This window comes from Ascaphus truei, chromosome 8 (genome assembly GCF_040206685.1).
Source record: "Ascaphus truei isolate aAscTru1 chromosome 8, aAscTru1.hap1, whole genome shotgun sequence".
In the NCBI taxonomy this organism is placed as follows: Eukaryota; Metazoa; Chordata; class Amphibia; order Anura; family Ascaphidae; genus Ascaphus; species Ascaphus truei.
In genome coordinates this window covers 95,910,356-95,982,444 of record NC_134490.1, presented here as the reverse complement: position 1 = coordinate 95,982,444, position 72,089 = coordinate 95,910,356, and positions in this window count along the sequence as shown.

The window sequence follows — 72,089 nt, the reverse complement described above, 5'->3', positions numbered from 1 at the left end:
GACCACCTGCTGAGTGGATTTGCTCCGCAAGAAAGCTATTAGCCCTAGGGCTGTATTTGTGTGGTTTGTCGGCAGAAGGGAATTGTATCAGTATTGTCAAAGCCCAACTTCAACCCCAGCAATCCCATCAACTGGTTCTAGGTCCGCTTGCAGATACCTAGCTGTCCTTCCCAGACTAGCTGTCATCTCCCTGATTGGGACATGGGTATAAATACTCCTTGTCCTGAGCCTATAGAGAGTCATTCTGGGCTGGATATTCTTGGTGAAGGCTGTGTGCTGACAGGGGGCTGGTATAATCCTTTTAAAGGATGACATGACATGGAGTCAGCAGAAGGGAACTGAGAGACCCAGTGCAGGGGTCTGGAGTATCCAGTGTTGCTGCGGTCTGTGTTTGCAGCATTGGCTAGAGCAGTTTGCAGTGATGCAATGGTGGGGTATTTAAAACTGCTAGCCAGTGGAGAGCAAGGCAGTGCTGCCCATACTACAGAGTTGGGAATGCGTATCGGGGCAAGCTTCTGTACGGAGGTCCCCGCACCTAGAAATGTAGGTTGTTCTCCCAGTTACCCCAGTTGGGTGAGTTTCTGTGTGTGTTTTATGTAATGGACGTTTGTGGAAAAAAATTCCAATCAATTCACTTTGTTCAATTCTGCTGGTGTAAATTGTCCATGTCTCCAGTGACAAACTTTTTTCTGGTGGCAGAGGTCGGATCGCTAGGCTTAGCACTGATATTTTTCCGAGGAATATCTGTCCAGAGTATGATCTAAATTTTGAAGACCACGAGTGTCTATGTGCGCCGATCCGGTCTCGTCACGGTGATGTCATCACGTCCTCCCATCATCCATCATGGTTCCTGATAGATCCTGAACTCTCGCGAGATTTCCTTGTTGTCGACGTCAACGCAGGGGGATCTAGTCCTCTCCTCATTCGCATCGCCTTTGGCTCCATTCCATCTTTGTGCAGGTGCAATGTAGTTACGCATCGATACGCGTCCTCCAGGTTCCACAGTGGGACTCAAGGGGGAGGGATTAAGCCTGGCATACAGATAGATCGTCACATGAGGCGATGTGGCTGTCACATAAGGGGAGAGAGATTAGAATCATCAGTTAACAAACACACAAAATGTCACTATAACCTAAAGAGATAATTAAAAAATGTTTCAAAAAATGGAAGGCTTGTTTCTTTTACTATTTTCTTTGGTCATTTACAGCACCCAACTTAGTCTCAAAAAATGAAATAGAAAAGTGAAGGGACAAAAAAAACATTAAGTTTTCTTGGGAAAACTGTGTCCAATGTAAATATCCAAAATGCTTCTCTTTGTAATAAAGTTTTATCTTTATCTGAGCCTGAGAATGTTTTTTGCACTTGCTCAATCCCCATAAGCTTTAAAAAATTAGATTTTTTTCCCTTACTCATTGTATGTGTTAATTGTAAGTTACACGTATTCCGATTAATATATTTGAAAATTTCTTCCAGGGTCTCTACGCTTCCCCTCCAGACAATGAGCACATCGTCTATATCAAATTCCCCTCAAACCAAAACACATTTTGGCCTATGCAGTAAAGGTTCAAAAAAAATATCGCCGGGCCATTTATATCGCCATTTTTTGGAGCGTTACTATCACGGTATTTAGAAAGCGTTGATTACCTGTCATAGCAAAATTCCCAACACGGGCGAGTTGCCGCTGGCGATAGGATCGCCCCTCTGAAAAGGCCTAACCAGGCGATTCATTTCTGTCGCAGAGAGAGCTGCTCAGAGAGAGCCGCCTCTCCCAGCGAAAATCTCGCCCGAAATTTATGATTTTTAATATATATTTTCATCCTATTGTAGATGTGCAGGGGGTCTCCGGAGCAGAACCGCGTTGGTTTGAGGTCCGGGGACCCTCTGCTTCCCGAGATACAGGCCCCGTTATTGGGTGCCGGTATCTCCTATGCATGGAGATATCCCGATCACGTGACGCGTGTAACGAAATTAGGGTTAATCAGCGCATTAATAAAGGCAGTATGCTCGGCTGGTTAACCCTATTTCGTATTGGGGATGAAGGGGTTAATTTTATATGCACTCTACATGTACTGTTTTCCCTTCTGTACCTTATTGTCCCCATTTTGCAGGATTGTATAGGCCTGCAGTAACGTATTGCATTGTATACCTGCATTACTAGTGTTCGGACACAAGATGCCGCTGCGCGAGCCAAGCTGTAAGCTAATTGGAGAAGCGTGGCACGGTCTCTTTGTTCCATTGAGTAACATAGGTATCCATTACTGAGGCTTGAACTCGCAACCGCGAGGTCAGTTGAATCAAAAGGTTGCGGTTTCAATCTCAAGTGGATACTGGTTACAATGTATCCAGGCCCGGTTAGTAGCGTAACTTGAAAGGCGGCAGGCAATTGGCGTGGGAACTCGGTTAACCGCAAGTCAATTGATGTGAGAAGCCCATAGACCAGAATTGCCGCCTCCAAGAGATGCCCCTAACTCGGGAACGGAAGGGGCTAGCCACCTGAAAATTGGCGTGCAGCCCCAGAGTAACACCCCAAGCACACACACATATTAAAATTATAATTGTAGGATAAGTAAAACATATATGTTTAATAAAGTGTATTTTTGGTTGCCGTTTTAAAAGCACAGGCAGGATACATTTTTTTCTGCTTGCCTTTGAAATGCAACTAGTCGCCAAATGTTTTTACATACAGGAGCTGGGGGCACTTTCTTCTCAAACTGCATAGACCCCCTGTTGAGGCAGCGCCTATGGGTCTAGGGAAGGGTTGCATTTGAAAGCCCCCAGTGCCGCAAAGTGTGAAATTGCCGGGATGGTTGCTGAATGAGAGATCCTGGGCTAGTTCACACCTTGAGGGCAACTCCTAGCCTGGGAGATGCCAGGTAAAAAAAATCTGTGTGTGCTGTACATGCGCATAGTAAGTGAAAGTTCTTTGACTTTTGTCACAGAAATTGTATTTGTGTTGGTGATGTTTTAATTAAAAATCAAAATACAATTTCACTGACAAAACGCAAATAAATTTGACTTAGAATGCCCGTGCTCGGCACACATCCCCTGTATTAGTGCAAATAGCTAAGTGTGAATTCCTCGTGTGTGCGTGTGACTGAGAGTGTGCGTGTGACTGAGTGTGTGCGTGTGACTGAGTGTGTGCGTGTGACTGAGTGTGTGCGTGTGACTGAGTGTGTGCATGTGACTGAGTGTGTGCGTGTGACTGAGTGTGTGCGTGTGACTGAGTGTGTGTGTGTGACTGAGTGTGTGCGTGTGACAGATGGTGTGCGTGTGACTGAGAGTGTTCGTGTGACTGAGAGTGTTCGTGTGACTGAGAGTGTGCGTGTGACTGTGCGTGTGACTGAGAGTGTGCGTGTGACTGAGTGTGCATGTGACTGCATGTGACTGACTGTGTGTGCGTGTGACTGTGCGTGTGACTGTGTGACTGTGTGTGCGTGCGTGCGTGTGACTGAGTGCGTGCGTGTGACTGAGTGCGTGCGTGTGACTGAGTGTGCGTGTGACTGTGAGTGTGCGTGAGTGCAACTGTGAGTGTGCGTGACTGAGTGTGCACGTGACAGTGTGTGTCTGAGTGCGCGTGTGTGTGACACAGGGTGTGTTTGACTGTGTGTGACACAGGAGGTGAGTACGAGTATGTATGAATGACAGATGGCAACGCTGGCCCCTCCTCCATCTTGATCGGGTGCTCGGTGTAGCAAGAAGAACTCTCCCTGTGAAGTTGTCCTAGGATGACTCGGGCCCCCCCCACTTCCCCAGGGTGGGGCGGCTCCTCGTCTTCCTCCTCGGCCCCCCTCAGCTCCTAGGTCTCCTCCTCCTGCTCACCTCCCCTGCACGGGAGGTCCAGGGGGAGAAGCAGGATCCTGGGACTTGGGACGGGCAGGATCCCTGCACGTCCGCCTCCCCCCAGATATCCAGCAGGGCGCGGGTCTCCATGTCAGACAGACATCCCGCCGGACAGGGGGTCGGTGACCGGCCCGGAGATCAGCTACAAGCAGGAGGCAGGCATGTGAAGCAGCAGCAGCGCAGGGAGGTCTCCAAGCCGTGGCATCCGTGAGCGTTGCCATGACTACCGCATGCGCGGCATGTCAGCGGGCGCGGGGAACAGCGCATGCGTGGCATGGCAGCGGACGTGTGGGGGGGAATGGCGCCGCTGCCTGCCGCTTCTGCGCATGCGTGGCGTCCGGCAGCGTCGCCATGACTACTGCGCATGCGCGGCGCGGGCAGCGCAGAGCTTGGCGGTGGCTGAATAGGTCCCCTTGCTGCCTGTACCCGAGTGAGATCAGCAGCGCATGCGCAGGGGGGCTCTGTCTGAGTCTCCAGCCTGGCAGAGCGCGCGGCTGGGACAGAGAGCCGGTGCGGGTTGCCCCGGATGCCGCCTGTGCCCATCTCCACCTGAGGGAAATTGCAGCCGTTAGGAGCGGCCCCGGCGGCTATCGCCGCCGCCGCCGCATATGTCGCGGCTGGGACAGAGAGCCCAGGGAGCCGCTGTACATTAGCAATGCACATGGGGGGAATTGCGGCCATTAGGAGCGGCGCCGGCGGCTATCGCCGCCACCGCCGCATCTGATTTTTTGAGCGGGTGTGATGTCAGTGTTGGGCTGAGCCAGAACACAGCCCGGCCTCAACTGCCAGCACTGACGTCACATCCGTTTCATTTCTGTCTCCACAATCCATTTTTGCCCCACTTCGAATGAGGTGCCACTAAAGAAGTTTCACTTCAAAAGGGGATTGGTGGGTTAAAAGGTTCCCACAAAGGGGATTGGGCAGGTATGTTGGAGATATGTTATCAGACCGTATATACATGCCCCCCGAGCTATCCCCGGTGTCTTTCTTTCCTTCTTCATAATGTGATTGGATTTCCACTTCGCTTCTACAAGCGGATAAGAGCAGCAGCAGCGATTCCAGAACGCAACGAGTTAATTACAAAGGAACCAAGGACATAACTCTGCTTCAGGAATTCGTTAGTGCTGGGCGTTATCTAACGTACCCCAACGGACCAGAAAGAACTTTGCATCATCCAAGGAGATATTGGGCTGGCAAATGGGCGCCCATTGCAAAAGGACTTAATTTTAAAAGGACATTATTTTGGTGCTTGTAAATTTATTCTCTACTTCAGCTTAAGTTGGAATCTTCTCCTTCAACTCGGACAGATACCCCACGGGTGGCCTTTTACCACTCTTAAGATGCTGAGCAGGAAAAGAATACGAGTAGCTTGGAGGAGCAAGTAATTGAGTCGGACACTAGCGATCGTTATCAAAAACCTCTGCCGTTTATTAATAGTCACAGTCAGGCTTTTATAGCCAAGCGAAAGTGTGTATGTGTAAAGCTTACTTACCTCATTACGTGATTATCTGGAAATTTACAGTTAGTTCGGCCTTGAGGGAAATCATAATTCTTGCTTGAAGTGCTGACATAGTACATACGTTTGGACTATGCATACGTGGCTAAACTTCCTGTTTTTCATTCAGGAACTATGTCTGAACATAGTCCAGGAGTTCAGCCAACATTAATTGGGTAAAAAGTCAGTCAACAACATAATAGAACATAATGGCGGTGTTAGTATAAAATGATTACAGCAGACAAAATGGAGTCCCCCCACTGAAATATACATTATCAGTCCCTCCTTTTGTCATGAAATGACAACCCCTAAGATACAGGGCTCTCGTACTGGAGTTGAATATTATCATATTATACTAAAGGAATCGGGACACTGGGGGTTATAGTTCTAGAGTTATATGTTAAAGTAGCAGGACCGGGAATAGGGGTATTAATGTTCAGTAAAGCATACGTATGACTAACTGACTTAGTGGGAGGCATGATCATTCTACATAATGATGAACACATTAATCTGCAACATGAAATAATAGTAACTAATACTACACTGCCTAGGGGTCACACTCGACTCCTCTCTCACATTCAAAACATTTCTAAAACTTGTCGCTTTTTCCTCCGTAATATAACTAAGATACGCCCTTTCCTCTGTTGCTCGACTGCTAAAACTCTGACTCAGGCCCTCATTCTCTCCTGTCTTGATTACTGTAACCTCCTGCTGTCCGGCCTTCCTGCCTCTCACCTGTCTCCCCTACAACCTATCCTAAACGCTGCTGCCAGAATCACTCTACTCTTTCCTAGATCTGTCTCAGCATCTGCCCTCCTGAAATCCCTCTCCTGGCTTCCGATCAAATCCCGCATCTCACACTCCATTCTTCTCCTCACTTTTAAAGCTTTACACTCTTCTGCCCCTCCTTACATCTCAGCCCTAATTTCTCGTTATGCACCATCCAGACTCTTGTGTTCTTCTCAAGGATGTCTTCTTTCTACCCCTTTTGTATCTAAAGCCCTCTCCCGCCTTAAACCTTTTTCACTGACTGCCCCACACCTCTGGAATGCCCTTCCCCTCAGTACCCGACTAGCACCCTCTCTATCCACCTTTAAGATCCACCTTAAGACACACTTGCTTAAAGAAGCATATGAATAGCACTGTGGATATTCTGAACACATGATACATAAAGCTTGGCCCCCTGCAGACGCATTTACCAGAACTCCCTCCTACTGTCTCTGTACGTTCTCCCTACCTACCAATTAGACTGTAAGCTCCTCTGGGCAGGGACTCCTCTTCCTTAATGTTACTTTTATGTCTAAAGCACTTATTCCCATGATCTGTTATTTATATTATCTGTTATTTATTTGATTACCACGTGTATTACTGCTGTGAAGCGCTATGTACATTAATGGCGCTAAATAAATAAAGACATACAATACAATACAATACAAACATGCAAACAATAAGTATCAGTCCCATAATAATTTTCTTTCCCAATTCTCCAATCCATGCGCCTAATCCAAAAGTCCAGTCAAACTGATTGACTCTTTCTGTAATGCCTGCAACAATACTTCTAATATTGGAGATATGATTCTGCACAGAATTTGAATGATCAGATAGATTAAAACAGCTCATACCATCAAAATCCTGACACCCATGCTCATGTTTAAGCAAAAGATAATCAATTGCTGCGCGATTTTGTAAAACTGCTTCACGTGTACCTTGTAAATCTATCATTAATTCTTCTAGAGCCTGGGAGGTATGATTTAACCCTTTTGCTACAGCACATGCTAGCTTCCGTATTGCTTTTGCTGAATACGCAGCTAATCCGGGTACTCTGACAAAGGATAGTGCTAGACTTAGAATTTCAGCTTCCAATAATAAAACACATGTGGATCGCAATTTTCAGTGACTGAAGCAGTGAATCGTTTAACTTGGGTTTGATGTGGGCCAGGTGCTACAGAGAACATCATCATCCCTAACCTGGTGAGAGTACATGGTCCCCGGAGATATTTCCTGGTATATACGAATATGTAGTATTACCACAGGAAAACAACCATCCCACAGGAAGTTTAACAGAATATATATGGCTTGGTGTGCTTATTGTGTGATTGCAGCTCATAGTATTATTGACGATAAAACATTTATCATTGGTTCGATTGCACAATATTTGGGTCATATTGGTAGATGCTGATGGTGTCATTTGTACTTGTTTACATTTGCCTATTCTTTCAGGCTTGCATGTCATTAGATAACATACATCACCCTGTGTTATATTATGGGTAATGATCTGTGTCATATTAGACCAACTTTCACCAATACACTGGGGGCAGTCACGACAGTATTCATATACAGAAAAATGCTGTTGCACATCATAATCTTCTGCCTGGGTATCATTATTGCCTATGCTGAACACTTTTAACAAAATCTCTACTGGTGTGGGTACTGCTATCAAACAGCTTGTGATTATATCCGTTGTGCTGGTCATATCGGATAAACAGAAATGGGACATATTCAGTACCTCAGCAGCCAAATGCTTCCAGATATTAGTTTTGGTTTCTTTAAAAAATGAAGCCATACGTTTGGAGCGTGTGTAATTACTTTCTGGCAGTTTGGAGAAATCAGACTGGATCTGTGGTACATGGGTGTAGCTTTCATCCTGTTCTCTGGAAAAGAGAGGACAGATTTCTTTCATCCCCTTTAACCCAGAGAATAGAGAGCTATGGTTAGTGAAAATAACAGAGGCACCAGTGGGAGCTCTAGCAGCCATTCCCTTCTCATAGATATCGTACAAGACCCATATGAATAATGGAAATAGGCTACATATTGTCATAATGTATATACAGTTGAGTCGCCTCCTCCGGTGTCGTGCATCTACTCCTTCGTGGACTTGATACGGGACGCATGAATCCATGTTGATGATTCTTCAGTCAGTACGGATGTACGGGTTACTGCTAGGATCGTGGTTGGAAGTCCGTAGGGAGGTTCTGTCATCCCTCCTTTGGCGGGAAGACGCTTGACCACCACCTTGTCTCCGGTCTGGAAAGGATGAGTCGGTTTATCTGAAGGGAATGGAAGAGAAGAGGAAACATCACCATAGATGCCATTCAATTTCCGTATCAAATGATAAACATAATTCTCCTGAATTTGTTCTAGGTCTCCAACTTCCTTCGGGCAATACGTACCATGATTCCAGGGAGTTGGAAACGGCCGGCTCATTAAAATTTAAAATGGTGACAATTTAGTTGTACTATTCGGGGTCATTCTGATTTCTGCAAGGACTGCGGGAAGGACATCCGGTCACCTTGAATAGGTACCATTTGTTCCCTTACGCAGTTTATCCTTGATTGTACGATTGGTCCTTTCTACCTGACCTGAAGATTGCGGGTGATATGGTATGTGAAACTTCCAATCTATAGCGAGAGTTTTAGCAACTCCTTGAGTCACCTGGGATGTAAAATGTGTTCCTCTGTCACTATTTATTTGAAACGGGCATCCCAACCTTGGAACCATTTCTTTGCACAGTATTTTTACAACTGTCTTTGCGCTTTCGTTTGTCGTGAGGAATGCTTCAACCCATTTACTAAATTGATCTACCATTACTAGTAGGTATTTTAACTTTCCTGCTGCTGTTGGCATTTGCGTGAAATCAATTTGTATTTGCGCCATAGGGCCAGTAGGTGGCGGTAGATGTTCATGTTTCGCTGGTAGTGTGCCCTGCGTGTTGTTTCTGATGCATGTTAGACATCTGGCTAATTGTGTCTTGACTACCTGATCAATGTCTCTTACTAAAAACAATTCCTTAATCTGATCACCTGTCGTTCTCTTTCCCTTATACCCAATTCCATGAAAATGTGAGATTAAAACAGGGCTGGCTATTTTGGGAAAACCTATCACTGTGCCCTTGATCCAAATCCCATTTTCATCTTTGCTCAAACCCCTTGCCTCCCATAATTCTATGTCTTTGTCCTCCGCAATTTCCTGTAACATTTTAAGATCATAGTCTGGGAGGTGGCATGTCATTACCATATTGAGCTCTGTGTCAATAGTGATGTTGTAGGCTGGAAATATTCTGTGATTGTGCAGCCCCTTTAGCGTAGAAATCAGCCAACTCATTACCTCTGGCCTCATCTGTCTCTCCTCCAGCATGTCCTTTACATTTAACAATTGCTAGTTTACTGGGTAGAAACATGGTGTCCAATAACTGCTCTACCAATGTGGCATGTGATATGCCCTTACCATCGGCACTAACGAAACAACGATTTGTCCATATTACGCCAAAATCGTGTACCACTCCGTATGTATAACGAGAGTCTGTGTAAATGGTTACCGTGATGATACTTTACATGCTTCTGTCAGGGCTACTAACTCTGCCGCCTGAGCTGAAACAAATGGTAATGCTCCAGAACAGACTACTTCGTCTGGTAACCTAACTACTGCAAATCCTGTCAGATATACTCCATCTGCAGGTTTGGAGCATGAACCATCTACAAACAGTACATGCCCCTCCTTAAGGGGCATACTTTCTAAGTCGCTCCTTATTGACGTCGTGTTGTGTATTGTAAGGGATCGGGGGACACGCACCTTACAGCGGGTCCCCGTTACCCCGGCTCCCAGTACTGCCGCTCGTCCCAGGCCCCCTCCCTGTCAGCTCCTTACCCGCTCCGGTTGGACGCCACGCCGCTCCTCAGTGGCACACGCTGCCTCCGCCCACACGCTGCAGGGGCGCCCGCGCAGGAGTGTTACAGGGCGCGCGCGCACCCGTCCTCTTCTACACTCCTCCTGCAGCCTTGGCTCCACCTCCCAGCAGCTGGAGGCTATTCCCACTAGGGAACACCACACCAGGCATCCTAACCTATCCCTGGGACCGCTCAGTCAAGCCCCCGCTCCGCCACTTGCTCCCATTGGTTCTCCGGCATTTATAGTTCCTGTCTGCCCTCTCCTTCCTCGCTCTGCATAGTTTTCCTGTGGCTCTTATTGTACGGAGGTCTATGCCTGGCTCTCTTTTGTATTGCAGCTCTCGCTCCAATCCCTGCCCTCGTTTGATACCCTTGGATTTGATCTCGGCTCTCGTTAGACTTCGTGTACCTCGCTACTCCCTGGACTCGGCTTTGGACCTCACTACGCTGCTCTCTCCTGCCCCTGACCTATGGCTTTCAGATCTTTACCCTCAGACCTCTGGCCCCCCGGACATGGCAAGTATCAGGCTAACCCTTTCTCACCAGGCCCGGCAACGCATCATACCACACTCCAGGCACGCCCTCACTGCTGTGGGTGCGTGTTATACCCTTACCCACCTCAGTATTGGGGACTGGCCAGCTCTGCGGGCAGACAAGCGTTACATTATGCAGAGCCCACCAAATGCAGACCCCCCTGAGGTGGGCCAAGGTGTGTCCATGGATCACTGGCAATTCCTGAGTGATCAAGTCACAGCCGTGGCACAGCAGCTTTCAAACCTTTCCTTGCGGGACCCGCCAGCTGCACGTCCCCTCCTGCCCCAGTACCTATGGGGGTCTCTGAGCCACGTATCCCACCACCCAACCGGTATGACGGAGACCCCCTTACTTGTCGGGGATTCTTGAACCAATGTGACGTCCACTTCGAGATGTCCCCGTCTCGGTTTCCCACAGATCGCTCTAGGGTGGTCCTTGCTCGGCTTCGTGCAAATAGCCTCTACGCGAAGATGGAGCAATGTCTCTTCCACCGATCATCCACAGCCTTCCTAGGCTATATAATTTCCGACAAAGGCTTCACCATGGATCCTGAGAAATTGAAGGCTGTTCTAGATTTGCCGTTACTGAACTCCCTAAAAGCTGTCCAGCGTTTCCTTGGGTTCTCAAACTACTATCGGAAATTCACCCGTAATTTTTCCACTATTGCTCTACCCATTACCGCTCTTACCAAGAAGGGGGCTGACCCATCAGCATGGTCCCCTGATGCCATCAAAGCCTTCGAGTTTCTCAAAAGAGCCTTCGTCTCCGCACCCATCCTTCGTCACCCGGACACATCTCTTCCCTTCACCCTTGAAGTTGACGCTTCTGTTGGAACCCGGGCAGTACTCTCGCAAAGGTCCTCACCTCAAGAAAAACTCCATCCTTTCCTTTCAAGAAAATTCTCTTCGGTCGAGAGAAATTATGATGTCGGGAACTGAGAACTCTTGGCAATCAAGTTAGCCTTGCAAGAATGGAGACACCTCCTCGAGAGTACCAAAGAGCCAGTGGCAATTCTCACCGATCACAAAAACGTATTGTACATTGAGGGGGCTCGTCGCCTGGGATCCCGTCAAGCACGTTGGGCACTTGTTTTTCCCGATTCAATTACACAATTTCGTATGTTCCGGGTACCAAGAATATCAAGGTCGACGCACTTTCTCACCAGTTCTCTACTGAGGAAGGATCTAATGAATCTTCGGTGACCATTCTGCCTGCATAATACATATTTTCTGCCAATACTTTCGATATCCTGGATGAGATCACCAAAGCCCAGGCTCATATCCCTAGGAGATTAAAGGTGCCAGAAGGACACCTGTACGCTGCTCCACGTTTTCGCCACAAGATCCTGGAGTGGGGGAATTCTTCCAGATCGGCGGGTCATCCTGGCTTCAAAAGTACAGTGGATTTAATCAAACGGACCTTTTGGTGGCCTAGTATGAGCAAAGACATTTTTGATTTCACGAGAGCTTGTCCGGTGGGCTCTCAGAGCAAGTCTACCCGACACAAACCATCTGCGCTTCTCCTGCCCCTTCCTATCCCTGAATGGCCTTGGAAACATACAGTATATCCATGGACTTTATTGTGGAATTCCCACTTTCTAAAGGGATGAATACGATCCTTGTAGTAGTGGACAGATTTTCCAAGCACACGCACTTTGTACCCCTCAAGGGTCTTCCCAATTCGGCTACCTTGGCCGACATATTTTCTAAAGATATTTTCAGGCTACACGGCGTTCCACTCACCATTGTCTCGGACAGGGGCACACAATTCATTTCTAAGTTTTGGCGAGCTTTCTCTCAGAGACTTGGCATATCCCTCCCATTCTCCTCGGGTTATCACCCACAGACCAACGGCCAGACAGAGAGAATGAACCAGACCTTGGAGCAGTATCTTAGATGTTTCGTGTCGGAATTTCAAGACAACTGGGTAGATCTATTACCCTGGGTGGAGTTCACGATTAATTCGCTGAGGAATGAATCCACGCAAGAGTCGCCTTTCTTGATTAGTTATGGGTTCCACCCAGCAGTCTTCCTCTCTCTTCCTTTCCATCTGGTGTACCGGCAGCAGATATCCAAGTTTGTAATTTACAAGTCCCCTGGAAAAGGATCCAAAAAGCCTTGCAAGGGGCCGTCCAAAAACAAAAGGCCCAAGCCGATCGACGACGTCAGGTAGCACCGGAGTATAAACCTGGGGACAGTCTGGCTTTCCTCTAAAAATATCAAGCTTAAAACTCCTTCTCAGAAGCTGGCGCCCAGATTCTTGGGTCCCTTCAAGGTCCTCGAACGGATCGACCCGGTAACGTATCGGCTTTCGCTACCTTCCAACATGAGGATACCCTCAGTGTTCCACGTTTCCCTCCTGAAGCCCTTCTTCCAGAATGTACATTTTCCGGACCGTCCTCATAGACCCAACCCCATCGCGATACATGGGCAACAAGAATTTGAAGTCCAGTCCATTCTTGATTCACGACTTTCCAGGGGCAAACTTCAATTCCTCGTTCATTGGAAGGGATATGGTCCAGAGGAACGTTCTTGGGTACCTTGCCATCACATTCACGCCCCAGCTTTACTTAAACAATTTCGTCAGAAATTTCCTCACAAACCTTGGGAGGATCGTCCGGAGTCCGATCCTCAAGGGGGGGTACTGTAAGGGATTAGGGGACACGTGCCTTACAGCAGGTTCCCGTCACCCCGGCACCCAGTACTGCCGCTCATCCCAGGCCCCCTCCCTGTCAGCTCCTTACCCGCTCTGGTCGGACACCATGCTGCACCTCCGCGGCACACGCTCCCTCCACCCACATGCTGCAGGGGCGCCCGCGCGGGAGTGTTTCAGGGCGAGCGCGCACCCGTCCCTTCTACACTCCTCCTGCAGCCTTGGCTCCTCCTCCCACCATCTGGAGGCTATTCCCACTAGGGAACACCACACCAGGCATCCTAACCTATCCGTGGGACCGCTCAGTCAAGCCCCCGCTCCGCATCTTGCTCCCATTGGTTCTCCGGAATTTATAGTTCCTGTCTACCCTCTCCTTCCTCGCTCTGCATAGTTTTCCTGTGGCTCTTGTTGTACGGAGGTCTATGCCTGGCTCTCTTTTGTATTGCAGCTCTTGCTCCAGTCCCTGCCCTCCTTGGATACCCTTGGAATTGATCTCGGCTAACGTTACACTTCGTGTACCTTGCTACACCCTGGACTCGGCTTTGGACCTCACTACGCTGCTCTCTCCTGCCCCTGACCTACGGCTTTCGGATCTTTACCCTCGGACCTCTGGCCCCCCTGATGCGGCAAGTATCAGGCTAACCCTTTCTCACCAGGCCCGGCAACGCATCATACCACACTCTGGGCACACCCTCACTGCTGTGGGTGCGTGTTATACCCTTACCCACCTCAGTATTGGGGTCTGGCCAGGTCTGCGGGCAGTCAAGCGTTACATGTATGTTCTGAAGGCAATCATGGTCTTCATTGTCTTTGTCAGAGTTATGTAGTAACAGGTTAGTCAAAATTTGGGCTGGACCAGTGTTTGGTGGGTGATATTTGACAGTGAGATTTGAGGTAGATGTAAGGATGGTTTCTTATCCTGTCCTACGCTGTGCGGTCATATGCTGTGTAATGAGATTCTTGAGAACATGTAACACCTGGTGTGATGTGTGCAAGGTTAGTGCGTGTAACAGCACAATAGGTTGTACTGTTTCTACTAGAATAGCGCATGCAGCCTCTTGTCTTAAACATGCCGGGAACCCCTGCACAATCTCTTGCAGGTTCTTAGAATAAAATGCCACCGGCCTATAGCCCGAGCCGTGTTCTTGCGCCAGTACACCAACAACCGCTGTGCCTGTCTCGCTGCAAAACAAATGGAAAGGCAGGTTATAGTTCGGCAAGCCTAAGGCAGGGCTTAAGCCCAATGCAGTCTGAAGTTCGATGAATGCAGTGAGAGCCTCTGGCGTCCATTGTAGTGTGTCTGGCTGATGCATCAATGTTAATTGTCTCAAAATATTATCCCAGTGGGAACAGTTCGGTATTCATTGACGGCAATAGGTGATCATCCCCAGAAAAGATAGCATAGCAGCTTTTTTCTTGGGTTTGGGGAGACTGGCAATTACCTTGACTCGTTCTGGTGATAGCAGTCTCTGTCCTGGCTGTAGTATAAAGCCTAAATATTTGACAGTTTGTTGCACCATCTGTACCTTGTTGGGTGAGACCTTATGACCCGTAGCAGCAAGATGCTCCTTCAGACTGTGAGTGTCCAGAGTGCATACTTCTTCCATTTGGCTGCACAGTAGTAAATCATCCACATACTGCAGCAAAACAGAGCCACCGGGCGGACACCAGTCAGCAAGAGTCATACGCACAACGGTGCTATATGCTGTTGGTGAATCGCAATATCCTTGTGGTAGACGACACCACCGGTATTGAACACCTTTGTAGGTGAATGCAAAAAGAGGCCTTGTGTTGGGGTGCACCGGAATGGAAAAGAATGCTGAATTAAGATCAATTACTGTAAAATGTGTCACTGTTGCTGGTATGGCTGTAATAATTGCTGTGACATCTGGTACTATAGGCACTAATGGTTGCACTAACTCATTGACTACGCGCAAATCTTGCGTGAAATGCCATTGAGAGCTGTTAGGTTTAGGGACAGGGTTAACTGGTGTGTTGTATGGTGAGAAAGTTGGTTCTATCACTCCCTTTGCAAGTAAGTCCCTTATAATAGGTTCTATCCCTGCTTCCTTCTCTGCAGATAATGGGTATTGTTTGATGAAGACCGGACTTACTCCAGGTTTTAATGTGGCCTCATATGGTGTGCATGAGATGAGACCTGGTCAGTGTTAGATGTCGCCCATACCCATGCGTCAATGTCCTGTAATGATAAAGGTACGTCAGAAGAATAAAGATTCCATTCTATATCCCATACATCGTCAATGGGTAAATATTTGTCTTGTAGTACAAGCTGTTGTCCCTTAGCCCATACAAATGTCCCTTTGTCCGATGCAATATAGACAGTTGTTGGTGTGATCCATACTCCTTCAATTCGAGCAGAGACAGCAATATCTGCTCTTGGATCATATGTTTCTGTTTCTGGATCATAAATAGTACATGAAATGGATTTGGCAAATGTCATGCGTGTTTATGGCATGTCCCCGTGAGAGCCAAATTCTGATAATTTAATTAATTGTTCAACTAATCTTTTTGGCATGTTTAGCCCTCGGACTTTCGGTCTTCCTGTGTCATGCTGGAAAAGAGAGAGATCATAATCATATGGGGAGATATGTGGGGAGTTTAAAGTGATCCCTCCCCTGTCGTCGATATGTATATCGATTTTCATTTTAGCCATTAAATCACATCCTAGTAAATTTACTGGACATTGTGGAATCACCCGGAAGGGGTGCTCCCATTTGTGGTCGGATTTGGGATCCAATTATACCGACAAAACAGGTGTGGTGTAACATTTGGTTAGTGTACCCTCAATACCCATAGAGGACTTGTCTGATTGTTTCATTGGACCTCTGTTGGAATGTTTATTGAGACAAGAACGGGTTGCCCCGGTGTCTACAAGGAAGTCAGTTAATCTTCCATTGACATACAATAATAATAGTGGTATATCTAACCATTCATCAGACACAGAGGCTTGTGGGTAGACGAGAGTTTCTGTCCTCGGGCATCCCTATTGGATAACACTAAGGTGTTTGATTTCTCCTTTGTTCACATCCCATTGTCCCCATCTTCCACCATCTCCCAAAGATCCATAACTCACTTATCTGCCCTCCTGGCAGGCCTATAGTGGCTAGCATTGGATCTTTGGGAGATGGTGTCTCTCGCTACATTGACAAATTCCTTCAACCCCTAGTTCAGGGATTACCTTCTTTTCTTAAAGATACCAATCAGTTATTGATGGATTTAAAAGATTTTAAGTGGGAGACGTCATATTGTTGGGTAACTATGGATGTTATGTCACTCTATAGTATTATTCAGCATGAACATGGGATTGCGGCAGTACAGCATTATCTCCATCTATCCAATTTATCCACTTCACTGAGCACTTTTTTATTAGAAGCTATTTCTTTCTTGTTAACTCACAATTATTTCACTTTTGATTCACAGTTTTATTTACAACTTAATGGCACGGCCATGGGTACTTCGTTTGCACCTTCTTACGCTAATTTGTTTATGGGCTTTTGGGAATCTATCGTTATCTATGGTGATCACAATTTGTTTAGGGAGCACATTACATTTTATAGACGTTATATTGATGATTTGCTTTTTATTTGGGATGGTGATTTTTTATAATTTGATTCTTTTTTTAACACTTTAAATATTAATGATTATAATCTCACGTTTACTTATGATATTAATTTCCAACACATCTGTTATTTGGACATACTGCTGTACATTGATATTAACAAAACCATACAAACAGACATCTATAGGAAGCCTAATTCCCGCAATGCTTTCTTAATGTTTAATAGTGATCATTCCAGACCCCTTAAAAAGGGCATTGTGGCAGGACGGCCTGTAGCCGAGGTCAGAGAACAGTCCACACGTGTAGTTTCAGGATAAATGAAAACGTTCAGTGACTTTATTTCTCCACAGCAACATACAGTAACATGCGGGTACACTGTCCCTTTAAGCAAATAAATCCTGCTCCACGTTGGGAGAAAACTGACTAACACAGCAGTCCTAGCTAGCAGGCTGGCTGGCTAAACCATACCCAAACCCTAAGAGTCTTTTTAAGCAGTCATGCAAACAAATGAAAGAAATCTTACTTTGGCTGCAGTAAGTAGTATGCTGTATCCTTCTGGCTAGCAGCACATCTATCCATGTGCTCTCCTCTGACACAGGCAGCTACTGCTGGTAACAAGATCCTTATCTACCTTGCTGGCTCTCAGGTGTCAGCTTACATCATGATTAGCTAGCTTCCACCTGAGTTAACCCTTATGAGTGCTGGATGAAGCACTCAGACATATGTTTCCCAGGCATAACTGATAGGGGTTGACTTCACCTTGTCACATACCTCCCCTGTTTGTGTGTGGCTAGTGTCCCACACGGCTGAAGCCTGACCCTCCACTCCTTCTCTTAACAAAAAAATCAGCATTTCCATGGTCTTTTCCAGGTCTATGCTGAATATCAAAAGAGAAGGGTTGGAGGGCCATATACCACCTGGTCAACCTTGGATTTGTGTCGTTCATGGTGTTTAACCACTTCAAGGGCGCATGGTCAGTGACCAGGGTGAAGTGTACTCCGGCGACATAATGTCTCAAGGCCTCAATTGCCCATTTTACAGCGAGGCACTCCTTCTCAATAACGGAATACCTCACCTCCCTTAGGAACAGCTTCCGGCTGATGAACAGTATGGGGTGTTCAACACCATCAAATTGCTGAGACAGCACTGCTCCCAGTCCTACCTCTGAGGCATCCGTCTGGATGATGAAGGGCTCATTAAAATCTGGGCTCCGAAGAGCGGGGCCCTCTGACAGGCACTTTTTAAGCATGTCAAAGGCGTCTTGGCACTCCCAAGACCATTTAACTTGGGTCGGGGCACTCTTTTTTGTCAGATCTGTTAGGGGTGCAGATATTTCTGAAAAATTGGGGATAAACCGCCGGTAATACCCTGCTAACCCCAAAAGGGAGCGGACCTGTGTCTTTGTCTGTGGGGTGGGGACTTCCTTTATGGTGGCCACCTTGCTAGCTAGTGGCCTTACTATCCCTCCCCCAACGGCATAGCCCAAGTACTTTGTAGTGGATTTACCCATGGCACATTTTTTTGGATTTGCAGTGAGCCCTGCTTCTCTTAAGGATGTTAGGACTGCCCTTAACCTTTTTATATGAGACTGCCAGTGTCTGCTATAGATGACAATGTCATCCAAGTAGGCCGCGGCATATGCCCTATATGCCGTCATCCTACGTAGTACCTTGTCCATTAACCTTTGGAATGTGGCTGGAGCCCCATGTAACCCAAATGGCATAGTGACGAATTGGTATAACCCGAGAGGGGTGGCGAAGGCAGTTTTGCATTTGGATTCTTCCGCTAGAGATATCTGCTAATATCCTTTCGTGAGATCTAGGGTAAAGATATACTCTGCTTTCCCAAGCGAGTCAAGCAATTCATCCACCCTAGGCATTGGATATGCATCAAATCTGGATACAGCATTTACCTTTCGCAGATCCACGCAAAACCTCACCTTCCCATCTGGTTTAGGGACCAACACGATAGGGCTACACCATTCGCTGTGGGACTCCTCGATCACGCCCAATTCCAACATGTCTATTATCTCCCTCTCTACCAGGTCTTTTCGGCCCTCTGGCAATCTATAGGGACGGGACCGTACTTTTACGCCAGGTTCTGTCTCAATCCTATGGGACACTAAATTAGTCTGCCCTGGCAGCTCCGAAAAAACATCTGGGAACTGGTCACATAATTCTAGTAGGTCTGACCTTTGTTCCGTTGTTAACTGCCCTCCCATGGGAACCTAATGGTCATTGTACGTACTACCCTTTGGAAGCTGCGGGCCCAAATCCGTCTCTCCTTCCCGAGGGTGGATGAACAGCGATCTCATCGTTTTCCAGGGTTTCAGGAGGTTCACGAGGTAGATTTGTTTACCCTTCCTGGACCCTGGTTGAGAGATCTCATAGTTCACCTCCCCGGTGCGGCGGAGAACTTGGAAAGGACCCTGCCACTTCGCAAGGAGTTTACTCTCTGATGTCGGTAGTAGTAGCATCACTTGGTCCCCAGGTTGGAAGACCCTCAAGCGAGCATTTTGGTTGTACTGCCTCTCTTGACGTTCTTGAGCAGATTTGAGGTTTTCCTTAGCAAACCGACCTATCATGTCTAGGCGGTTTCTAAGGTCTATGACATACTGAAGGGTATTCTTGGAGGGGGAAGGCTCCTCCTCCCAGGATTCCTTCAGTAGGTCGAGAATACCCCGAGGTTGGCGTCCATATAGAAGCTCAAACGGGGAGAAGCCTGTGGATGATTGGGGAACTTCTCGTACCGCAAACAACAGGAAAGGGAGAAGTTCATCCCAAGCTCGCTTTTCAGTGTCCAAAAACTTCCTAAGCATGGTTTTTAAAGTACGGTTAAACCTCTCTACCAATCCATCAGTCTGAGGATGGTAGACTGAGGTCCGGACCGATTTTACCTCCAATAACTTTAGGACATCCTGCATTAACTTTGCCATGAAATTTGTTCCCTGGTCAGTTAACATTACTTGGGGAAGTCCTACCCTAGAGAACAGTTCTAACAGCCTATGAGCAACCTGTTTAGCAGTGGCTGATCTCAGAGGGAAGGCCTCAGGATATCTGGTGGCATAATCTACCACAACGAGTATAAATTTATGTCCCTTCGCAGAGGGTTCTAAAGGTCCGACCAGATCTACCCCAATTCTCTCGAATGGGACGGCTACCAAGGGCAGAGGAACCAAGGGAGCCGGCTTCTGTCCTTTTTGGCTAGTTAACTGGCATTCAGGACATGTCTCACATAGTTTCATGATGTCACCATGTATGCCTGGCCAGTAAAACCAGGACGAGATGCGGTCCGTGGTTTTATCTCTGCCCAAATGATCACCCCATGGGAGATTATGGGCTAGGGTGAACACCGTTTTAATCAACCCTTTAGGGACTAGCATCTGTCGAATGACCTCCTCTGTTTGTGTAACCTTATTCTCATGATATAGAATGTCATTCAACAGTTCAAAATGTGGAAACACTTTTACACCCTGTTCATCCATTATCTTGTTGTTGACCTGTACCACCTTCTCATATTGTCTAGCCAGAGCTGGGTCCTCCCTCTGCCTCTGACGGAAGTCAGGAAGATCCAGGTCTGGCAAAATTCCCGTATCTATCTGTTCCCCACCCTGGTCATCCCCGGCCATGACCTGCAGTCCTTTGGGCTGACTAATGTTACCAAGAGTCCCAGCCTTTCTTAACCAGTCCTCTTTTTCCGCACGTCTCTGTTTACGTGTCTTTGGTACATGGTGTCTACGGGGAAAAATCTCTGGGGAAAAAGGGAACAAACCTCCGGGCTTCTCCAGTACCAGAGAAGTAGGCTCCGTAGGAGTAGGGGCCAACAATGTTTAGAGGTAGGGCCAGTCTCGACCAAGTAGAACAGGAGCAGGTAGCCAGGGAGCAACTCCCACTAGTAGGCTAGCCTCTTGATCCTGGATACGCAGTAGAACGTTCGCCGTCGGGTATCTCTTTGTATCCCCATGGATACACTCAATATTCCAAGGAGAGTCATAAGATAGTCTATTGCTTGGAATTAGGCCCTCTAGGATCAGGGTTTTTCCAGAGCCCGAGTCCAGCATGGCGTTTACTTTTGTCCCCTCCAGAGATGCTGGGACTAACCACGGATTGTGTCCCCTCAGAGACAAGCTGTGGCAGTGGTTCTGCCATATGAACAGTCCATCTCATCATCTCCTGAATCCGCAACCTCGGTCGTCAGCGGAAGCTCTCGACGGGGCTCGGTGTTTGGACCTCTCCGCTGTTGGATGGGGTCCTCCCTTCTGGTTGGTGGGGTTATCCTCTCCACCGGGTGGGTGACAGGAGTCCAGGTTCTCGGGGAATACTGTGGGTGGCGGCCTCCCTTGAGTGATCCAGTGGCCTCGGACCCAGGATGGGCGTCTCTGCGGGAGTTTGTACCAGGAACCCTCCGAGATGGGAAAGGGTCTTCCGATCGGGTTGACTGGATCTCCCGAGCTGGCGGGTTGTAGACCCCTTGATTGTCTGCTCTCCTGCCTCTAGCATCACCGGAAGCAATTGGTGTTTGCACCGGCCGTTCCCAGCTATCCTGTTGGGTGTCGTCGCCCAGGAAGTTTTCCACCAAGCGGACCGCTGAATCCAGGGAAAATGCAGCGTGTCTTTATACCCAGGAGCGGGAGGAGCGGGGCAGTATCTGTATGAACTGCTCGAGCACAAACTGTTCAAGGATCTCTGCCTTGTCATGTTTTTCTGGTTGTATCCACCTGGTACATAAGTCTACTAAGCGGTGGGCTACGACCCGGGGTCTGTCTCTGTTTGTATATTTGACTGTCCGGAACCGCCGTCGGTAGGTCTCTGGAGTGAGGCCTAGGCGATTCAGAATAGCAGCCTTTAGTTGCTGATAGTCCATGGCCTCGTCTGCTGGAAGAGCCTGGTAGGCTGCCTGAGCTTCCCCTATGAGGAGTGGAGCCAGAGTCGTTACCCAGCGATCAACTGTCCGGCCGTGGGCCATGGCTACCCTTTCAAAAGTGAGGAGAAATGCCTCTTTGTTTGGCTTCATTTTATGCAGCATCACCGGTGGGTTATTTGGAATCCCTGGTCTGCCTGGGGCTGGGCTTTCGGCCAGCAATTGGAGTAGCTTTTCCTCTCGCCGGGCCTGTCGTTCATCTTGCTGGGCCTGTCGCTCAACTTGTTTCTCTGCTAGCTGGAGCTGTTGCTCAAGGAACTGAGAAAAAATTGTCTCCATTTTTTTTTTCCCCGTCTGTGTGTGTGTGTGGCCCTTCAGATACAGGGCCCGTCCAACATCCCACTTCTGACACCACCTGTGGCAGGACGGCCTGTAGCTGAGGTCAGGGAACAGTCCACACGTGTAGTTTCAGGATAAATGAAAACGTTCAGTGACTTTATTTCTCCACAGCAACATAACATGCGGGTACACTGTCCCTTTAAGCAAATAAATCCTGCTCCACGTTGGGAGAAAACTGACTAACACAGCAGTCCTAGCTAGCAGGATGGCTGGCTAAACCATACCCAAACCGTAAGAGTCTTTTTAAGCAGTCATGCAAACAAATGAAAGAAATCTTACTTTGGCTGCAGTAAGTAGTGTGCTGTATCCTTCTGGCTATCAGCACATCTATCCATGTGCTCTCCTTTGACACAGGCAGCTACTGCTGGTAACAAGATCCTTATCTACCTTGCTGGCTCTCAGGTGTCAGCTTACATCATGATTAGCTAGCTTCCACCTGAGTTAACCCTTATGAGTGCTGGATGAAGCACTCAGACATATGTTTCCCAGGCATAACTGATAGGGGTTGACTTCACCCTGTCACAGGCATCTTAAAAGGTCAATTTGTAAGATTAAAAAGACTTTGTTCCACTCAAGAGTCTTTTGAGACACAATCTAGGGACCTAGCTAATTTATTTTTGATGAGGGGATACAAACATTCACACATTATAGAGGCCCTTGAGGGGGTTAGGTCATTAAATCGTGGTGATCTTCTTTCTAATCGTGGTACTTCTCGGAGGAAGGGGAATCCCAATACTTCATATTTCATTACACATCAATCCAGACAAGCTGACTTAATTAGAAATATTATTTACAAACATTGGGACACTCTGAAACTGGACATGGATCTTGCCAATATTGTTAATGAGGGACCCAAAATGGTTTTCAGAAAGGCTAAGTCATTGGCAGGTTTTTTGTCACCTAGCTTATTTGATTCTGTCATGGTCTCCTAGACCTTCTGCCTAGCCATAGTTCTTCTTTGTCCACCGGGTGTGCTGCTGCCTTCTGTGTGCTCTGCGGTTCCTCTGTCTGTCTGTCTTCTTGTTGCTCCTGTCTCTGTTCTTTATAGCCTCTGCTTCCTGTTTGGTTCATTGCCTTTGGTTTGAGTCAGATTCGTATGCACATGCTTCTGTCTCTGATCCTGATCTGTTCCTGTACCAGTCCTGTATTTGATTCTGTTCATAGTTAAGGCCCTTGCTGGTAATCTGGCTTGTCCCTGTTTGTTCCCTGGTCTCAGTCCCTGCTCCCCGGTCTTAGCCCCTGCTCCCAGACCTGTTCCTGCCCCCCTGTCCTGTTCCAGTCTCCTCATTGCCGACCTCTGCTTGTTACCATGACTGCGCTATCTGCTGCCTGCCTTGGACCTCTGCTTGTTACCTGGCTGTGCTATCTGCCGCCTGCCTCGGACCTCTGATTGTGACCCCTACTATGCTCCTGCTGTTCTGGCCACCGAGATCCTACCCGCCACAGGAGTCTCCCATGACAGATTCACATCATCAAAAACATATTTCGAACATACCAAAAGTTTTTTTAAGTGTGGCCATTGTGTGGTCTGCCAATATACGGTTCCTATTACATATGTTAAAACTGTTATAACTAAAAGAAACATAAAAATCAATACTTTTATCAATTGTAATTCTAGTTACATTGTTTATATGTTGAATTACGACTGTGGCAGACACTACATTGGCCGCACGATAAGACATTTAAAACTTAGAATTATAGAACATGTAAGGGCCATTAAAAAACACACCATTTTACATCCGGTTTCTAGGCACTTTACACAGTGTCCTATGGGTGGGATCCAGAACTTCTCTTTTTCGGCTGTTGAGCATGTTTCCCTTCCTACATGGGGGGGGGGGGGGGTGATAGGTTAAACATGCTCAACAGACGTGAGATGTTCTGGATCTATAGTATGGATTCTTTATTTCCGGCTGGAATTAATCAAGATTGGGAACTTATTCATTTTTTATAGATATAGATTATAGTATTATCATTCTATGTTTATATTTGTTTATTTTTATAGCTACGCACATATTTTTGATTTTTTGGCCATAATATGATGGTTTATAAACTTGTTATAGATATACATACTCAGTGGTCGACAAATCACCAAAAAATCTACTCGCCACCTACTGTAGTACCACACGTGTGCTGCTTGAGCCAATAGGAGCTCGCCACGATGTTAAATCCACTTGCCCGGGGCGTGCAAATGTATGGTTTTGTCGAACACTGTACATACTGTATATATATTTTTTATTGATTCACTTTATCTTCATTTATTATATTCACAATCTTCTGTTTCATGTATCTCTCACATTACCTTATGTTTATATATCACCCTTTTTTTGATTTAGTCAATAGATATTATTCATTTATTATAGATGTTCTTTAGGTGGATATCATTTTTAGTATTTCTTTGATATCCATACATATTTATATATTTCTTTTATACATTGCCTTATATATCTAGTTTTAGGATTATCTATTGGGTTATTTATGGAATTATATTTCATTATTTATTAACATTATTATTATTATCATCTGTTTTTCATAAATGTTTTAAAAAAATAGAGGTCACCATGGTTACTATGTGTTCCGTTTTTAGATTTTGTTTATACCACTTTAATGTTGTTTTTCTTGTTTCTTGTTTTAAATTATATTTCTTTATTTATATATATTCTATTCTTCATATTGTAGTTGTTAAATGTTGTTTTTTATTTTTTGTTATGTTATATTAGCCTCGTTTTTTCTGATATGCTGTCAGTGATTACATAACTTTGCTTCCCAATGCAGAGGTGTTTTTTCCCCTTTGTGCTTCCGTAGCTCACTATCCAGTCCCTTACCATCTGACGTCATGGATGGTTTTTGGCACGAAACCACTTCCGCATTGGGCTTGCTATTTAAGGTAGGCACTTATAAACGGAGGATACCCTTTGATAAAGCGCCATTTAGGCATGAAACGCATTAGGGGAGTCCTTTTTCTTTTTGTTCCTCTTTTAGCCTCGGCTATTATGCACATCCATTAAAGCATTTTTATTTTTTCAGCTTTGCCTCCAGCCCTTCTTTTGCAGTGCGCTATCATTTTTTGTTTGTTCCTGTTGTTACTTATTGGATCGATGCACGCTACCTTTGGGAATATTGGAGACCTTCAAGGAGTTCATATGGGAGTTTATTCTAATTTTCCTTTCCCTTTAATGTTTATATTGTGCATGTGGAGATTTTGTAGTGCTCCAGCCTTTAGACCCAGGGGTATCTGACTTGGTCTATGGGGTTAGTTTACTCATATGTGGGCTTGCTTCTGTTTTTCTTGTACAGACTGTTCCCCATTATTCTATTGGGTCTATTTATTAGGCTTTATTGAGAGCAACATATTTTCCTCAGACACATTATATGGGTATCATGGTTATTATAAATCCCGGCTATCAGCTATATTGCTGCCATCTTTTTTGTCTTTAGAAGCACCCATATTGAGATTTACTTCTCTTCTTTTGATGTTTAAATATTAAGAAATGTACTGTCTTTTGGGTCTGGTATAAAAGCCCACGAAAGATAACTGCTTTGCTATATGTTAATGCTCAGGGGGGCGACCAGTTGTCTACAACAGAGCCCCTGATCAAAAGCTTCACCACTCCGATTGTGTATACTAGGGCAGAGAAAAGCAGAGCTTGAGTGGTCTGTAAGTGTTGTAATTCACACTTACAGACAAAGGATTTCCTGACCAGATACACGTGTGGTAGACGTTAGGGCGCCCTTTCTTTAGTGTGGGGCTAGGGAAATGAGACCTCAAGTGAAGAATGTGCACATGTGCCAACTAACTGGGGGCATGGTCCAACAATGCTTCCCACATTAGCTGGCAAAGGGTGATTGGGTGCAGGTAATTGTTAACCAATACCTGGTACCCAATGTTAGGGTATAGGGCTTGAATCCCATATAAACGAGTGTAAGCCCTTTTCCCAGTGTCTTCGTTTTGTCTTCGTTTGAACATCTGGAAGAATCCTGATTACCTTGATGAATTGCCAATCATGTACCTGATTGCTTCATTGCCCCATCCCATGTAAGTGCTATATTCTGTATGCTTTTTTTGCAATCTTGTGTGTTCACCTATTTTAAGGAATAAACTTAATTTATCATATCCTAGTCGTGTTCAATACAACCCAGAGATTTTGTGTATATTATAACCCTTCACAAGTTGCCGTGACACTCACACTGTGGAGTATGGTAGTCAATGTGGCTGTTCCGGTCTCCTTGCTGCGATATACCCCGCTGTCCGCCGCATCCGGATTTCAGGGGGGGGGAGTTGTTCTCAGGCCGGTGACTACAGAAGCCTTCAATGTCCAAATAGTGTCCACGCTCATCGGGCTACTCGTTTCACACTGGTACATGCTTCGTCAGGTCCGTGAGCGTGGAGGCAGGTTTGCGCATTGAAATAGCTGCCCGTTGCAGCTAATTGGTGGTGCATAATGGCGATGGTTGTTTTCTGTATAGCAAATTCACCGTAGCCAATAATAAAGGAACCTTTGAATGTTTAAAATTGTTCCAAAGTGTCTGAAAAAGTCAGTAGTTGAAAAGAGTTAGCCGACTAAAGTGTGAAGTGGGGAGAGGTAATACAAGTAGCCCCATCTTAGTAAATGTCCAGCAAATGGCCCAGATGTCCGGCCAGCTCAGACAAAATGTCACAAGGTAAGTGGGCTTGGTCTGGTATGCTAAGCGGCAAAGGTGCAAGGTTCGCGTATGCCCTTAGCAAACTAAGAAGCCCCTCTGCCAAGTTTGCCAAGTATGGGCAACTCTGGGATAGGTGGGAATATTATTCCCACGAACGAGATTGGTTGCAGAGGTTACAGATAGGGATTCTTACTGCATAAGAATCCCTGCAGCCGATCGGGAGTCAGATTCATCTAGAAAAAATATATAGACCATTCGCAGGTCTAAAAATGCCTTGAATCCCGGCTAACAAGGAGGGGATTTGTAACCGTGTATAGCAATGTATGAAATACTGAGTGGCGTGTTATCAGCAGCCTCACATACAGGGGTATATGGTATCAAGAAACAGCTGATGATTGTGTGACGATGCGTATGGACTTCAGTGGAAACGAATGGAGCTGGCATGCTCTGTAACAACTGCTGGCAGGGATATCCACCCAAGGGGTAAATAATAATAAATTACCTCTGAGGTCCTGCTCAATATTGCAATCTTCTTGTCGTTCCGGTCCAGAGAGTAACGCGCCGTATCCGAAGTGTCACACGCTGTTTCCCCCATACTGTATACCGACGATAGAGCAGATTCTAGTCCTGCCCTGTTGCTGTGGGTCTGTACAATCGAGAGGCAGAGTCAAGAATGCTGTGAAAGATTGGTAGACAATTCGAACACGCCCAAGCACTCACAACTCACCGGGTTAAAATAAAAATAAAAGAAAATTTATTAAACCACATTGTGAAAAATGACATACTGGGAACATACTGGGGACAAAACAGAAACCATTCTCCTTCCACGCGTTTCATGCTGTTATAGCGCTATCTATCAGATTAATCTAACCTTGATTTTAAACTTTGCAACATCGTAACCCAAGTCAAGAGTTCGTAAGAACAAAGGAATCCAGAACCAATTCTACGGTGGTAGAACGAAGAAAGCCGCTGCGGAGGAGAAACAGTGGTTGCAAGAGGTGCCACTATCCAAAGAATGTTTTTGGCTCTGTTTGTGCACAACTCCCGCTCCTGGGAAATTGTGCCTAGAGACTCTATTTCTAAAGATTTTGTTCCAGGAATAGGAGATTTTGTTTTGCCCCGTCCCAGTAAGTGTATTTCAAGTGTTTTTTGTAAACTAAGCCGTGTATGTTCATTCTGTAAATAAATCACAATTTATTTTATCTCTTGCTTTGCTCAATCAAAGGATCCAGGTATTTTGGTGTTAAAAGCTCTGGTCTACCGTGACATTCACCATATTGGTATAGTTACATAGTTATATAGTAGATGAGGTTGAAAAAAGACGTACGTCCATCAAGTTCAACCTATGCTAAATTTAGACAACAGATACTTTATCCTATATCTAGAATTACTTATTGATCCAGAGGAAGGCAAACAAAAAACACCAGAATCATATCATTCAATGATATCTCATAAGGGGAAAAATAAATTCCTTCCTGACTTCAAGAATTGGCAATCGGGTTAATCCCTGGATCAACATCCTTCCCATGTATACTTATTTGGTATATCCCTGAATACCTTTCCTATCTAAAATAATGTCCAACCTTTTTTTGAACAAATCTATTGTATCTGCCATCACAGTCTCCATGGGTAATGAATTCCACATTTTAACTGCCCTTACTGTAAAGAACCCTTTCCTTTTTTTGCTGATGAAATCTCCTTTCCTCCAACCTTAAGGGATGGCCCTGAGTCCTTTGCCCGTGGGATGAATAGTTCTTTTGAAAACTCCTTTTATTGTCCCCGAATATATTTGTATATAGTTATCATATCCACTCTTAGATGCCTCTTTTCTAATGTAAATAAATCTAATTTAGCTAGCCTCTCCTCAAAAGTTAGATTGTCCATCCCCTTTATTAATTTGGTGGCTCTTCTCTGCACTCTCTCTAGTTCCATAATGTCTTTTCTTTGGATTGGTGCTCAAAATTGTACTCCATATTAAAGGTGTGATCTTACTCATGCTTTGTAAAGGGGCATAGTTATGTTTACTTCCCATCCATCCATTGCCCGTTTGAAGCAAGATAAGATCTTGTTTGCCTTTGCAGCTACTGCATGACCCTGGGCACTATTGCTAAGCCTGCTGTCTACAAGCACTCCTAAATCTTTCTCCATCAAGGATTCCCCCAATTTATCCCCATTTAATTTATAATTCGCCTTTTTATTCTTGCATCCCAAATGCATAACCTTACATTTATCTGTATTAAACCTCATCTGTCATTTACCTGCCCGCGTTTCCAGTCTCTCCAAGTCCTTCTGAAGAGAAATTACATCCTGCTCTGATTCTATTACCTTACACAATTTAGTATCATCAGCAAAGATGGAGACTTTACTCTCGATGCCAACCTCAAGGTTTTTAATAAACAAGTTAAAAAGCAGGGGTCTCAGTAACGATCCCTGAGGTACTCCACTCACGACTTTAGCCCAACCTGAAAAGGTTCCATTTATGACAAACCTCAGTTTTCAATCCAGGTGCATATATTATTACTGAGTCCAATTTTCTTTATTTTGTACACCAACCTCTTGTGTGAAACCGTATCAAAAGCCTTTGCAAAATCTAAGTAGACCACATCAATTGCATTACCCTGGTCTAAATTCCTTCTTTCCTCCTCAAGGAAACAAATAAGGTTAGTTTGGCATGATCTATCCTTCATAAATCCATGCTATTACTAATAATTTTGTTTTCCATTAGGTATTCCTGAATATTATCCCGTATTAAACCTTCAAGTAGTTTCCCTACTATTGAAGTCAGGCTTACAGGTCTGTAATTTCCCGGTTGTGATCTATCTCCCTTTTTAAATACACTGGCGACACACTTTATTCGAGCTCGGCTAGTCCCACGAATTCGGGTATACCCGGGTGTATTGAGGTTTGTGACTGTTTTCTGCCCGAGTGCATTGAGTTATTTTCCGGCAGGGATTGAAGCATTTTATTCCCGCTGGCTGCAATACTGCACAGTACATGTATATATACTGCATTACAATTCATGAATTTATGCCATCTGGTAGACACGCGAAGCATTGCAGCCTATTAAATCCTAATCATTATCATTTAACAGATCAGCCGCCCGTCAGCCAGGCATGAACCCAGGCTGGGAAGGCAAATGCAACGGGGCTTGTCAGAGGTGAGGAGCGGCGCATTCCAGGTATCTGTCAGGTACATACCGGGTATTTGCTCGAATAAAGTGTGTCGGTGCAGTATAGGCACCACATCTGCTTTACGCCAATCTTGTGGTACTGAGCCTGTGGAAATGGAGTCCTTGAATATTAAATATAATGGTTTGGCTATTACTGAGCTTAACTCCTTGGGAACTCTTGGATGTATGCCATCGGGGCCAGGTGCCTTATTTACTTTAATTTTTTCAAGTCGCTTATGAACTTCTTCCTCAGTTAACCAATTGTTCATTAATATGGAGGTTGTGGCTTGCTCCTGTGGCACTACTATTGAGCTTGATTCTTTCCTGGTAAACACAGAGGCAAAGAATTTGTTTAATACCTCTGCTTTTTCCTTATCTCCAATAATCTGTCTACCCATCTCACACTGAAAGGGTCCATTATTTTCTTTTCTCATTTTTTTGCTATTAAGGTACTTAAAGAACATTTAAGGGTTGACCTTACTTTCTATTGCAATCCTTTTTTCATTATCCATTTTTGCTAATTTGATTGCCCTTTTGCAATTTTTGTTACATTCCTTATAATTCTGATACGATGTCTCTGTCCCTTCTGACTTAAAGAATCTAAACGCCTTCCTCTTCTTGTCCATTTCCTCCCCTACCTGTTTATTTAGCCACATTGGTTTTGACTTAATTATTTTATACTTATTACCCAAGGGTATACACTGATAAGTGTGCAGTTCTAACAATGTTTTAAAGACTGCCCATTTATCTTCTACATTTTTTCCCTGCAAAAACATCATCCCAGTGTATTATTTGTAGATTAGACCTCAGTTTATTAAAATCTGCCTTTCTAAAGTTTAAGGTCTTTGTTGAACCCAAGTAATCTGTTTTTTGATATTTTATTTCAAATGAGACCGTGTTATTGTAACGCCTGAATGCCCGCAGACCTGGCCAGTCCCCAATCCTGAGGTGGGTAAGGGTATAACACGCACCCACAGCAGTGATGGCGTGCCCGGAGTGTGGTATGATGCGTTGCCGGGCCTTGTGAGAAAGGGTTAACTTGATACTTGCTGTGTCCGGGGTGCCAGAAGTCTGTGGGTAGAGATCCGAGAGCCGTAGGTCAGGGGCAGGAGAGAGCAGCGTAGTAAGGCCCAAAGCCGAGTCCAGGGAGTAGCGAGGTACACAAAGTCAACGAGAGCCAAGATCAAATCCTCAAATTCTTGTTGCCCTTGTATTACGATGGGGTTGGGTCTATGAGAACGGTCCGGAAAATGTACATTCTGAACAAAGGGTTTCAGAAGGGAAACGTGGAACACTGAGGGTATCCTCATGGTGGGAAGTAGAGAAAGTCAATAGGCTACTGGATTGATCCATTCGAGGACCTTGAAGGGACCCAAGAATCTGGGCGCCAGCTTCTGAGAAGGAGTTACCAGTTTAATATTTTTTGAAGAAAGCCAGACTCTGTCTCCAGGTTTGTACTCCGGAGCCACCTGACGTCGCCGATCTGCTTGAGCCTTTTGTTTTTGGACGGCCCCTTGCAAGGCATTTTGAATCTTTTTCCAGGAGTCTTGTAGATTAGAAACTTGGATATCTGCTGCAGGTACACCAGAGGGCAGGGAAGAAAGAGGAAGGCTGCTGGGGTGGAACCCAAAATTAATGAAGAAAGGCGACTCTTGCGTGGATTAATTCTTCAACGAATTAATTGCGAACTCTGCCCAGGGTAGTAGGTCCACCCAGTTGTCTTGAGATTCTGACACAAAGCATCTGAGATACTGCTCCAAGGTCTGATTCATTCTCTCCGTCTGGCCATTGGTCTGTGGGTGGTAACCCAAGGAGAAAAGGAGGGATATGCCAAGTCTCTGAGAGAATGCTCGCCAAAACTTAGAAAAGAATTGAGTACCCCTGTCCGAGACAATGGTGAGTGGAACGCCGTGTAACCTGAAAATATCTTTAGAAAATATGTCAGCCAAAGTAGCTTAATTGGGGAGACCCTTGAGGGGTTCAAAGTGTGTGTGCTTGGAAAATCTGTCCACGACTACAAGGATCGTATTCATCCCCTTAGAAGGAGGAAGTTCCACAATAAAGTCCATGGAAATATGCTTCCAAGGCCATTCCAGAATAGGAAGTAGAAGACCGGATGGCTTGTGTCGGGTGGACTTGCTCTGAGCACAGACTGGACAAGCTCTGGTGAAATCAAAAATGTCTTTGCTCATATTAGGCCACCAAAAGGTCCGTTTAATAAGACCCACTGTCCTCTTGAAGTCAGGATGACCAGCTGATCTGGAAGAATGCCCCCACTCCAAGATCTTGTGGCGAAAACGTGGAGCAGCGTACAGACATCCTTCTGGCACCTTAAATCTCCTGGAGATATGAGCCTGGGCTTTGGTGATCTCATCCAGGATGCCGAAAGTATTGGCGGAAATAATGTATCTTGCAGGAAGAATAGACTCTGAAGATCCTTCCTCTGTAGAGAACTGGCGAGAAAGGGCATCGGCCTTGATATTCTTGGTACCCACAATATAAGAAATCGTGTAATTGAAACGAGAAAAAAAAAGTGCCCAACGTGCTTGACGGGATCTCAGAAGACGAGCCCCCTCAATATACAATAAGTTTTTGTGATCGGTGAGAATTGCTACTGGCTCTTTGGTACCCTCGAGGAGGTGTCTCCATTCTTGCAAGGCTAACTTGATAGCCAAAAGTTCACGGTTCCCGACATCATAATTTCTCTCGACCGAAGAGAATTTCCTAGAAAAGAATCCAGAAGGATAGAGTCTTTCTTGGGGTGAGGACCTTTGCTAGAGTACCGCCCCAGCTCCCACATCCGAAGCGCCAACCTCATGGGTGAAAGGAAGAGACGTGTCTGGGTGACGAAGGATGGGGGCAGAGACGAAAGCTTTTTTAAGAAACTGAAAGGCTTTGATGACCTCTGGGGACCATGCTGTTGGATCAGCCCCTTTTTTGGTGAGAGCGGTAATGGGTAGAGCGATAGTGGAGAAATTATGGATGAATTTCCGATAGTAGTTTGAAAACCCAAAGAAACGCTGGACGGCTTTTAAGGAGTTCGGTAACGGCCAATCTAGAACAGCCTTCAATTTCTCAGGATCCATGGTGAAGCCTTTGTCGGAAATTATATAGCCAAGGAAGGCTGTGGATGATTGGTGGAAGAGACATTTTTCCATCTTCGCGTAGAGGTTATTGGCACAAAGCCGAGCGAGGACCACCCTGGTGTGACGAATGTGCTCCTCCAGGTTTTTGGAGAAAATGAGGATATCATCTAGGTATACGATGACGAAAACACCCAAAATGTCCCGGAAGATGTCATTCATAAATTCTTGGAAGACAGCTGGGGCATAACAGAGGCCGAACGGCATCACTAGATATTCATAATGACCCGTACGTGTGTTGAATGCAGTCTTCCACTCGTCACCCTCGCGTATTCGGATTAGATTGTAAGCTCCTCTCAGGTCGAGTTTGGAAAATATAGAGGCTCCTTGGAGCCAGTCAAAGAGTTCCGAAATTAGAGGAAGAGATACCGGTTTTTAACCATGATTTTGTTAAGCCCACGAAAGTCGATACAGGGTCTTAGGGAGCCATCCTTCTTCTTCACGAAGAGGAAACCCGCCCCGGCCAGGGAAGTGGAACTTCGAATAAAACCTCTCTTGAGATTCTCCTGGATGTAAGTCGCCATAACCTCGGTCTCGGGCACGGAGAGGGGATAAGACTTAGACTTAGGGAGTGTGGCTCCAGGAATTAATTCGATGGGGCAGTCGTATGAACGATGAGGTGGTAAGACTTCCGCCTGAGTCTTCTTGAAGACATCCAAAAAATCACGGTATACCTCAGGTAGGGTAGAGAGAGGAGGTGAAGAAGCATCGAGACCAGCGAGGACGGTAACGGGAGGAATGACCGCCTCCTTCAAGGTAGGACCCCACTGGATCGGTAATTCATCTGTCCAATCGACACGCGGGTTGTGAAGCTGGAGCCACAGCAATCCCAAAATGACCTGGACAGTGGGTGAGTGGAAGACATCGAAGATGATGACCTCCGTATGACCATCCACAGTGGTCAGGGTGAGAGCAACAGATTCCAATATTATAAACGCTGGTTGGAGCGGTCGACCGTCGATAGCCTCAAGACCGATGGGTGACTTCTTCTTGACTAACGGAATTTGATTGTTGCAAGCATAATCGTGATCCAAGAAGTTGCCACCAGATCCGGAGTCGATGAAGGCTTCCACTGCTACCCGGACATTGGGACCCTCGAGAGTTATGGGCAGAAGAATTCTCTTAGGTAGCTCTTTGGGAGGAGAGGGGCAAGGAGAGATGGTACCCAGTAAAAGCCCCTCAACCTTTACTGGGCGTTTTCGTTTCCCAGTCGCAAGCGACAGTGATGAAGTTGATGTTCCGGGGACCCATAGTAGAAGCAGAGACCCTCATTTCGGCGGCGTGTTCTCTCAGTGGTCCGGAGCTGCTGGCTACCGATCTGCATCAGTTCAGGAGCGTCCAATGCAGAAAGAGCCAAGGGTGGCGACCTAGGAGAAGCAGACCATGGCAGCATAAAACGGGGACGCTGGCGCTCCTGGCATCTCTCTTGAATGCGCTGATCCATCTGGATGCTGAGGGCAATAAGGTCCTCTAGAGATGAGGAACGAGCGTGAGCTGCCAGGTCGTCCTTGAGGGATTCGGACAATCCCTGCCAATATGCCTTGGAAAGGGCTTCATCATTCCACCGAGTCTCCGCAGCGATGGTGCGGAACTCCACCGCATATCTTGCTGCCGACCTGCGACCCTGGGAGAGATGAAACAAGGAAGAAGTGGCAGTTTCCCTACGCGCTGGCGAGTCAAAGACCTGCTGGAACTCTCTCCGAAATCTGGGGTTGTGTTATATCAGCTCTGTGCTCCCAGAGAGGTGAAGCCCAAGCGAGAGCCTCCCGTCAGCAGGGCGTAGACATAAGCCACCTTAGAGCGATCTGTGGGAAACCGAGATGGGGACATCTCGAACTGGACGTCACATTGGTTCAAGAATCCCCGGCAAGTAAGGGGATCTCCGGCATACCGGTTGGGAGGTGGAATACGTGGCTCCGAGAGGCCCATAGGTACTGGGGCAGGAGGGGACGGTGCAGCTGGCGAGTCCCGCATGGAGAGGTTAGAAAGCTGCTGTGCCACGGCCATGACTTGATCGCTTAAAAATTGCCAGTGCTCCATAGATACATCTTGGCCCACCTCAGGGGTGTCTGCATTTGTTTGGCTCTGCATAATGTAATGCCTCAATGCCCGCAGACCTGGCCAGTCCCCAATACTGAGGTGGGTAAGGGTGTAACATGCACCCACAGCAGTGAGGGCGTGCCCGAAGTGTGGTATGATGCGTTGCCGGGCCTGGTGAGAAAGGGTTAACTTGATACTTGCTGTGTCCAGGGTGCCAGAGGTCCGTGGGTAGAGATCCGAGAGCCATAGGTCAGGGGCAGGAGAGAGCAGCGTAGTAAGGTCCAAAGCCAAGTCCAGGGAGTAGCGAGGTACACGAAGTCAACGAGAGCCAAGATCAAATCCAAGGGTATCCAACGGGGGCAGGGACAGGAACTAGAGCTGAAATACAGAAGAGAGCCAGGCATAGATGACCGAACAACCGAAGCCACAGAAGAACTATGCAGAGCGAGGAAGGAGAGGGCAGACTGGGGTTATGTGTGCAGGAGGACCAATGAGAGCAAGAGGTGGAGCGGAGACCTGTCTGAGCAAGCCCAGGGATAGGTTCAGGTGCCCAGAGTGGGAGTCAGCCAGGTGAGTGGTGGAGGCAGCCTGCAGCTGATGGGAGGCAGAGCCAGCGGTGCGGGAGGACGGCAAAGAGGATCGGGTGCGCGCGCCCTGTAAGGTTCCCATGCGCGCGCCCCGGCCGCGTGTGGGAGGATGCGGCGTGCGCCGCGGAGGAGCGGCATGGCGTCCGACTGGAGGAGGTAAGGAGCCGACGGGGAGGGGGTCTGGGACGAGCGGCCACACTGGGAGCCTGGGTGACGGGGACCCGCTGAGAGGTTTGTGTCCCCCGATCCCTTACAGTTATGATCACTGTTACCCAAATGTTCCAGGACTTGAATATTTGTTATTACTTCTGCATTGTTTGATATGACCAAATCCAGTATTGCCCCTCTCCTGGTTGGTTCCTCAATAATTTGAGTCATATAATTGTCTTTAAGCACCCCCAGAAACCTGTTCCCTTTTGTTGTAATGCTAATCTCATTGCCCCAGCCTATTTCTGGATAATTAAAATCCCCCCATTATGCATTATGTTGTTCATCTGAGGTTGTATTTACCTAATTTTAAGACCTGCTAAGGAACAGATAATTGTTACAATGTCCTGATATGTAAATCCATGGAATTAAAGAGGGTGTCCTTTCTTTTTCGCATGACTTTTTATATGTATTATGTATATTGCAGAATAAATGAGTACTTCAGTATTAAGTGATTCCTTTTTTATTTGGACTAACAATTTGTCATAGGACAAGCTTTCCAGAGTTCTCCTCTCTTCCTCAAGTCAGCAATAATGGTTTACAAAGAAATCTATGGCGAAAACAGAGGGTTAGAAAGCAGAAAAAAAAACAGAGATTTAGATAAGGTGGGGTGACAAAGGGATGTTTGAAGAAAGTGGAAGAGTAATAAAAATGTTGACAAGTAACAGCATGGAGGGGAAGGGGATACTGTGTGTGTGTGGGGGGGGGGAAGGGGGGGAGTTGTGGATAAGAACATTAGCAGAGAGGGAGGCAAGATAATTATGTGTGTGAGAAACCCCATATCCGCATGAAGTCTTCTTGTTTTGGTGTCAAAGAGTCTTATCATTCTGAGTTCAAATATATATATATATACCTCCGAGAGCTTGATAAAAGACCGGGAGGTCTGAAACATCCCTCATTTTATCTATGTGTTAAGTCCTTTTTATGCTACTGATGTAATAGATTTTCTACATTTAAATTCTATTCCAGTGAGTGCTATATACTTTTCTATTTTATATATATATACTAGCTGATATACCCGGCGTTGCCCGGGATGTAAATCCGTAATAGGTATTATTATTTATAAATAGTTGAAAAGAAACATGGAAGAAAATGTAATACGATATTGTTTTTTAAAAATGGTTTATTGTAAACACACCACAGTACAATGTATATTTTGGTGATATAAGTGATGTAAAAATGTGAGGTGTGTGTCCCGCTAGAGTGTGAGTGGGTGTGAGGCATCGGGTGGGTGTTCAGTACGGGTGGTGGGTGGGTAGTGGAGTGCTGGCTGTGGGCGGGAGTCCCGCTAGGGTGTGAGCGGGTGTGAGGCGGCGGGTGTCTGGTGAGAGCGTGCCGCGGTTGGTCAGTGATGTGGGTGCGTAGGGTGTGAGTGTGGCGGGTGGGTGTGAGGCGGGAGGCGCCGGGTGGGTGGTGAGTGGGTGCAGCGGCTAGTCAGTGATGTCGGTGCGTAGGGGCGGGAGGCGGCGGGTGTGTGTTGAGTGAGGGCGGCGGCTGTGGGGTGCAGGGGTGTGAGGCGGCGGGTGGCTGAAAGGCAGAGGCGGGAGGCGGCGGTAGTGTGGGCGGCGATCAGGGGGGTGATCAAAAACGGAACTGGGGGAGGGGTCAAAAACAGAGCTAGGGGGGTGCAAAACGGAGCGGGGGAGGTGTCAAAAACAGAGCTGGAGGGGGGTCCAAAACGGAGCTGGGGAGGGGTCAAAAACGGAGCTGGGGGAGGGGTCAAAAACGGAGCTGGGGGAGGGGTCAAAAACGGAGCTGGGGGAGGAGTCAAAAACGGAGCTGGGGGAGGGGTCAAAAACAGAGCTGGGGAGGGGTCAAAAACGGAGCTGGGGAGGGTCAAAAATGGAGGGTCAAAAACGGAGGGTCAAAAACGGAGGGTCAAACCCCCCCCCCCATCCAGCAGTACCAATTCCTCACCTCAGGCGGCAGCAGCAGTAGTAGTAGTGTGGCCAGGGGTTAGAGCGCACCGGCCAATGAGAGCCATGGGGGGGGGCAGCAATCCGGAGGGGTGAGACATATGTGTGTGTATATACTGTTAGACCACACCGGCCAATGAGAGGTGTGCAGGGGCGGGTGGGCCAAGGGAGCCATCTCATTGGCCTGAGGGACACAGGCCATGCAGACATACAGTGCTTTCAGAAATATATAGTAGATATATAAAAGAAAAAGTATAAGGTGCGCAAAACTGATTTAAAATAGTGTTGCAATGATGTCTATGCTGCCACAATGTAATGGGTGTACACAATGTAATGGGTGTATTTTTTATATATATATATATATATATATATATATATATATATATATATATATATATATATATAAGAAAAAGAGAGGAGAGAGCGCACGCCCCATAGCGTAAAATAGTAAATTTAATGAGGGGAAGGGGGAGAAGGGGGGGTAAAAATGCACTTACAAAAGTACAAATAAAATAAGCATTGCGTGATATAATCACCACCATCCGGTTGCTGCTTCCTGTCCTTGGGGTAGTACCCGATCTTGAAGCAGGATGGGCAAACGTCCCAGCAGATGTCCCAGCAGAATTCCAGGGCCAGTAGATATAAGATGTTATTCAAGAGTCCAAGAAGGTGGCTCCGAATTGCCAGGCCTCTGTAACACCAGCGCGTGGATCGGTCCGCTCCAGCGCTCTGTGATGATGTAATGTCAATGCATCCAACGTGATGACGCGTTTCGTCACTCACGGGTAACTTTTCTGAAACATCCCTCATTTTATCTATGTGTTAAGTGTAAGGAATCCGCTCCTCGGTTTAATGTTTGCCTTACCTTGAAGATTGTGCAGTCCCGGAACACTTCCCCTGATATTTACTGCAGCCTGGATTCATTCACCAAAGCAATACTGCCACACGCCCCTTCTGCCATTGGTTCTCTGACCTTTAAGTGTTGCCTTCCCACAATGCTCCCTGCCGAGCATAGTCCTTCCTGGATGTCTCTGTGTTCTGCCATAAGCCTTGTCTTGTCTGTCTCCTTGGTTCCTGAGACCGGCTGCTAGTGTCACGCAGCGGTCTGTTCCTGTGCTGAAGCGGAGTACTCTCCTTGTTGTCTTCAGCTCCCTGATTCCTGTGACCGGCTGCTACTCTCATGCAGCGGTCAGTTCCTGTTTCCTGTGCTGAAGCTGAGTACTCTCCTTGTTACTTCAGCTCCTTGTTTCCTGTGACCGGCTGCTATATTCATGCAGCGGTCTGTTCCTGGTTTCCTGCACTGAAGCGGAGGATTCCCTGTGTATCTTCAGCTTCCTGGTTCCTGGGGCCTACTCTTTCCCTAATCTAGAGAGGCCGTGTCCTGGTTCCTGCGCCAAAACCGAGGACTCCCCAGCCCGCTCAGAACTCTTGCGCTGAAGCACTGGTTTACCAGTGCAGCTAGGCGGTGTGCTACTCTGGTCTGTCTACCACCTCCTGAGACCAGTACCATGGGCCATGGTCGCCGCACGCGCAGAGGCCACTCCCGTGCTCCTAAGCTGAAGCGGGGCTCTCCTGACTACCTGTTTCCGAACTCCTGCTTGAACAACGTTTACCCTGATGTCTCCAGTCCTGACCCTGGCGTGTCCACCGACGATGCTGTCTTCTCCTATCCTGATCCTGCTACGTACGACTACGAACTGCGCAATCCGGATCAGCCTGCGCGGTCTAAGGTCGGTGCTTTTACAACCCCACCTCAGCCACGCGGTCCGACCCAGGTTTGTGGCGAGCACAGTCGTGACATTAAGTCCTTTTTATGCTACTGATGTAATATGCTGCCACAATGTAATGGGTGTACACCACCCGAAATAAAATACAAAGTACAAAAAAAACACAAAAGGAGCAAATCAGAGACACAGGTGCATGGATATACAACACCTGAGGGATATATACGTGAACAAGTCAAATATAGGACTGGTTCACATATTTATCCTTCAGGTGTTGTACAGTATATCCATGCACCTGTGTCTCTGATTTGCTCCTTTTGTGTTTTTTTGTACTATATATATGTAACCCTTGTTCCCCCCCCCCAGACATAGATGCTATATCTAGGGTGTGTGAGGGCTGGTTACATGTGCTCGAGTGGTGCATACCTGCCGGTAACAGGAGGGCCTGAGCTTCCCGCGATGTTGTTGGGGAGACAGGACCAGGCTTCTGGGGTAGTTGCCTCATTCTCTTAGTGGTGGTGCAGCGCCTCCATCCTCTATACCTTCCCAGGGTGTGGGGTAGGACCCGTATAGAAGAAAAGGACCCTGGTCCCAGGGTGGGTGCTCCAGAATCACACAACAGTCTTTAGTAAGATCAGCAATGTCTCTCTTTATTGTATCTAGATGACACACAGCAGCCTTGCAGCATGCAGTGCAACAACAACAGCAATAGCAGTAGCACACACAGAGATCCCAAGGTGTACAGCCTTTCTCCTCTCTTCTCCTTCCCTCCAAGAGGTACTCCACAGGATGGTCTGTGAGGGATACCCCGGGATACCCCGGTGCCCACCTCAGAGGGTCCACTCTGGGCGGGGTAGATCCTCCCCATCACCCCCTCATCAGGGTGAGGGGCATTGGTTCCACCGGATCTTCTCACTCGCTGACTATCATAGGCCAGAGTCCTCTTAGAATCTCTCCTGCTCCCAGGAGAGAGTTCGACCTACTCCGCTCTCTTCCAACTACCAGGACAGACTCGGATCGACTCCCAAGTAGACTAACAGTCACTTACAGGAATGGGCTGCTAAATAGTCTCAGCCCCACCCCTCATGATGTCAGCAGGACCTCCCCTCTGTCTCATGCCTGCAGCAGAGTCAAGGGCCTGCATCTATCACTCAGGGCAGGGCTTGAAAGGGGGAGAAAACCCATGATTACTACTGGTGCCTGCCCTTAACAGGACTTACCTCAGTAGGAGAAAGATATGTATAGCCTGTGCTGTTTACAGGGGGCTACATATATATAGTATAACCACACATTATTTTGCCCTTAATAGTTTTATATAAAGTTTAAGAAATGTTCTCTGAATTGTGTCATGCTTCTTTAGCATTTTATCCGTGGGTGAATAGCCAGGTGCCAATGAGTAAAATGACATGTGGTGCTTTCAGAGATTATAATAGCGTGTGGTCTGACAACTTACTAAAGTGCGTGGTGTAATATATTGTTGCATTTGCAATTTGCAATATTAATAATAACAAAACTATTAAAACACACCCACTGATAATGTTTGTTGTTCCACACATAATAGTTAAGTCACACTATTAACCCCCGAAATGAATAATGTTCACACTGTGTTATACATATTATCACATTATATATTAGAAACTTTTAAATATACTAAAGAATTTCACAGCATTATAACAGTACTTCTATTCATATGTGAAAAACACATAATTGAAACACATTAACATTTACATAGCTCATTTGTTAGTCCATGTACATAACAATATGCTACAAATGCAGCGGCCATCATTTTAACACTTACCTGGGTATATCCCGCGTTGCGTCGCGGACCCGAGATGGTCAGTTGCAGAGTAATGGCCACTCGGAATAACACAGCAGGGGTCCCTGCTGTGTGAATCCTACCGGGGTCTGCCTTTCTGTAATCGACGAACAGTAAGAAATAGGCTGAATCAGACACTCTAACTGCACGCCTCTCACAGGCGATTTTTATTAAAATTCTAACATTACAGTAATGTAGCAGGGGGTCTCCGGAGCTGAACCGCATTGATTTCAGGTCCGGGGAGCCCCTACTTCCCGAGATAAAGGCCCCATTATAGTGTGCCGGTATCCCCATGTTAAAATCCTGTGGTTCACGTGACCGTGGGATCTAAACAAATCAGAGGGGATACCGGCACCCCATACCGGGGTCCCCGAGGCTGAAATCAACTTTGTTCAACTCAGAAGACCCCCCCGCTGCCTCACACTAGTACCACCCCCCCCCCCTCCTCATTAAAAAATCATTACCTTATGGGATAGCTTCTAAGGTAATGAAGATGTTAACATTTTATTTTTATTCATAGTGTGCGTGTTACTCCAGCGGGCCATAAGTCTGTCGCGGCACAACTCGCAAGGATCTCGGGCATATCTCAGAAATGACATTTCAAGATTTGTTAAAATAATGGCCGCTGCATCTGTAGGCAATGACATTGATACTGAATTCTATATGTGCTTAAAATAAGATTACAGTAATACAGGTAGACCTTAATCAAAAAGTGTTCACAGAACAAAATATTCAACAACGTTACATTGTGAAAACATAAATCAAGTAACATTATTTTATAACGACATAACAAATTATTAACTGTAACTTCGTCAAGATTAAATGAATGCCACAGGTAACACAAATACATGTAGTAAATAGTCGACTACAAAGGGAACATGAACATTTTCATCATTAAGTCTCTGTGTTATATCCAGTATGGAATAACACATTTGAAATTGTATCAATAACATATTTGCATATTGTATATATCTCAGAAGTGATAATTGTGCTAAATACATGTAGGTACATATGAATCCTTATGAGCCTTGGTTATGTTTCAACTAATAGCTATGTGCAGAAATCGTGGTGGCTTCAGTCATGAATCTCAGAACGCCTACATCCATGCTGGGGTACGTACTTCCATTTCTAGTACAGGCCAACATTTATTGCCAATGTGACTATGTAGACCCCCATTTAGAGGGACAGGGTATCTACAGTGATAATCAATAGTTTATATGTAAAACATTTTTTAATGTTATAATCTTTTAAACGTGATATTTTTTTATGCTTAAAGCCCAAATCCACTATTAGCCTCATTTGGCTACGAGAAATATTGGGCACTAGTATAGAGGGGGGTAGGATAATAGGGGGGTTGAGGGTAGTTGCCCCAGAGAGGGTGGCTAGGCCTCCTGGTGTGGTTGGGGTATGGGTTACCCCTTCATGACCCTGGCGTTTTATAAATAATTGCATGGCATTATAGTTTTATGCTTATATCAACCGCTTTGTAGCCATTTGTGGTCAGCGAGTCATAGAAACCCATGATTATTTGACCCGTGAGCCCCTAACGGGCTAATATGTACTGTTATGTATTTTAATTACTATTTTATCATCTATTTCAGGTTGGTTTAGCGTAATTTGACTATTTGTATATATGTCCAGTATATTGGCTATTATATATTGTGGCAAGACGGCCTCGCGGCAGGGTCAGTAAGATGCTAGACGCTGTGTAAAGCTTTAACTGTAGTGGTTTATTAGCCACAAACAAATAAACATAATGGGTACTGTCCCTTTAAATCATAATAAAACTTAGGAAATAAACACCTATTCCCTTTAGGGAAAGCTAACTAGACCATAGATTTCACCCTCACTAACTGCATGGCCAGCTAAGTTGGCTCCCAAGCCAAAACATGCCCTGGCATATGGAACAAGGTAACACAGTCTCTGCATACAACAATAAAGTGTTTTTGCTTATCTGTCAGTCTTTATCTTTATCCTGGGTATGATTCCCAGCTGGACCCCACAGGCCTGCTTCTTTCAGTCCTAGGGTCCACAACAGCCAGACTCTCCCTAGCTGGGAGAACTTTCACTTCCTCTCTCTCTGTGGAAGAAAGCAGTCTCTCTGTATGGCAGCTTCCTGTGTCTTTTAAAACACTTCCTCATTCAGACAGGCTGATTAACTCCATTAGTTAGCAGCTGCTGCTGGCTTCTCTTTTAGGAATTAACGTTCTGTGGACTGGAAACCACACTTACTTCACTGTTCCAGCCTACTAAGTGAGTCAGTGACTGTGTCACAATATATATAGGAAAGATAGGGCTAACGCCAAGTTGAACTAGTCGATAAATAATTTAGAAAACATTTTCAGTTCACCCCATTTCGATATTTATCAAAAATGCTACAAATTTATATTTTTACTAAAATATGCACTATTATGACAATTTTTACTAGGCGTGATAATGGTACTGCATGCGATTTGATATTTTTTACTTATTTGTGCCAATAATAGTGCATTTTTAGATTACCGCAGCTTAATGTATCCGAGCTAAAAGCCTTAATGTCAGGGACCGTTGATATACATATGGGTTGAAAAAAGAGGTATCTGAAAACCTATTTTCAGACCCATTTAAGCTGTCCACCTTCCATTGTCAGCTCTGAAATAATATTGAACAATGCTGAAAGCATTGTCAGTGATCATCCAAGGAAGCTGTTGCCCCAAAATGTTGAGAAGTTGGTGTTCATTAAAATGAACAGGGCACAACAAAAAAGCTCACCCATGGCAATTTTACCAGCTGGCGAGTAGCTACAAAAAACAATTGTTAAGGGGTAGTCTTGTAACATTGGTATGCATTCCTAGACCATAAAAGTCAATTCTCATGAAATGAAGAAGTTCGTTCTTATACAGTAAGCAGTATTTAGCCTCTAGAGATTGATGGGCAGGCAGCAGGGAACGGCAGAAGGCCCGACTACGTTATCAATCTACTACACAAAGGTAACGAATGGGGGATGACATTGGAATTTGTAGATTCGATTGGTGAGAACAGATGATAATAACGTGCAATATCAGATAAAGATCTCTAAAATGGTTTAACTGCACACATGGTCAACGCTGTGAAAAAGTGCTTTGATGGCGCAAAACGCTTGTTGGTCACATTACTGAAAGCACAGGGTCAGTCTTACCAGTTCCGGACGGTCTGTCAGGAGGTTGTCGTTTTCATGTGGGGCTGCAGCACACAGAGAAGTGCTGCTTTCTTGTCTTCACATAATTTACTACAGTTTAGTAGCAGGGACGCTTCTTAATAGGGAGCCTTTAATTATCTAGTTTAGAATCGGGTTTACTGAGCACCAGTATAACTACTGGCTTAGTGGTGTTTACCACAGCTCATATTTATACTTCAATTGCTGTGGGTGTTGCTCTTGTAACTGTTTGTAAATATCTTGCAAATTGTATTAGTCTTCATTCCAGAACTAATCACTAAGGTCTGTTACTATTACAGATCCCTTTGAGCTTCAGTTATAGATTGCCCTGTCTGAGAACTGGTTTTTAATAACCTTTTCATTAATATTAATGATATAGCTTCTTTTTTAAATTATTGCTGAATTACATTTTTATTTGAAATTTATGCCATTAAAAACACACTTTTTTTTTTAGGGGGGCCGAGTCCCTTTCTTGTCTGGTTAATAGCGTTTGGCATGACTTGTCGAGCCCTGAAAATGAATATACAAGAACCAAAAGATGTATGTACGGTAGCACAAAAAAACAAAATGGTATCTTACTCAATCATATTGGAGAACAAAAGAACAGAACAATTGGTTCTTGTATATCTAGTAGAAGTTGTGGCAAACCTACTCTGTATGTTTTAGCCCTGAGGGAAGTTGTTTGTTTTTCTCCTAAAGTTGTGAGTGTGTAGTCCATGCCTTGTTATTTTCTGCATTAAAATGAATCATCTGTGATGAACGTGGCACCCAAAAAGCATTTCTAGAGGATTTCAAGTTCAGTGGGGATGTGTTTATCATTTTAAGTGATGATGACGATGGTGTTGGTATTGATACTCAGGAAGATGGTGATGATATATAAAACAGGCCCTCCCTCCACCAGTGTGTTGCATCACAAATTATTTTTGCTTCAACTTTTTTCCCCCCAGCTAAATTGTAGCTGAAATATCCTTATCCTCTCTTGTCTGTATTATTGTAACATACTGTACTGCTAACAGGCCTCCCTGCCTCACAACTTTCTTCCCTGCAATCAATCCAAAATGGGGCTGTAGAATAATTCCCCTTTCTCCCCAAAACAGTATCTGCTCATGTCCTCTTGAAATCTCTCTCCTGGTTTGCCATAACATTTTGGATCACCTACAAAGTTCTCCTCCTTACCTTTAAGGCTCTCCATTCATCTGCTCCTTCCTACAGTACATATCAGCTTTGATCTCTCGCTATGCCCCTACTTGTCTCCTGCACACTACCCATTACTGTCTTCTTTCCACCCCTTTTACCTCTTTAGCTCTCACACCTTAAACCCTTTCCCCTCACTGCCCCATACCTGTGGAAATCCCTCACACTCAGTATATGCCAAGCACCTTCTGTCCCCATCTTCAAGACAAACCTGAAGACCTACCTCTTAAATGAAGCATTCCAATTGCTTGGACTCATTGCTATTGTCCGACAGTGACTCCTGCCAAGCACTGCAATCTATTGCACTTATTCCCCCACCTGCTGTCTCTGTAAGTTTCCCAACATACCACTTAGATTGTAAGCTCTAGGGGATTTCCTTCCAATTGTCTGACTTTGTTGCCCCTATTGTAATATAATTCCCTGTACTGTATTATCTTTGTAAAGCAATGCGTACACTGTGGGCACTATATAAATAAAGATATACATACATACATACTGTAGTAGTTTTGTAATATTTTTTCACAAAAGTTATTTCATTACAGCAATTAAGTACACCTTGTGTCATCATTTATGCTATTGCCACAATGTACTGTATAATTATTTAATATTTTATTTATCATGTAATCTCACTATCCTCTCCCTAACTATATGAAGTGGTAGTGGTAGTACATTCATGACAATGTCCTTATTTTGGGGGTCACTGGCTTACTTCCCCATAGAGAAATACTTTTTGGCTATGTAATTAGTATTGAACTATTGATTGACATTACTAAAAGCTTTTTGCAATGTCATTGAAGCTGGAGATCAATGTACTGTGTGACCTAATTTTTGGGGTGCCAGGCTCAATGTTATTTTCTTTAGAATGGTTTCTTTCTAGAAGATGAAATTAAATCAATTAATATTTACTGTTAAAAATGTTTTGTGCATGAAATGTTATTGTTGTTTTACTTTACCCAAGAGGAAATTGGTGAATGAACAGGGGTAGGGGATAGTGTGGTGTAGGACTTAACTATGTCATGGGCCCCTGTGACTTTTGGAGTATAGGAGGGGGGATGGCGAGGCCCAGGACTCAGTCATTTCCTGGGCCCCTGTCACTCCTCAAAGGAGGTTCCTCCAATCCAACTGAAGACCTGACTATGCTCACCTAACCATAATGGGGTCTGGGACTCAGCCATGTCATAGGTCTCTGAGAAGGGTGATGGTGAATTGGGGGCCCATGACTTCTCTATGTCCTTAGCTCCTAACAGTGCTCTAAGGGATGGAGAATGGAGGAGGGGGGGCAGTAGTAGGGCCCAGGACTCAGCCGTATGTTCCTGGTCCCCTGCCAGATGTGGAGTGGCAGCTGTCCCATACACATGTACTTGCTGCACTGCAAAGGTGGTTCTTCCAATCAAATTAATATCATAACTTTCTCTCCTCACCCGACTATCATGGGGACTGGGACTCAGACATCTACTGGGCCCCTGAGATAGTGGCTAGGAATGTGGGGGCCAGAACATAAAGTTGTAGTCCCTCAAATGAGGTTCTTCCAATCCAGCAAAAGACATGACCACCCAGGACTACACTATGTGGTAATGTGGGGGCCAGGACATAGCGTAGCCTGCTGAGATCATAAAGAGCAGTGCATTTCCTATTTAGTGTGTGTGTTCTGTCAGTCTGACAGTAGTGATAGTGAGTTAGGAGGAGAGGAGTGATCAGCTCATGAGTAGAGCTGATCTAGCTACAGTTAGTGAGGTGGAACCAAATACCTCTCACCCTGCTTAGGGGGTGAGGGAAGAGCTAGCCCCACTCTGGATGCCTTTGGTCCAGAGTGGCAGCAGGGACATCACAAGGGAAAACAGTTAGTGGACTGTGCATCAACTGTACCTGTCGGCTGCTGCTGCCCAAGTGAATAAAGAGACTGCTGCTTTTAAAGATATTCCTTGTGTGACTGGAATCTCTCATCCTGGTGAGGGGAATCTCTGTGGTAAGGATTCCACCCCGCATTCCTGGGGCTTATTATAGATGGAGGCGCTGCACCATTGAACCAGAATGAAGGTATCCACCCCAGTAACCTGTTCCTGTTATCCCCCATGTCATCGTGAGAGACTCAGGCCCTCCTGTTGCCAGCAGGTATGCACCACATAGAGACACCTAGCTAGACCCCAGAACACCTTAGAGGACCCGATCTGCGATTAAGGGGGGGAAGATGGGCTAGATATAAAATATATATAGGAGCTTTCAAAATAACTATTGTTTACAAGGGCAGTACAAAGGACTGTAGGGCATCCCTTTAGGTTGGAGGAAAGGACATTTCACCATCAACAAAGGAAAGGGTTCAATACTGTAAGGGCAGTTAACATGTGGAATTTGTTAACCATGGAGACTGTGATGGCAGATACAATATATTTGTTTCAAAAAAGGTTGGTCATCTTTTTAGTAAGGAAAAGTATACAAAGTGTGACAGAAACCAGGGTATGGTGATAAATTCCATATATAGGGCTCCCAGGATACTGAACAGTTTCTATCCTGTTTAGGCTGGAAAGTGCAGCCTCAGAATGCATGCACTCCATCCCACAGTTTGGCAAGTGCTGGAACTGAGGGATGAGGGATCCAGACCAGAGTTTATCTGCTGCCTGATTTCTGTCACCTGTCCTGCTAGTTAGAGATCAGGAATTTAAGGCTGATTTCCTGGTTCCTCTCCCCTCTCCCCAAGAGCCTGGAGGCAGGAAGGCTGCTGGAAGCAGAGAGGGGAAACGCCTCTCACCAAACAGGTTAAATCATTCTATTCCTTTAAGCCGTTTGTCACAAGAGATACAGTATACCAAAAAAGTAAACATGGGAAGGATGTTGATCCAGGGAGTAATCCAATTTCAAATTCTTGGTCAGAAAGGAATTTATTTTTCCCCTTATGAGATATCATTGGATGATATGTTTTTGTTTGCTTTCCTCTGGCTCCATAAGTAAGTATAGACATAGGATAAAAGTATCTGTTATCTATATTTAGCATAGGTTGAACTTGAAGGACGCTTGTGTCTTTTCAACCTCATCTACTATGTAAGTATATAACTATGGTTCATATTTGAAGTCAATAAACCATTAAGAAAGTGCAACATTTCATACCATTACTACTTAAAATATGTCTCAGGTTTTAAAAGAATGGCAGCTTGGTCTTGTCTTTTGTTGGCTTCCAAAACATTAATGGAAATGCAAAATACATTTTTTTCTTCTGGTTGAAAGGGTTAACATGTTATATGCTTGAAAATAACAGAGCCTACGCCACAAACCAACAGAGAGCGCCAGTTAGCTGATACAGTATACTGGAATAGGGGAATGATCACACTGCTTGAGGGGTTATTTCTTCCATTGGGTTGAGGAAATCTCTCGGCCTGTGTGATATAGCTACACCGTAAAATTGGAGGTACAGTATTAAACCACAGCAAACAACACCTTGAATTTTGTTTGGTTCAGCAAATGGTTGATTCAATGGTCTCTTCGACCACTGGGGCATTGTTTATGTCCCGCTGAAGTGCGCCATGGGAATTAGTTCACTTTTGTCCTGGGAGTTATTGCTCCTTTAAAGCCTCAGGGTCAACTGGAGGAAGAACAACATGTTTTAAAGTCCCATGATACTCATGGTTCTTGAGTATCTGTGATTTATTACACCCTTACTGTCCCCACTCCTTTCTTATATCAAGTCTACAATTTGTCATTCTTAGTGGCATTTATTATTATAGCATTAGTTTAAGCATTTATCCATGCTTTATATCATTTTTCATACCTATTTTTTTAAAAATCCATAATTTGTAAAAAAAAACAAAAAACAAATCCCAAACGAAAACGCAGAAAAATGTCATAGCCAAAACCACGTCCAAAACAAAACAATTAAAAAAAAGAGTGCCCACTCTAATATATACTAAAGGCTTCTTACTGCAAAAAAAAAAAAAACAAAAAAAAAAAACAGTATAAAAGAATTTGCACCAGATTTATCAAATCAAAAACTTCAATTACTTTCAATTGGAATCCTTCTCTTTGATAAATATTGTGCAATTTTTGCACTGGTTTTGCCCTAGTTTTGCAGCATGAATACTATTGTAAGTAGACCATTATACGCCCTATCTATTAAGATCATATTTGGGGGAAAAAATTGTGCTTCAATTTTAGTGCTAAAAAGAAGTACAAACCTTCCTAAAATGTGCATTGTATGCATGAAAGTTTCATTGTTGGAAATTAATTGTGTACATTGTGTTATGCTGAATACCTGATTGATACAATTTAAATTAAAACAGAATTATATGTATTTTTTTATTTCAGACTAGTTAGTAAATATAAATTATTAGTGTAATATTATTTAAAATAAGTATACTGTTAAAATGACATTTTGTTTACCTACTGTACAAAACATAGGTGTGGCATCAAATAAATTTTTGGATGATACGTATCAACTTAAAGCTGCAGTTCAAACTTAAAAAAAATAAAAAATTATAGTTTTTTTTTTAGCTTCAATAGTTTCATTTGGGCAATCTCTACTTACCTAAAGAACTGCATAGCTGCCGGTCAATTAGTTCTCCGTCTATTGATCGGCAAAGTTTGGGGACATCTTTAAATATGGGAAATGTATTTCCTCTGTTTCTGTCACTCAGTGGAAGCTCATGAATATTTATAAGGACTCATGCACTGACATGTGCAAGAGGGATGGCAGGGCTCACAAAGGGGTGTGCCAGGACTTGTGACAGGACATGAAGGGGCAGTGCCTTAGTAAATGTTTGTTAAAATATAATACAAGAAAATTGGTCTTTCAAAGTTGTTTTTTTAAAAACAGAAAATGCTAAAAGTATTTTTTCTTACTACAGAACTGATTTATTAAAAAAAAGCACACATGCAGGATATTGCCTGAACTGCAGCTTTAATTGTGTGCTAACAATATAAACACACTATAGGGGTTACACCCGGTTCACCCTCGCAGACGATTTTGATGCAGGTTAAAGTATTCTTTTTTCCACACTGAAACATTCTTTATTAGTACATACCATTTACATCTGAATACCTACTGTAGCACAGTCCATTTCTGCCCGCCAAAAAATGAGATGTTGACAAATGTCAGGTTAGTACATAGGACCTAATGTTTCTGCTATTGAGTCATATGACAAGGGAATATCTGGCTAGAATGCAAAAGGAAACTAGGGGATTTAGAAAACAACTTTAATAAAGTGTTAACATCAGAAGTAAAAATTCATACTTTTAATTAAACATTAGGTTAGTAACAATAAAACTGTTTTGGCAGCTTTATTACAAACAAAATGTGCCTCTTATTATTAAAAATGCATATCGCTGCATGAATGCAACAAGCCATCCTCCTGTGAGGCTTGGCAGGGAGATATATTGCAATCTTAAATTTCCCTTGGGACAATTTACTTGTGTTTAAGCACAAAAGAAACACAAGCTGAAGGTAATGTGCATTATCATTTACAGTATTTCATAGAAATGTGCAAATAGAAGCTTTAAAATGCTACATTTCAGACAAAGTTAAATAACTGCACAGTACACATATAATTAAGGGTGTATTTATTGCCAGGACTAAAACTGGTGTCATTTTTTTAATTTAATGCACTTGTCCAACCTACGTTGCCCAAAATAAATAAACTACCTTACTTTACTATCAGATTACATAAGATCACTTACAGCATATATATATATATATATATATATATATATATATATATATATATATATATATATATATATATATATATATATATGCAAATACAACTGTATGCTCATCTGCATGTCTTAGGCAGGTCTGCAACCCCGCCTTTCCCCATTATCACCCAGCATACAGCACTTCCACTGCAGCAAGGGATTCTGGGAAATGACATGCAAATGAGCACACAGTGTCACTTTTTGCCTCAAAAACCATTAGGGAACCATGTTAAAAATGGTTTTTGAGGCAAAAAGTGACACTGTGTGCTCATTTGCATGTCATTTCCCAGAATCCCTTGCTGCAGTGGAAGTGCTGTATGCTGGGTGATAATGGGGAAAGGCGGGGTTGCAGACCTGTCTAAGACATGCAGATGAGCATACAGTTGTATTTGCATATTTGCTTTCCTGTGGAGGGTTTTTGTCACTTTTTTTACTCACCATAACTTAACTCAGTATTATGGTATATATATATATATATATATATATATATATATATATATATATATATATATATATATATATATATATATATATATATATATATATATATATATATATAATATTATATTTACTCGCCTTGCAGGTGCATTTATAAATAATTTTACTGACATTGCTCTCACCCCCACTGACTGGATGTTATTCCACACTGACGTTATTTCACTAAACTTCGATAAAATCAGTGCATTGCCGATCGGCTTTGCATTGTATTACCGCACTATAAAACGTGTGTAAAATGGTATTCACTAACAAAAAAACACAATTTTTTAAAAGTTTGGTAAAAAAAAATGCAGGATCACAGTAGTTGTTTGTTTTTTCTTTCTAAGTGTTATCGCACTGAAACTGATTGTTTAAACTGCAGCCTGGAAGAGCTGCACGGAGACGCTGGGTCCCCATGCACGGCTCTTACAGGCGTTCGTGCAGTGTAAATATTCCTTTTTATACTAGTGTGCGGGTGCAGGGGATCTCCTGAGCTGAACACATTGATTTTAGACTCGGGCCCCCTAATTCACGAGATACAGGCCCCGGTATGTGGTGCCGGTGTCCCCACCATTTTCAAATCCTCCGTGTCACAGCCCACGTGACCAGGAGATTAAAATACTGCAGGAGGTACTGGCACTCCATACCGGGGTCTGTATCTCAGGAATTAGGGGGTCCCGAGGCTAAAATCAATCTGTTATGCTCAGGAGAGCCCCAGCTCCTGCACATTAGTATAAAAAAAATCATAACCGTAGCGGCTAGACGCAAAAGTAATGAAGCTGCTCCAATGTGAATTTTAATACTAGTGTGCGGGAGCAGGGGGTATCCTGAGCTGAACCACATTAATTTCAGCCTCGGGGACCCCTGCTTCCCGAGTATGGGATAACGGTATCTCCTGTGTGTTTAAATCTCCCTGTCACATGACGGAGAGAGATTGAAACATTGCAGGGAGATACCGGCACCCCATACTAGGGCCAGTAACTTGGGAAGCAGGGGGGTTCCAGGTGGTGAAATTAATGCGGTTCAGCTCAGGAGATCCCCTGCTCATGTACACTATTAGTAAAATTCACATTAAAGTAGCTTCATTACCTTAGTGGCTAGACGCTAAGGCAATGAAGGGGTTAAGGCACAGTAGCTAGTTTATTGGGGCAGAAGGGGTGAGTGAAGGGGGTACTTGGCCCAGGTGGTAACGGCTATGGTAATGAAGGGGATAACCCCTCCTGCTACCCACCCGGTAGGACTAACCACCTACCCTGGGCCAATCCCTCTACCCTCAATAAACATTAAAATACCTACAACCGACCAATACGTAACACACGCACCCACCCACCCCCTGTATCCCAACAACCCCCCCAAAACATACAGTAAAATAATGGGCAAAATTACTATTATCCAAATATGGATAATAGTACAATTGTCCATTAAAAATACAACCAGCCAGCATAAAGTAAATTAAAGTTCTACTTACTCGTGCCGGGATGAAGGCTGTCCTTGTCTTCCTCCCCATCCTTGTCCTCCATTGGCAGGAACATTACAATGGAAATCAAATTAATGGCTACTAATCCCTTAATCATCGTAGCGGTTAGTAACCGCTATACTAATTAAGGAGTTAAACCCCTCCCCTGCTACCCACCCGGGACGCCTAAACAGCCTCCCAGGGCAACTACCCCCACCTTCCACCCCCGCTACCCATTGATTGGCACAGTGTTAATAATATAATATAGCCATGGTTTGCCACTATGGCAATAAATGGGCAGACTAAAAAAAAAAAAAAAAACAGACACTAATGAAAACACATTACATAATTTTAGTTTTTTTTTAGAAATGCCAATTAACCAATTGATTGGCACAGTGTTACACCATGCCTATATAATAAGGGTGTGCTTTACCACTATGGTAGTCAATGGGCAAACTAAAAAAAAAAAAAACAACAACTAAACAATTAAATAAAAATAAGAACCAAAAATAAAATATATAAACATTAACTAAAAAACTAAATTTGCCTAAAAATACATTGTTTGTCACTGTGTTTATCTACAATATACCCTTAAAGGGGCATAGATAAACACATTGGCAGTCAAAGGGCAACCTAAAAAAAAAAAATTGTATTATGTATATGGTTTAGCACTGTGCCAATCAATGGGTAGCAGGGATGGAGGGCGGGGGTAGTTGCCCCGTTGAGGGTGGTAGGCCCCCATGTTGGTAGCAGGGGTGAGGGGTTAATTCCTTAATTACTATAGCGGTTTCTAACCACTAGTGATTAAGGGGTTAGTGGCCATTGGTTTGTTTTTTATTGTAATGTTGCTACCAACGGAGGACAAGGACGTGGAGAGCAGTGATGAGGACGGCCTTCCTCCTGGATGGGGTAAGTGTAACTTATGCTGGCTGGTTTTATTTTTAATGGGCAAATGCACTATTATCCATATCTGTACTGTATGAGTACTGTATATTGTACTGTATGAGTTGGGGGACTTGTTGAGATACAGGGGGTGGCTGGGTGCATGCGTTGCATATTTGTCGGTTGTACGTATTTTAATGTTTATTGAGGGTAGAGGGATTTGCCCATTACTGTACTGTATGTATTGGGGTTGGGGGCTTGTATTTATGTTTTGCACTGTCATTTTTTAATTGAATGAGGGAAAGCGCTATTAGCCATCTTTGGTTAATAGCACTTTTACCCATTCCTGTTGTCGGTACAGGGGGTGGGTGAAGGTGGTAGTTACCCCAGGGTGGTGTTTAACCTTATGGGGGGGGGGGGTAGCACGAGGGGTTAACCCCTTCATTACCTTAGCGGTTGTAACCGCTAATGTAATGAAGGGGTGTCATTCGACGGCATTCCTCCCGCAAGGCATAAAAACCTACCCTGGGGTAATTACAAACTTCACCCACCCCCTGTACCAACAACTATGCATTGCCTGCTGTTTAACTCTTTCATTACCTTAGCGGTTAGCCGTTAAGTTAAGGAAACTGGCTGTAATTTTATTTTTATTGCACTTGATTGATACTGGAGGCCGATGGGAACCCCCAGAGACCCATGGAGACCCCCGGAGACCCGCAGGGAACCTGCAGTGACCCCCAGAGATGGAGTGACCTCCGGTGGCCCCACAGACCCATGGGAACCCCGGATCTCCGGTATCAATCCTGTGCAAAAAACAAAAAGAAATTGCTTTTATACATCTTGTAATATCTTTAGCTGGCGCCACAATATTGCAAGCTTTTAAAGTACGATATGCTTATCATGATATGCTCCTTTTGTCCAGGAGACGGAAGTAGGTTATGGAAGTAACGTCAGTGCTGTCAGATATGGCCATCGGGCCGCACATGTGCAGAAGCGGCCCTGACAACACTTACCTCACCAACAGTTTGTGCATGCGCAGTTGTCCACGGCAACCAGCACAAGCGCTGAGGCATCCCTCTGCCAGCTCGTCCACGGGAACCAGCACATGCGCTGCCAGCGCATGCGCATAGACGTGCGAATCCGTCAACACATGCACACAGATGGAACCAAGCATGCGTATAGACAGCTGTCCCATCAACGCATGCGCAGAAGCTCCAACCACAGCCAGCGCAGACACGCACCAACATCTCCATGCACATTTGCATGTACGATTGCGCAAAGTAGCTGCCTACCCATTGATGCAGGTAAAACTGCCATCATGCACCTGCAGGAATGCCCGCAAATGCGCTGAGGAGACACACACACACCACCCACAAACACACACTTTGGCAACATACACACACACACATTCTGGCTACACCCCCCATCCACAGACACACACACACACAAACTCTCTGGCTACATATACCACACACACAAACTCTGGCTACACACCACAAACACACACACACACACACACACACACACACACACACACACACACACACACACACACACACACACACACACACACACACAAACACAATCTGGATACACACACCACACACCCACACGCACTCTGGCTAAACACACACACCATTTACAATAGAGATGCCAAAAGTGAAAAACATGAAAGGTGTGTAAACATATAACACATGAATTGTATATTGATTACTATAATATCATCAGTGTAATGAATATTATACAAAAATGGCGTGTGTGGCGAGCACATGCATTTTAAGTGAAACTTCTTTGTGTTTTGTTACTGGAATTGTAATTTCATTCAATCAAAAACATCAAAATCAAAATACAATTTCAGTCATAAAAAGCAAAGAAGTTAAAATGTGCGTGCTTGCACACACAACTTTTTTTTTCTTGATGGCCCTCTGCATGTTATTAAAAAACAGAAAAACATAATTTTTATTTAGTCCAATGATAGAAAATGAAGTTCCATAGTTATATAGAATGTGTGCCTTATAAACCTGCTAATGGTGGGGCAGCTTGTTACATATTAGATGAGGTTGAAAAAAGACATACGTCCATCCAGTTCAACCTATACTAAATTTAGACAACAGATACTTTATCCTATATCTATACTTACTCATTGATCCAGAGAAAGGCAAACAATAAACCCCAGTGTCATATCATCCAATGATATCTCATAAGAGGAAAAATTATTTCCTTCCTAACTCCAAGAATTGGCAATCGGATTAATCCCTGGATCAACATTCTTCCCATGTTTACTTAATTTGTATATCCCTGTATACATTTCCTTTCTAAAAAGATGTCTAACCTATTTTTTGAACAAATTTATTGTATCTGCCATCACAGTCTCCATGGGTAATGAATTCCACATGTTAACTGCCCTTACTGTAAAAAACCCTTTCCTTTGTTGTTGGTGAGATCTCCTTTCCACCAACTTTAAGGGATGACCCTGAGTCCTTTGTACTGCCCGTGGGATGAATAGTTCATTTGAAAGCTCCTTGTACTGTCCCAGCATATATTTGTATATAGCTTTCATATCCCCTCTTAGGCGCCTCTTTTCTAATGTAAATAAATCTAATTTAGCTAGCCTCTCCTCATAAGATAGATTGTCCATCCCCTTAATTCATTTGGTGGCTCTTCTCTGCACTCTCTCTAGTTCCAGAATGTATTTTTTAAGGAGTGGTGCCCAAAATTGTACTCCATATTCAAGGTGTGGTCTTACTAATGCTTTGTAAAGAGGCATAATTATGTTTACTTCCCTTCCATCCATTGCCCGTTTAATGCAAGATAATATCTTGTTTGCCTTTGCAGCTACTGCATGACTTTGGGCACTATTGCTAAGCCTGCTGTCTACAAGCACTTCTAAATACCTCTCCATCAAGGATTAACCAATTTATCCCCATTTAATTTGGAAGTAGCCTGTTTATTCTTGCTTCCCAAATGCATAACCTTACATTTATCTGTATTAAAACTCATCTGCCATTTGCCTGTCCAAGTTTCCAGTCTCTACAAGTCCTTCTGGAGATACATTACATCCTGCTCAGATTTTACTACCTTACTCAATTTAGTATCATCAGCAAAGATGGAGACTTTGCTCTCGATGCCAATCTCAAGGTCATTAATAAACAAGTTAAAAAGCAGGGGTCCCAGTACGGATCCCTGAGGTACTCCACTTTAGCCCAATCTGAAAAAGTTCCATTTAGGACAACCCTCTGTTGTCTATCCTTTAACCAGTTTTCAATCCAGGTGCATACATTTTACTGAGTCCTATTTGCTTTATTTTGTACACCAACCTCTTGTGTGGAACCGTATCAAAAGCCTTTGCAAAATCTAAGTAGACCACATCAACTGCATTACCCTGGTCTAAATTCCTACTTACCTCCTCAAAGAAACAAATAAGGTTAGTTTGGCGTGATCTATCCTTCATAAATCTATGCTGACTATTACTAATGATTTTGTTTTCCATTAGGAATTCCTGAATATTATCCTGTTTTAAACCTTCAAGTAGTTTCCCCACTATTGAAGTCAGGCTTACAGGTCTGTAATTCCCCGGTTGTGATCTAGCTCCCTTTTTACATATAGGCACCACATCTGCTTTACGCCAATCTTGTGGTACTGAGCCTGTGGAAAGGGAGTCCTTGAATATTAAATGTAATGGTTTGGCTATGATTGAACTTAACTCGAGAACTTAACTTGAGAACTCTTGGATATATGCCATCGGGGCCAGGTGCCTTATTTTCTTAAATTTTTTCAAGCTGCTTATGGCTTGTAACATGCCATCTAGTATGCTTAGAATAACATACAGATCTAGCTAACATTATTGCTGCCCACGGCTCTCTACCGTGGGTGACTTAAGTAATAATCCCCGAAGAACAGGGCATTACTGGCCAATAATGACCTGGCTGGGTTAAAGTCCCTCGGCTTCGTCTCGGGCCTTCAACTCTTCAAGGGCATTATTGGCAAGTAAAGCCCTGTTCTGAGGGAATTATTACTATTATAGGCTAAATGTAGCTTATTTCATAAATAATAGAAACTTTTGTATAGTTAAATAGAGTTTTTTATTAAAATAAAATGGTAAATACATGAAACCACCTCTATATACGCGTACACTGCAGATATCTATATCCACACACTGCCACCCCCCGTGTACACACACACACACACCAACTCAACACACACAAACTGCTGCTACACACACACGCAACAGCACACCACACACAACACAGCACCTCTACACACCCCCCACACCACACCCCCCAAACCACACCCCACCCCACACACCCCACCCCACACACACACACACACACACACACACACACACACACACACACACACACACACACACACACACACACACACACAACACAGCACTTCCTCTACACTCACAACACAACAGCTCTACACACATGTAGCAGGGTCCCCCCTGGTCCCCCTTACCTCGCTGCTGTGGGGGCTCCCGGTGGCCTCGGAGGCAGGGCGCCGCCATCTTGGTTGTGTCGCAGAGGTTGGCACATGTGCAGTAGCGACGCGGTGGCCATTTTGGTAAATGAGAAGTGGCAGCAGAGGTGCTCCGTAGTGCAGGGACGGCCCACAGTCGCGCATGCGCAGTTAGGGCGATGCGGCGGCCATTACAGAGTTGCGTAGGATCAACGGAGAGTAGCAGTGGCCATTACAGATCCCGCACGCGGCCCCAATATGAAAGAGGGCCATGGAGGACTAGAGCCCCCAGAATGCTTAGAGGCAGACAGGCGAGTAAGCAGAAGAAATTGGAACACAGACAGGGGAGGGTGGGTAAGTGTGGAGAGCAAGTGGCTCATACACTAGGCCAGACATTCCCCCTTAGGCCCCAGCTAGGCCCCAATCACCTCAGCTTGTGGTTACTACAGGGACTCCCCTTAGACAGGGACAGGGTCCTGTAGAACCAAGACAAGTGAGGGTCCAGCCAGGAAGAGGAATATCCTGGTCAGTGATTGCAGTGAATCACTCTCTGCCAGTGCAGAGACCGTCATATCTATCCGGGTGGGATCGCCCGGAGCGCGTCGTGGAAGGCATCGCAGAGGCAGAGCCTTTGTGAAGATTGTCTGCTGGTCCGAGTGCAGGAGCGCTCGGTAGGTAACCCTACACCTAAGTGCACCATCTATAACATCCTCATACTTGTGGGCCGCGCTGTCACCACACACTTAGGGTTTGGGTGTGGGACAGTGGACACGGTGGAGGGTTGCGTCCTGCTTTGGCGCTTTGGGTAGTTGTGCCATTAGTATTATAGAGTGAAAAGAGTTTATAGAGTGAGAAGTGTATGCATATTGTTATAGTAAAGATTGTTAGTATTTTACATCTAGTGTATGTGTTCATTTGAATGTGTCCTGCGAGGAACAACTCCCGCTCTGCTGGGAGCCATCGCAGGTGGAGGCGCTGTACCATATAGTATTGTTCAGGAGGATATACCCCAGGCTCTCACTGGTGGAGGCTCAGGCCTCCTGTGAGCCTAACAGGTAAAGCATATAGATTCTCCTCACATGCACCCTATCTGCGATTGGGACGGGGAATATGGGTTACACACACACAACACAGCACCTCTACACACACAACACAGCAGCTCTACACACACACACACAACACAGCATCTCTACACACTCAAACTCTGCTGCTACACACACATGCTACACCCATAAACACTGCTGCTGACACTGACACACACACACACACACACACACACACACACACACACACACACACACACACACACACACACACACACACACACACACAGCAGCTCTATACACACACACATCAGCTCTACACACACGCAAACTGCTGCTACACATACAACATCACAACACACACACACACACACACACACACACTGCAGCCACAATCAAAAATGCAGCCACTTACTAAACTTTGCACTCTCCCCCCCACCTCTACACACAACACAGCACAACACAGCACCTCTACACACCCCCGCCACACACAACACTACACCTCTATACACAACACAGCACCTCTACACACACAACACACACACACACACAACACTGCACCTCTATACACAGCACCTCTACACACAACACAGCACCTCTACACACACACACACACACACACACACACACACACACACACACACACACACACACACACACCCACATGCTACACCCATAAACACTGCTACTGACATACACACACACACACACACTGGGGCTCTATACACACACACAGCACCTCTACACAGATAAACAACACAACAGCACAGCACACACACACTGCTACTGACACACTCACACACAAACTGCAGCCACAAAGAAACTGCAGACAGCCACTTACTTCTTTGCAGACTGCCCCCCGAATCCCCCTCCCTCCCCCCCTCTCCCTCTCCCCGCTCCCCCCCACTCCCCCTCCCCCCTCCCCAATTCAACTGAATCTGCTCAGAAAATCTCAGTCAGCTCGGGAGGGGGAGGAGTCAACCCATGGCTGATACTTCCTGACCAATCCCCTGCCCTGTCTCAGAGCTGTTACTTCATTCTAACCAATCCCATGCCCTGTCTCAGCTGTTCTGAAAGCTGATTGGCTGGAAATAAACACATTGAAAACTGCACTTTGCAAGCTGCTAATATTCCGAGCATTACTGATTGGTTAAAATTCCGGGCATTATCCAATCAGAGAGCAGGGTTTTCAATAATGCCCGGAATTTTACTGCTTTAGCCTATTATAGCCCTGTCTCCTCACGCATGGCTGATTCAATACAATGACAGAACAATGACCTCTTCTCCTGCTGGTGCGTTATATATGTCCCACTGCAACACTGCAACACTGCAACACTGCAACACTACAACACTGCAACACTGCAACATGCCAAGGGCAGCAATAATGTTGGCTACATCTGTATTCTGTGTATTTCTTCCTATAATGTTATTGTATAGTATGATAGTTTGATTTGAGTACGCTAATAAGTGGTACCGGCTGTAGTTAAGGAAAAAGAGTGAAGCTTTCCCCCCCCCAAATTCAGGACATTTTATTCACCTGGTTGACACAGACCCTGGTGTTTCTGTTTTGCCTCAAAAAAATGTCTGAATTTTGGTTGTGCCTAAAGTCTGTTAGTTTTAGTTTTGAGATATGGAGATTTTAATCACAATATGATCTGGAGCGGTTTTGCTTCCTAAGTATTTTTGTCATTTAAAATTATTTTTCAAAAACTGTAATTAAAATAATGTGGCTGATAATTAAAAACAAAATGATCTAGTTGAATATTAGTGTGGATTTTTATATTTTATGTGTAGCGGTCATGTAAAATGCCTACAGTCATCTCTCCTGTTGGCAGTAAGGCCTGGTAAGTGTGGGCATGCCAGCAGTAATTATGGAGGTTTCCCCTCACACCCTGGTGGGGTGCCCTGTGTATGGCTGGGACTGGTCAAATGCTCTGACTCCATGGTTAGTGATGTCAGAGGTGTGTCAGCCTCAGAAGCTTACATAAGGCACAGCACTGTGTTTAAAAGTTAGTTCTGCTGAGAGGAGGGTTAGTTCAGTTGAGGAGGAGTTCCAGCTCTTGTCAGAGCTGAGGAAGGAGTTCAAGTTCTATCAGAGTGTCAGTTATGTTATAGTAACTCCATGGGAGGCTGTGTCCAGGGACCTGGCACAGGACAGTGATTCCTGTGGGAATAAGTGAATTCCTCATCTAGGTGATATACCTATCTAAAGGGAGCACGGGCGAGATGATTGGCTGAATATACCCATTGTGGAGGGCAGCTATGCCCGCCGTGACAATAAAGATGGAGCTGATCAGAGAAACCCCTGTGTGTGAGAGTCCAATGATTGCACAGGAGGTTGCATCACCGAGGAGTTCCTCGTCAGGATCATCCCCATGCGGACGCAGGGGCCCTGGTGAGGTGGAGGCGCTGCACTGGAACTAGGTGAGACTCAGCACACTACCTCAGCTGCCTGTCTGACGGGTCCTCCCCACACACCATCATGCGGGAGACTCAGGAGTCCTGTAGCCAACAGGTGCACCATCAGGCATATCTACACTGTAATGGGGTCCGGTTAGACCACAGGGGCCAATGTGAGATTGGGTGGGTCAGGCCGGGCCAGAAATACCGTTACATTTGGAGGCGAGCTGCTGAGATCAGATCTGTCATCAGGACAGGCTCTAGCTAGGCACACTGGGAAACAGGGAGAGTGTCTGCTGCCACTTTGTGCTGCGTAGGGACGGACCTAGGGGTGGTCAGGGGGCTGACGGGATATTGTCAGTTCGCAGGGACAACCTAGGGGCCTGAAGGGAGTGAGGGGTCTGGAGCCGGGTTATAGCTGACCGAGTCACCTTGAGGCAGTGCTAGTTGGTAGGATGCCAGAAGGGATAGCCTGTTAACTTGGTCAGGAATCCTGGAGAGGGTCTGCGCTAGGCTGACCAAGACAGGTAGACGCCCCAAGTACTGCATGGCAGAGCCAGAGTACCTAGCCCATTCCAGACACTCACCGTAGGGAGCACAGACTGGGAGGAAGGAGTCACAGCAGACACTGAGAGAGTGAGCCTAGCCTGAGGTAGTGCAACACTGGGTCAAACCTAGATAAGGTACACATGTGGTGGTGCATCTGAAGCTGATCTTTATTGTACCGGTGTGGTGGCTGCCCCGCAGAGTGGAGCCCCATGTACGACAACTGTTACGAGAGAGTGGAGGATCCGCGTGGTGCGGAGAACATGAAATGGCGAACAGAGGCTGATGGGGAGGGCACCCGTGGCGTGCAACCCACTGAAGAGCAGACTGTCGCCGAGTTGTCATTGACCAGGCTGCTCTGGAGCGGAGCGAAGGCTATGGCTGCCCCGTTTTTATCCTGTATGGGACAGCGAGGGGCCACCCTTGAAGAGTGTGAAGAAATTGTTATAATTGGGGGAGAACCCCGTGAGGAGAGCCAACAGATGGACTTTTTGGGCTCAAAAGTCAACCAAAATGGCGGTTCCCGCTTGCTAGGGAAACCGCATGGGACAGTTACAGAAAATGTGGCTGGTGCAGGACTTGCAAAAAGCTGGCCGGGAATGGCGCGAACAGCAGAGCCCCGCCCTGAAGGGGGGCATGGCGCGAAAGCTAGGGCTGCGCCGGGATGGACAGTGACTAATTCAGCCCCTGTGCTGAGTCAACCGCCGAGTTTATGGGACCCTCCCCTGATTTCTACCAGGGGGAGTGACTTTCAACTATGGCCTGTGGGGATGCACCCACTGGGCCCAGGGACTGATATTCAGACGGCGCCACTACAAAAAGTAGTTCCGGCCGTGGAAGAGCCGTCCAAAAAGGATGGTTATCTTGCACGAAGGGCGGCTGCCAGGAGAAGGCGGGAACTAGCCGCGGGAAAAGACCCCCACCCTTGTGGGGAAATTGGCGCGAAAACGCTAACCACGCCCACCAGGACTGAGAAAGGCGCGGCCTTATTTAAGGGGCATGATATTCCCCTGTGGGACCCGCCCATTATTGCAACCCTTGGGGGCGGGTTCCAGCTCTGTCAAAGAAGGGAGGAGCCGAAGCAGGGAGTGGCGGATCCGGCAACTTCCATCAGTCAGTTGCGAGGAACCACTGAGAAGGAGAGACCTGTACAGGAAGTGGCTCCTGTAAAGAGAATGGCCTGTTCCTCCACTGTGGGCACAATGGTCTCTACACAGCCCTACTCAGTGCCCGGCGGGGTGCTAGTAGTGAGGGTGGCCAATACCGAGACGGTGGTTGGGCTATGCCTACAATGCGGGCTGCCCGGAGGCCCGGTCAACACGGCGGCACGTTGCCCTCATTGCGGGACTTTGTACCTGTGGCCTATGCCCACATTCATTCCTATACAGCCTGCTGACCCCCCGGTGGACGTGACAAGGCGCTCCGCCGAGTCCCCGGGCGCGCTATGGATCAACCGCGCGAGTCCCGGAAACAAGGGACTGGAGCCGGTCAAGTCGGCTGGGTCACTGGCGATTGAGGCGGCTGAATCAACCCCCGCGTTCGGGGAAAAGAGACTGTCACCCCGCCCGGAGACCCCTAAGTCCGGGCGAGGGGATTACTCAGACGAGGACCTCCGTGAGCTGGCGGTAGTAAAAACGGAACTGAAAAGGCATACCGGGAGAACGACACCCCGTGGGGTGAGTGGCAGGACGTCCCCCGCAGATCGGCGATCCGACCGACGGAGTCCCGCCATCCCAGGACCTGGCGGAGACGGGAGAGAGACGCCTACACCCCTGCGGACGGGTAAGCCAAGCAGCCCTATTACTTACTTGGTTGCAGCAGAAGGCGAAGCGCTGGAAGGGCCGCGCCAGGCCCAAAGCGCACGTGGAGAGACGGCATCACTTCCGGTGGCGACGGCGGAGCAACCGGATGTCGTCATAGAGGAAGAGATCCCGCATGGGGGTCCCACGCGAGATGGCGACGCTTCCGGTTCCGGGGAGGACGTCACTTCCGGTGGCGACGGCGGAACCCAGGAAGACAAAGCAGCGACGCTTCGGCGATCGGGGGAAGGTCCCCGATCACTTACAAGGCCCAGAAATTGGAGAGACGATCTCAGGACTGAGGAGGGTGAGACATCATCCTTGGACCAGTCTACGGACAGCCAGGAGCGGGTCGTAACCCCGTGGGGTCCCGTTCCGTGCCCCTATGCCCAAACCCCCGCCATAGTTAATACCCCTACCCCCATCACACGGTCACCGGGTTCACCGCCTAGCCTGGAGTACGTGGACAATTCACCAGGGGGTGAGGGAAGACGGACTGGGGAAAGGCAGCGCAGTGGCGCTACGGAGGGCGATTCACGGGGAGGGGGAGAATTGAGGGTAGCAGATACAGCACCCCAACCGGCAGTAAAGGCTCCGGGGTCCTCGAGGTGGTTCAACTCGCGATCCACAAGGTCGTCTGGGGTATTTTCATTTGACGACGACAGGGAACCAGGGCCTAACCCATTTAAGGAGACCCGGTGGTGGGCCCCGCTATTTGAAGGGTACTCCGCGTGGATGGACCGTACTCGGTTCCTCATCCGGCGAGAGGACATGGTAGATTTCTGGTGGAAAGAGGGAGAGTTTACACCCGAGCAGAGGGACAGGGAGTTACAGAAGAGGTGGTTCCAGCTGGAGCGTAGAGACATAGCGCCCATGGGTCCTGACACACTGTCAGATCCAGTCGATCCTGATGAGCCCCTATCATGGGTGTTACCTGGGAGGGCAGGTAATGCTGATCTGACCAGGGTCAGTAGGGCGGAGAGGGCTATAATAGTCAAATATAAAAAATCCCATGGGTTGGAGTATCCCTATGTTCCGGAGCCCCTGATGGATGAAATTGAGGACAATAGGGAAACGTGGCTCCAAGAGACTATAGAGCTGTATTTAGTCAATAGGGGGAGCGCCATTGTAGGTAAGAAGGCGGAAGAAAGGATAGACACCCTGATGCGAGTGTGGAGCATAGGGAGAAATGTTCACAAACATAGGGTGACCTATATGCCAGAGAGAGGATCGCCTAGGCATTACTATGTCACGGTCCTGGATATGGGTAACAGGGAGGTGAGGAAACCCGACCCAGATCACTATTTTTAGGGGGTACTGACGCATCACGCGGGTCTGTGGCTGATGGTCGGGGCGGGCTTGGCGGATGACTGTATTCATGTGTACTGCATTATGAGGAAATTTGTGTGATGTTAATTATGTTTTCCGTTACAGTGCTTCCTGGAAAGAGGTATACAAATTTAGGTCCCAGCGAGGACGATGGGATTCACCAGGGGGAGAATGTAGCGGTCATGTAAAATGCCTACAGTCATCTCTCCTGTTGGCAGTAAGGCCTGGTAAATGTGGGCATGCCAGCAGTAATTATGGAGGTTTCCCCTCACACCCTGGTGGGGTGCCCTGTGTATGGCTGGGACTGGTCACATGCTCTGACTCCATGGTTAGTGATGTCAGAGGTGTGTCAGCCTCAGAAGCTTACATAAGGCACAGCACTGTGTTTAAAAGTTAGTTCTGCTGAGAGGAGGGTTAGTTCAGTTGAGGAGGAGTTCCAGCTCTTGTCAGAGCTGAGGAAGGAGTTCAAGTTCTATCAGAGTGTCAGTTATGTTATAGTAACTCCATGGGAGGCTGTGTCCAGGGACCTGGCACAGGACAGTGATTCCTGTGGGAATAAGTGAATTCCTCATCTAGGTGATATACCTATCTAAAGGGAGCACGGGCGAGATGATTGGCTGAATATACCCATTGTGGAGGGCAGCTATGCCCGCCGTGACAATAAAGATGGAGCTGATCAGAGAAACCCCTGTGTGTGAGAGTCCAATGATTGCACAGGAGGTTGCATCACCGAGGAGTTCCTCGTCAGGATCATCCCCATGCGGACGCAGGGGCCCTGGTGAGGTGGAGGCGCTGCACTGGAACTAGGTGAGACTCAGCACACTACCTCAGCTGCCTGTCTGACGGGTCCTCCCCACACACCATCATGCGGGACACTCAGGAGTCCTGTAGCCAACAGGTGCACCATCAGGCATATCTACACTGTAATGGGGTCCGGTTAGACCACAGGGGCCAATGTGAGATTGGGTGGGTCAGGCCGGGCCAGAAATACCGTTACATATGTTTAATATTTATTCTTTAAGTTTTGATTTGAAAGTTTTTGTATTTTTGAGCATTCCTACGTTATGCTTTCTGTTCTCTCCAGTCTGATCTTTTTCTCCACCTTATTTGTGCTCAGTCTCTTTATGCATCTACAGCATCTCTTTTCTCTCTTCTCCATGTCACAATATCACCCCTTTCTCTGTCCTCTTCTCCTCCTTCCCCATCTTCTCACCACCCATCTCCAAACCACTCCTCACCTCTCATTCACTCATCTTTCTTTCTTTAACCCCAACCTCCTCTACACCCCTATTAAATTAGGGGGAACAATCATTGTCACAGCATTTCCACCCTTGCACAAGGCAAATCAAACACATGGGTTTCCTTTGGATTTGACTTGGGTAAGACAGGACAGGGTTTAGGTGCTTTACTAAGGAATTTGAACCACAGACGTTCGGAGATGAGGCTGGGATTTTGCCCCTCTGAACCCACTAATCTCTACAATAAATGAGATCTAACTGTAATGCAACTGAATGTACAGTATGTATGTATGTCTTTATTTATATAGCACCATTAATGTACATAGCGCTTAACAGTAGAAATACACGTGACAATCATTTAAATAAAAATAATACAAATAACACATAATGGTAATAAGTGCTTCAGACATAAAAGTAATATTTCGGAATAGGAGTCCCTGCTCCAAAGAGCTTACAATCTAATTGGTAGGTAGGAAGAACGTACAGAGACAATGGGAGGGCATTCTGGTAAGTGCGTCTGCAGGGGGCCAAGCTTTATGTATCGTGTATAGTATTAGCCAAGCGGCTACTCATATGCTTCTTTAAGCAAGTATGTCTTAAGGTGGATCTTAAAGGTGGATAGAAAGGGTGCTAGTGGGTATTGAGGGGAATGGCACTCCAGAGGTGTCGGGCAGTCAGTGAGAAAGATTTAAGGTGCGAGAGGGCTTTAGATACAAAGGGGTAGAGAGAAGACATCCTTGAGCAGAACGCAAGAGTCGAGATGGTGTATAGTGAGAAATTAGGGCTGAGATGTAGGGAGGGGCAGAAGAGTGTAAAGCTTTAAAAGTGAGGAGAATTGAGTGTGTGATACAGGATTTGATAGGAAGCCAGGAGAGTGATTTCAGCAGAGGATATACAAATGAATGCAAAACTGCAGTTAAATTGCTAAAACTTTGCTTGCTGTAGACGATAACTGTAAGCTTTTGTATTCCCATTCCCCTCAGGTGACATGTAGTTGCCCTATTTCTAAGGGTCCTTTTCAAAGAATGACATTAATTTGAGGAACTAAGATATATGTAATGTTAAAGGTGTACTGTATATTAATGATCTTTTATTTGTAGTGAATTCCCAACATACTGTATACCATAAATAATAATTTTACAATGGATATATTTTATTATGGCAGTCATGGATATTAAAGGTCTCACCTTTGTCATTGATTTCCAGATAGTGCTACAACTGCTAAAATATAGGACCAATAATAAAATGTTAATTCATGTAATGTCTCATCTCCAGAGGATTTTTGTATGCTTTATGGTTTTTGAGCATGAACTAGACACTATTGAAGATTGATCTGTCATTCACAAAGAAGGTATATAAGAAATAATGTAATTTGTATCACCCTTTTTTATAGCAGCGCAATTAAAAGGAGATGTGAAGTTTTTTTATGACTGTAGTTAACGTTGAATATTTTCCTTTTAGAATTTTTAGCTCTTCACTGAGGAGGAGGAGCTGTGATTTCAACAGTATTTCTCATTGTCCGTGCATAAGGAACTCTGCATTGCTCGTCAGCCTTACAAACATGAAAGTGGAGGCACATACATAGATGCCGAACTCCCATTCCCCTAAATACATACCTTTAAAGTACTGTGGGTACCCATTATATCAGGGTTCCCTTATATAGTGCACATTCTGACATTTATGTCATAGGACAAGCTTTCGAGAGTTCTCCTCTCTTCTTCAGGTCAAAATACTGATATACAAAGGGTTCAATGGCTAAAGCAGTGTAGAGAGAGGAAAAAAAAAAAAAAACAACAGATATCTACTGTAAATATCTGTTGTTTTTTTTCTTCCTCTCTCTACACTGCTTTACCATAGATTCCTTTGTATATCAGTATTGCTTGACCTGAAGTAGAGAGGATAACTCTCGAAAGCTTGTCCTATGACATAAATTGTTAGTCCAATAAAAAAGGTATCACCGAATACTGAAGAACTCATTTATTCTGCACTATCACAACTGGACTAACACGGCTATTTTCTGCTGTATATATATATATATATATATATATATATATATATATATATATATATATATATATATATATAATAAAAAATCACTGGCACTCCAATAGAAATTCAATAATGAATAGGTGCATGTCCCATATAAATAATAAAAGTATACATTACCGCATAGCAGCAAAAAGGGAGACAGCACTCAGGTGAATGAAAATAAATGTATTAAATACAGCACATAACTCCAACGTTTCGATCCCACAGGGGGATCTTCCTCAGGGTGGTGCAACAGACACAGGACAGTGAGTGACTTATATACCCCAACACCCAAGTGACATAAACATCTCCACATCATCAGAAAGCATCATCATCGGGCGACAAAACAGCTGTGCATAATACAATTTAATTAGATCATGCTCCAACTCCATGTCTGTACTCCTATTGGGGAATCCAAGTCACATGATCAAACCCAAGCTGTCAGTGTCATTGCATGTAAACAAACTGATGCTGCATCAGCAGGCCCGGTTTTCAAGGCAACAACATGTGTGCTCAACTCTTTAAAGGCAGCAGACACCGGTGGTTGTCATGTGTACTGCACGTGTACAGATACACCACTGCAAATGTGTATGTGCTGTAGCAGTGATGAATTTACTTCTAAACAGCACCTAAGAATAACAGATACTGGCATGCGTATATCAGTAGAATCCTATGACAGATAGAACCCGCTGTAATCCCAGTCGGGTAACCCATAATAAACCTGTCGGCGTCACATGCTGCATGGATATACATAGGTTTCTAGTTAACCCCTAGTATACCAGTACTGCTAAAGACACAAAGTGCGATCAAATAAAGGAACATACTGTCTGTAGAACTACATAAATATACAATATACGGACCTGCAAAAATGTGGAATAAAGAACACCCAATACACAGTGAGGGTAAAGTGAAGAGAACCGGGAGGGGAAAATAAAATCAATGGAAGAAGCTGAACGACAAGAATATACAAGCTGTAGTAAAATATACTGTATAATAAATGCCTTTTACATAATCATTTTGAACTACGCTGATCCATGTATACATACAGTTGATGTTGAACAGTAATAATTACAAAAAATTACAAAAAATTACAAAAAACAACCCAAGTTCATGTCCTCATTCAGGCCTTTGGGGGCCATAGAATCCAGTCTGTGAATCATCCTCGCCTCAAGCTGGAGCAAAAGCCTGTGTCTATTTCCTCCCCTGGTTGGAGTATGGGCTTGTACAACGGGCATACAACGAAAGGTGGCTAAGCTGTGCTGTTTAAGCTTAAAGTGCCTTGCCACTGGTAACAGCTTAAGATCATCAGAATTGGTGGGGTCAGCAAGGGCCTTGCGTATTGTGGAACGATGCATTGCTATTCGTTCCTTAAGCATACGCGATGTCTTGCCCACGTAAAGAAGCCCACAGGGGCATTTGATAATGTAGACTACAAATTTTGAGTCACAATTGAGAAAATCCACAATTTTAATTGGATAACCTTTATGCGGATGCATAAAAGTGTTGCCCAGCATTAAATACTGGCAATTTACACAACCTCTACACTTGTGCACCCCCGGAGCTTTTGTTAGCCAGGTCGTTTTCGCTGCATATTTATCCACTGGGTCCGCCTTTATGAGGTAATCCCCCACATTCCGACCCCGCCGATAGCAAAAGAGGGGTGGGGACTCAAAATGTTTTCCGATACGTTTATCATTCGCCAAAATGTGCCAGTTTTGCTTTATACTGCGTTATATCTGGCTTGAGGCAGTACTATATGTTGTTACTATGTGAAACCGATCATTTTCAATGGTTGTCACCGTAGGTTTCAGTAGATCACCCCTTGTTGGTAAACGTGCTTTGGCTAATGCTTGATCAATTTCTGTCCGATCGTAGCCCCTCTCTCTGAAGCGATCTGCCATTTTCTGTAAAGCTGCTTCAACATGCGTAGGATCGCTTGTAATTCTCCGTACCCGGAGCATTTGTGAAAAGGGGAGTCCCCTCTTTAGAGGGGGAGGGTGATGACTCTGAGCGTCTAAGAGAGTATTCTTATCTGTGTCCTTTGTATGTATTCTAGTACACAATACATTATTTTCCTTGTATACCACGGTATCCAGGAACACTATATTAGTGGCACTGTACTGGTACGTGAAGCGTATGTTTGATGGTATGAGATTCACATAATGAATAAATTCCAACAGATCATGTTCGCCCCCACCCCACAGGAGGAACACATCATCGATGAATATAGCATAATATAAAATAGACTCAGCGTGTGGAGAATCATGTAGAAGGTGTGTCTGCTCATATGTGTCCATATAGATATTCGCATAAGATGGGGCCATATTAGACCCCATAGCAGTTCCCATGAGTTGGAGATAGTACGTCCGTTCGAATCTGAAGTAATTCTTATGTAATATAAGATCTATGAGAGTCATAAGGAACTCTGATGGAGGACCATCTCCTCGGCCGGTACTGTGTAGATGGCTCCTGACAGCTTCCATCCCCTCCTGGTGGGGGATGTTAGTGTACAAGCTTGACACGTCAAGTGTCACAAGCAGGACATCTGTTAAATCCAATGTTAGTGCTGACAGTTTAGTTATGAAGTCCGTAGTATCTTTAATATATGATGACATCTGTAGGACCATAGGCTGTAGGTGAAAATCAACAAACTGTGACAGTGGGTGGCATAGTGATGACCGCGCCGAGATTATTGGTCTACCCGGCGGTGCTATGAGAGATTTATGTACCTTAGGCAAGGTGTAGAGTACAGGCATAATCGGAAAGTCAGTGGTCAAGAATTTAGCCAAATCCTCTGAGATCCAGCCATTATTTAGTCCCATTGTGATAATTGAATCCACCTCACGCTTATATACCGCTGTAGGATCTGCGGTTAGCTTTTTATAATGGTCCTGGTGGGCGAGTTGACCCAGAATCTCATTGCGGTAATAGGAGTATGGCATTATTACAATGCCTCCCCCTTTGTCCGCAGGCTTGATGATAATTTCCCTTCTGTTGTTAAGGGATCCTTCCCCGTGGTTTTCGGATAAAAAACCAACCTACGATTGGACGCACGGATTCGGAATTCTGTAAGAAGTGGGTGGCCATTTTAAATAAATGCTCCTTTGACCTGACC